General features: G+C 37.9%; 2 protein-coding genes across 5 annotated transcripts in view; one reads left to right on the top strand and one right to left on the bottom strand.

Annotated features, from left to right (window-relative positions):
• Positions 1-376: 376 nt before the first annotated feature.
• LOC140237676 (CDC42 small effector protein 2-like) lies at positions 377-40,268 on the top strand. Of its 4 annotated transcripts, XM_072317605.1 has the most exons (5): positions 377-507; positions 20,840-20,945; positions 28,994-29,098; positions 33,192-33,288; positions 37,767-40,268. In XM_072317605.1, the coding sequence occupies exons 2-5, from the start codon at positions 20,886-20,888 to the stop codon at positions 37,790-37,792; spliced, it is 288 nt and encodes a 95-aa protein (XP_072173706.1). In that variant the 5' UTR covers positions 377-507; positions 20,840-20,885; the 3' UTR covers positions 37,793-40,268. The 4 variants fall into 4 exon arrangements, with proteins under 4 accessions (XP_072173706.1, XP_072173703.1, XP_072173704.1 ...); XM_072317602.1 differs by lacking the exon at positions 37,767-40,268 and having other exon boundaries at positions 33,192-33,332; XM_072317603.1 differs by lacking the exon at positions 37,767-40,268 and having other exon boundaries at positions 422-507; positions 20,844-20,945; positions 33,192-33,332.
• Positions 40,269-57,003: 16,735 nt separating this feature from the next.
• LOC140238140 (centrosomal protein of 78 kDa-like) overlaps positions 57,004-60,948 on the bottom strand; it is a 28,573-nt gene continuing 24,628 nt past the window's right edge. Inside the window, exon 13 of the mRNA XM_072318075.1 lies at positions 57,004-60,948. This exon is cut by the window's right edge and continues 543 nt beyond it. Coding sequence (XP_072174176.1) covers positions 60,201-60,948 — 748 coding nt within the window. The 3' untranslated portion in view covers positions 57,004-60,200.

Genomic DNA, 60,948 nt, shown 5'->3' with positions numbered 1-60,948 from the left:
TCATTCATTCATTCATTCATTCATTCATTCATTCATTCATTCATTCATTCATTCATTCATTCATTTTGCCAAAGCATGCTCAGGACGGCATTGTATACAGATTTTTCCAGTACATGATTGTACACACAGTAAATTGCGCACAACTGCGCAGCCCGTGAGCGGCAGGAGCTCTGCACACACAAACGGGCGCGCGTGCGTTTTTCATACAACAAGTACACCACAGCAAACCGAACTCACTGATCTCACCGTACCCACACCACAGAACTCTTACACATCAGAGTTCTGTGTGTAAGAGTTCTGTGACCCACACACAGCTTACAGCTTGCTCCATGATCCAGTAGTGCGTGTGTAGTGTAATCATACAGCTAAAATACTTCCGGGATTGAACGTCTCCATCCATGTACATAAAGCTGTTTCCGAATCCCGCTTCACACACGCAAGGAAACCGAGAATTCGAAAGTCTGAGGCGTGAACTTGATTAACAATATCACTTTCTTCTGGATTAAGGTAATATTCGAATTCATATCATGAGTGTACCCGTACTTTACTCTGCATCATATCTACGAGTAAGATGGAATTGGAATATTGTTACCACTGTTAATAGACGTTGTTTCTTGAAAAAGAGATTTGAATTAACCCATACACATTTACACGTTACTTGGTGTTGCCATTGGCATTGCCTTACCGTGCGGTTTACTACTAACTTAGTATTGCAAGTGCATAAAAATGTTAGCTCAACTCAACTCGGCTCAACAGTGCCTATTGTAGCCTTACTGCTTACAGAATAGATTCCTAGGGCTAGCATGGCTAGGCAAGGTCAACTTTCGAAACTTTCTCTGCTGACTCTGGGCTTTTTTCCGAATGACTAGTCCATACAATTGTAGCCTGGGTACAGTAAGGAGTCAGTAAAAGTTACTCTGTGTGATCATCACCTGGTGGCTGATCACGTCATGTTGATACTAAAAGATAAGAGTCTATCTCTCTCTGACTCCGTAGAACTGACTCTTGGTAGGCCTACTAATGGTAGATCTATAATCTACAGTTCAGGGCTGAAGATTTTACTCTCAGTTGAAAGAGATATCTCAGTTCGGGAAACCCACTCACAAGGGGGGCCCCTCCTTATAAGTAACCCGTCCCCCTTATAAGTAACCCCGTCCCCCTTATAAGTAACCCCCGGGGCACCCCTTATAAGGAGTCTCCACGCTTTTTTGCAATGCAACGCGAAAATGAAAGGACTGCGGCAATTCGCTTGATTATGTCCATAAAGCTTCACAAGTTTCCTACTTACTCACGAAATTTGAGCAAAATCGGTTTGAGGCATCATATCCAAAATCATGGATTTAAATGCGATGTCAAACGACCCATGCGAATGCTGACATGCGAGCGATTACTGGCGTGAGTGTCGCCAGGCGCGGCGGGGCGGCAATGTTTGAGTGCAGACGTGGCGACTGACCTCCGTACTCAGTCGCCACGTCTGCACTCAAGCATTGCCGCGCCGCCGCGCCTGGCGACACTCACGCCAGTAATCGCTCGCATTTCAGCATTCGCATGGGTCGTTTGACATCGCATTTAAATCCATGATTTTAGATATGATGCCTCAAACCGATTTTGCTCAAATTTCGTGAGTAACTAGGAAACTTGTGAAGCTTTATGGACATAATCAAGCGAATTGCCGCAGTCCTTTCATTTTCGCGTTGCATTGCAAAAAAGCGTGGAGACTCCTTATAAGGGGTGCCCCGGGGGTTACTTATAAGGGGGACGGGGTTACTTATAAGGGGGACGGGTTACTTATAAGGAGGGGCCCCCCTTGTGAGTGGGTTTCCCGAACTGATCTATGTGAGTATCCTGAGTATGTCATGAAGCTTGTTGATATTCTTGGCTCAAAGTCTACTTTGGCATAGACCTATGTTCTAACATTAGGTAGGAGCCCTAGAATCTATTATTAGATATGATGACCAAAGAAAGATGGTCTGTATCTGGTCATTGGGGATATGTTCCGCGGAGAATGCATCTGACTTCACGGGATAAAGTAAAAAATATTAAAAAACTCTTCCGGACAGATGGATTTTTTTTTGTCTAGATAGTATGACCAAAACTAAACTTGAGTAGTACTGTACGAGCTGAAATTTTCACGTACAGATATTTTCGCGAATTGCTACTTGGAGGACATTTTTGCGTGTTGTTAATTTTGCGGTTGTGAGGGTCTACTCTAACTGAACTTAGCTATTAGCGCGTTGTTATTTTCGCGGTTCAAAGGCGATTCGCGAAATTCGCGAAAATAAAACCACCGCGAAAATTTCAGCTCGTACAGTACTACAATCTTACTATTATACTACACGTAGAAGTTGTATTTATGGCAATCGTGACAAGTTTCAGCAGCACAACACTGAGTGATATTGCTTGCTGTAGCTCTCCGTTGCTGCAGGATCATCTAGCTAGCATCACATGCCATCGTATTTTACATTTAATGATTTCAAGCCTGCCTGAAACTCTGCAATGTCTTGCGATACAACGTCGTGCCATACAACGTCACATCGCAGATTACCAGATAGCCACGACCCCAATCATGTAATCGTCCGCTGCTACCGCAATTCGCGCAAACCACTCCACGCAGGCGAGGCCTGTATGTGTGTGTGTGTGTACAGATAATCGTGATGTGTGTGTGTGCATATGGTGGCTGCCTGTATTTCGGTATTTTTTTTTTTTATTTTTTTTTTTTTAGGTATGCAGTGTACACTGTATTTATGAATATCTGTACATGTAGGCTACATGTGTTTACCTGAACATTCAAGTAAAATGATTCACATGTACTCCCTGACAGGAGATATTATGTTTTGTATTCATTTGTTTATTCACACATGCAAGTGGAATGTACAAATGTGAAGCAATGAATGAAGTCAAAATGAAACAAAAAATTGGAGGAAAAGAAAAATATGGTATAGCTACACGTATGTAGACAGTAACAGACAGACTGCATTAATTAAGTTACACAGCACCATGCCCCTGCGCAAATGGCACATGGAAGGGCATTTAGAGCAAATGGCATGGCATGATACAAGTGCTTTCATTTCGATAGATACACACACAGACACACACACACACACACACACACACACACACACAGCATCCCAACACAAATCTAACACACATGCACACAGTACTGGAACACATGTATTGTACAGTAAGCATCAAACACATGGTGCCTGATGCGTACTCAAATTCATACGTAGTGCTTGATTATGGTAATATTGCTTACCGATAATATATAGGCCCCTAAAGTGTATGATTGTAGTAGCTATTGTTGAATACCCCAGGAACTGTGTGTGTGTGTGTGTGTGTGTGTGTGGGGGGGGGGGTCAAGGTCAATGGTATTCCTGAACCCAGATAGCATTTCTTGCCATGGATACCCGATTGCCCAGATAACTGCGGGGACATCCTATCACAAACAATGACAGGATGATATTAATAACCCCTTTCAGGTAATCGCGGTTCAATTATCCGCATCCAAATAATACGGATGAAGTAGTCAAAATCGCGTTCATATATCCCATGAAGTGCGTACTACTTTTACGAGCACCCATTCATATAATGGTGCGAAGTACGGAGTTATTTGTCATGGTTACGGCGCACGCCTCTATAATGACGTAATGTTTCCGGTGAATATCCTCACGTGTATGCACACCTCGCGCGCGCTCAAGCTCAGCAATCAGCGGTTGTGGCGGGAAATCGAGTGACCTTTGACCGAACTGTGGAATGTTAGTGCGGATAAGTCGTAAAACGCGTTCATGTATTCTCGATCTACTCCTCATGCTGCAATTATGCGCATAATAGCAGCATCAAATAATGCGCACTTTTCTACTCCTCTCCCGTTCATGTAATCAAAATTTACGACTTAGTGCTCCTATTATCCGCATCCACGATTACCTGAAAGGGGTATAAGTAAGCACACTTAAACTCAATTTAAAGTGGCTGTACTCTTAGTCATGTAGCTACATGTACTTAAGGTGTTTTACAAAATTCCTCCTTCGAAAGAATCTGAAGTACTCGGGTACAATGCATTCTAAGATTATTTCCATTACAAAATATTAAGTACACTGTGTGCAGTGTTTGTGTTTGTGTTTGTGAGTAGTCATATCAATGAAATCACAATTTACCGATTTATGGATTACAAATTTCAAATATTGATGTAATGCAATTTTTGTGTGTTTGGTGTGAAGTCTATGGGCCTATGAGCATTAACAGCTGATAAATGATAAATCTATACAAAAGTATATACATGTCCAAGATTCATTTACCAGTTATGTAATTGTCAGAAATCATATGTACTGTATGACATTACTACAAATCCAAGTAACTTCATATACGGGTGCATTGTGTTATCAAATAAGAATCAGAAGGGCTTCAACTTTAATATTACCTGTGTATTATGATATTCATGCCTATTTGCCACCAGATAGTTATGTCCTCCCCCCCCCCCCCTCGAAAAAAAAAAAGAAGACGACACTGTATATTAGATTGATCTCTGACATTTAAAAATGAAGCAGGTATTGCACATCCATCTCTTTTTCTCATACTTGTACTGAGTACTTTGCAATTTTGCTAGAAAGTTTGGATATTAACCTTTTGTTACCTCTGCCAAGGAAGGAGGTTATGTTTTCATCGTCCTTTGTATGTTTGTCTGTCTGTGTGTAAAATAACTCAAAAAGTTGTGGACGGATTTGGATGAAACTTGGCAGGAAAAGTTGATAATGACACAAGGAATATTTGGTAATGATCTTGGAATTTTTAGGGATTTTTTTAAAAGGATCTTTGATCTTTTTGCAGATAGGGTCAATGAACTTCGGAGTTCAAGCTGCGCGTATTTGATGTTTGCATACGAATGCGCATGCTGTGCTTGGGCGACTACCAAGGTACCACGCAGCTGGAAGCTGATGATGTAAACAAAAAGCTTCTATATTGGGAAATTTCATGATTTTCAGCATGTGTGTATGGATGGAAATTAGCTGCTTTGGGGAGGTCTGCGCTGTCAGAGTGCTTTTCTAGTTGTAGATGTATATGGTGTTACTTGTGTGTTGGTCCACTTGTGTCCAGTATGATCTGAAAGGAGAGAAAAATCATACAGTGATTTCTTTAAATTTTGTCTTATTTGTATTCATTTCTTCTTTTTTTTTTTGTAACTGAGCACTGTGATCATGATTTCAGGGAATACATTGTATATCTGGAATATGAAAAATATTCCCCATAAAATTTGTCAGGTTCTTTATTTGTTTTTCCATTTTATTGCACCTGTCTCTACTCATTTATAGATGTAATTCAGTAAACATGAATCATTGCCAAAGAGCAAACAAATAAAAGGCAGAACTCTTGTTGGTACTTGGTACCAGTAAGTTTTGTACCTACAGGTCATGTGTTCTAAAAATAATACAAAGGTTACATTTCATGGCCGGTGTACCTATGGAGTGGTTTGGTCTAAAATTTTCTTGCGTAAAGTATTGTTTGTTTTTGTTTTTTTAATATCTATTTTAGACAATAAACTAACTTTTAAAAGCATGTATTAAAGGTACTGTTTACCATTGGGAGCAGTGATTTAAAAAATATTCGCGATATCACATATGATGCATAAGTGTATTGTAGGTCAGTTGTGTCACAACTCGTAGTGAAGCGTAAAATATATTAGAAGGAAATACACGTATCACTATTTTCCACACTAAGCCATAACTATAGATGGTTTAGTCTAGAAACATTTTTATTATAACTATTGTTCACATTTTGTACATATACTGGTTCAGATATTTACATTGGTTGTTTTTATTCCCTATAACAACTCACATTTTAGATCTATTTTGAAGCACTAAAGCTGGGTCTTTGTTTCATCTGTAAATGGTAAATAATGCCTTTAAACCTGAAACAAGTTTGGGGGAATGGATTTTTTATTTTCTATTTATTTCTTTTTAAGTGTCCCTTGTGAACTGTCATATGAATGTATGTCATTTGACCACACATTATATGTTAGCAGTAAATGGCACAGTAAGTTATTATAATAGTGAATTACATGCCCGTACAGTATACACTGTAATTGCTTATGAATCTATGATGGCCCTTATAGTATACTGTACATTCGTATGTATGCACTGTACATATGCACATGAACATGTAACCTTTGGGGGTGTTACTTAGAGTTGCACAAACTCTGTGAGGATAGCCACATTTTCTTTCTTTCTTTTTGTTTTGTTTTGTTTGTTTGTGTGTTTGTTTGTTTTTTGTCAGGCAAGCCAGATATACCACAAGGAAGACCTAGGTTAGGTACAATAATTTCTATTATATAATTTACCCTAAGTAATTCAAACCCAAAGATTGTGACACCATCAAGAAGTAGTCAACTTTAATAGTATAAATTACAGATTTGTCTGCACATTATGGGTTATAATGCTTGCTGTTTTGCAAAATTCCACCATGCATTACATACATGTAAACCATCTGGGCAAGTGACTTCAGTTTTGGAAACTCTTGTCATTACATTTTTCTTAACATGAGAGGGCACTCTAATTGTATAACATATACAAAACAAAACAAAACAAAGAGATTTCATTGTCTATTTTGTTCATTGGTAGTAAAGGTACTGCAAGGAGACTAAACTCGGCATCATTGTACCTTACAATGAAAATTGTATGTTTGCTGACGTGTGTGTGTGTCTGTTTGTCGGTATATGCTTCTGTCTCCATGAAGTGTTTTGAAATGTGTATCTATTGCACGAACACGCGTCAAAACACCGTCATCGGCCAAGGATATCCTTGGGCATAGGAATAAAGCTGGGAGACAAGACGGTCATTTGACAATGCATTTATCATGAATCCATGTTTTCGACAGTCTGTCTTTGCATTTGGGGGGGGGGGGGGATGGGGGGTAGGGAAGGGTATGGACCTGTATGCTTAATCCTCCAATTGAGTGTGAGAGCACCACGTCCAGCAATGTCCTTCTGGTTTAGCCTTAGAGCATGTGTGTTCATGGTGAGACATGAAAGCATGTAACTTGAATCATATACAACATTGCGCACCTGCTTTTAGTTGTGATGATTCAGGTTTGGGATATATTTGTTAGCAAAAAAGACAAGACCCCCCCCCCCCCCCCCCCCCCGTGATGTATGAGGAAACAGAATAACTGTTGTTTACATGTGGGATTATGTGCAAAAGACAGGATCCATGATGTTTTGGCATCAAAATGGTTGTATCTATACGTACGTAGGTAGCATTGTAGCTGAGACTGTTTGAAGACATTTCATGCTCAAAGCTATGATTAGTTTAGTCTCTGGATAATGATAAACTCACCCTCCTTTGTAGATTTTTCAAAGACATTATAGTAGATAATCTTGTCCAGATGTAGAATGCATTTTATTCCAAATTACATTGTAGAATCAAGTTGCTCAGTTATTTCATCACAATATCATCTGTCTTGAGATTGTGTTGCTGCAAATTTCACAGTTGATTGCACCATTATCTGATTTTCCTGTTTGTAAATTATTCTTTTTACAGACATTGGGGAATATTCATTATTGTCTGTGATTCCTGTGACTCACTTTGTGGTATATGACAGATTTGATTCAGCCAACTCCATGATTAGCATTGGGTCCTTGACTCTATTTAAAGCAGTACATGCATTGGATAGACTAATGTGTGAATCCAATGTGTTTGATCCAGTCAAATGCAGTGAAGCTTTTTATGGTTAATAAATTTCTGATTGGCCTACTTTCAATTTCTTATCACAACATGTGTAGTGTCAATCATGTGTCACTTACAAGGTACTCTTGTTCTTCGACTCATCAATTGTTGTCTTGATGGAAGAGTATTCAGTTTTAGTAGTTGTGTTATATTGGTATAACTTCATTTAAGGAATTTATATGAAATACAAAATGAAAGTTAAATAGATATAGCAGAATAACTCTCTGTAGAGCATGCATACTCTTTACTGCATACAAATTGTATGCACAGTAAACCATGAAAGGCGTTTAATGATTGTATGTGACTTTCTAAAAGGTACTTTACCCAGTTGCAAAAGTCAGCTCTTTGGTAACATTTGTTTCTGAAGCTTCTGGCCAAATTTAGACCTCACATCATCTCATGACTAGTTATTACACGTCTTGGTGATGTGCGAAACTGCGACTGATTGCCCTGGTATTGGAAAACAAGGAAATGACTATGCAAGGTGTATCGTGTGGGGGGAGTGGGAAGCTAAACGCTGCCTGAGGTCCTCTGGTGAGTCACCGGGAGTAGCGTGGCGACCGTCCGCTACGAGCAGCCAATAACAGGACATGCCCATTACTAAACTCGGCAGTGCTGCCACAAAACTCCTGGAACTCGCACAGGAGCAGACGTTTGCGTCGGAGATTAAGATCAGGTCTGAACGACTGTTCCTTTTTTTGGCAAATACGACATCTCTCTCTTTTGCTGTATCAAGAGTGACTTTATGAATAGTGTACACACGTACATTTGGCTTTATTATCAATACTTTCCTATATGGAATATGTTTTATAAGAATGGACTCAAACTTACATGCTGTCAGTAACCACTGGATCATTAGCCGCAGAGTTACGACATCAGCTCTTACACTTATGTGTTGAGGAGGTATAACTGCTAACCAGCATTTAGGTAGATCTGTGTACCATCAACCAGAGAGCCTACCGTGGGTGGAATTACTTTTCCGACCTCTGTGTCTCTTTGCGCTTCCTGAAGAGATACTCCTAGCCTGCAGTGGAGATATTAGCGTGTGGAACCGCTTTGACGGCAGAGAGTCACTTCCTCCCTGTACGTTTCAGTACATCAGCCCTTTTGCCATCAAACCTGTATACATTTGAAAGTGCATTGCTGCAAGGGGATACAGTACATGTATTGGGAATGAATTGCAGAGTAACAGCCTCTGCCTAAACTTGACTAGGAGGAAGGCATTTGGATTGGGCGTGGGAAACTCACTTTGGAATTACATAAGTCGGGGACGGTGCACACGTGGCTGCATAGAAGGTAGGAAATAATGCTGTGCTAGGCAGTGTTATTAAATGTATAGATGACATAGATGTTGTTACAAATTTGAGAGTTATTCAATGTGAATGAATATGAATATTACTATTAGTCAATAATACTTTATTGTAATCTATATGTCACAGATAAATCTGATAGCTTTGTTATGGTTATTTAGGCCTCTATATTTGTTTTCTTGACCATAGTTTGGTTCCTTCTTTTATACAGTATGCTTTGGAAAGGATCAACTGGTCATTTGATGGTCATGGTGGGACTTGATATGAAAGAATTTTTCAGAGTTATGCCAGTCTGTCCTGTGGCACTTTTTGATTAGTGGCTTATTGACTTTACATTATGAAGAATCAAATGGTGGAAGAAGAAATGTACACCTGAAAGTAATCAATTCAGGGGCCAAAATGATGCACGACATCCTAGACACTGAGATTTGTTGCAGATCAAAGGTTGAGCAATCATACATGTATTAAAAGTGATAGTGCAACGTGGGGGAAAGTTATGTAGAGTATCATACTTCAGATGTCGGAATAGACGTTACTACACAAATTTTCAATGCAATAGTGATAGATAAAATTACATCATATCCCCAGGCCTATCTGTAGACAGAAGCCTGCTGGGCAATGTGCATAGTGTACACATGTATTAGATTGTAGAATCTTGTACAGAACAGATTAAAGGGATGGTACAGTATTGGTGGAGATGAGAATTGGGCTTTTAACTTTTTACAAGATATCAAGAAAACACTTATGATATAGTACAGAGCATACCATTTTAAGAGGAATTCAAAGTTTATTTGATGAAAACCAGGTTTGGAATGACTGAAACATCTAAAAACAAAGTGAAACAAAGCGATCACGATAAAGTGTGAGTTCCACACTTTATTAGAATTGCTCTTTTTTGGATATCTCAGCCATTTCAAAACCAATTTTTGTCAAATAAACTTTGAATTCTTCATAGAATTACATGCTCTTTCATATTTCATAAGAGGCTACTCATTATCTCACCAAAAAATGTTAGAAACCTGAAATTAGGTCTCAACCAAAACTATACGATCCCTTTAACTTTGAAAAACCTGCACGGTTTGATTTTAGACAACAAAATGTTAGAATTACAATGTAAACAAGTGTGAAAGTTGTTGGCATATGTACCTTGCACATGCACATTCATCTATGTCAATGTAGTACATTGTATATGTGATGTAGTGCACATTTACTCATTTGTGATTTACTACTTTAGAGGTTGATAAGCTTGGGCATGGGGGGGGGGGCGGAATGAACCATAACTTTTTTTTAATCAATTTGTAAAATATTATATAAGAATGTATCAGACAGGCTCACAATGCCAATATCAGTCTAATACTAATTTTGCACCAGATGGGTGTTTACAGTGTATGTACAAAGTCCAAAAGGTTTGCACACAATAGGGAGATATACCCTGATATGTGTAGGGTATTGTTATTGTCTATTTTTGTTTGAAAACTTCCTGAACAAATTTTGAGTTGTCTTTTTTTTTTTCTTCTTCTTTTAAAGGAATGGCTGACTTATACCTCTCTGTTATTACCAAGACAGCTTGTTTGTTCTCTGATGTATGTACATGTGAGATTGTGAGGCCGCGGGGATTGTGAGAGGGATAATTAGGTGCTGATGGCTCCAAAAAATCCAATAGGATTGTCCAGTCTCGGGGGATTCCACCTGTTATTAGGCAGTGATAGATCAGGTACAAGACCTTGAAGGTGATAGCTGCAAGCCAGACAGGTGCCTTCACTGGATCACTCCAAGTATTCATATCTCTAGGGCTTTCTGATCATCCACCCTGACTTCTACAGGCTCAGACGTGATTGCGACACGCTGAAAGCTGGTGACACGCCCCGTGTCCATCACCTGCTGCCAGAACTTTGAATAACCGCAGTCTCTTGTCGTTGTCGTTGATGATGATGAAGGGCTGTCCTCAAAGACAGCATGGGGCGAGGGTGGATATATGTGTGATGGGCAAGCATTGAGCTTTCAATGTAATGTCAATGTGCCTTACAAAAATGTAGTTCAGAGCATCATTGATGAGATGTAATAAACCTTTCTCTTCAGGACTACTGTACATTGTAGGTGGTGTACGCTGCACTTATCCCTTGTGAAAGGAAATTGACTGGTACTCATCAGGTTAAATTATATAGCTTTCACTTATCCAATATTGGCAGTGGAATGTAGTATAGGAATTATAATGTGCAGCTCCTGTGCTACAGTAAATTGAAGATTAACAGTGTACATATGTAATTTTACTGTCATACCTTTCATCGGCAGAATGTGACATAAGTACAGATGGATCTTAACTCCCCAAAGCAACTGGAAGGTACAAGCATTCAAAACATTTTTGATAGAAAAATTTATAAAGAAAGCATGAAATGCTTTCATATTTATCTACTGAGAAACCTTACAGTTAAAAAGGGGGGGGGGGGAGTCTTTAAATTTTCATTCCACACAAGCTCACAAGATCATGAAAGTTTGCTTGTGAATTATTCTTCCCTGCTTATTTATTGGTCTGTTTCTTCATTTTGTTTGGGGTTGTGAACTATCTAAATTTGCTTAAATACCAAAGCAATTCAACACTTTCTCAGGTCATGACTGCTTCCTATTGAGGAAGCATTTTGTTTGAAAGGGATGCTCTCTCTCATATATTGCAAAAGATGTACTTTTCTGTCTCTAGTGACAAAAATATTTGAAATAACTGTGATGTGCCTAATGAGTAGATATTTCCCTTTGTACACTGATTCCTGATCTGCCTATGGATCATTGTGTTTTTTTTTGTTTTTTTTTTTGTATCATGTTATTTGTTATTGTTAGTGAATTCATGCAGCATACAGCACATACATAATTATCAGTGTTACATTGCAATGTCATTGTAAAGTGGTGAGTCATAGGTTCTTAACTGTGTGCATACAATTTTGTCTTTGTTGTTTTATTTTTAGATCACCAATATATAGTGAAATATGATGTGAACAGAAAATGATTTGTACACATCTGTCAAACAAACAGGGTTGATCTATTCCCAGAGTATGGAGGCAGGGATAATGGATAATTTGGCATGCTGAGAATGCATGGTATTCTCCATCATGCTTTGTAGAGCATGACTTATTTACGCATTATCAAATTGAGTTAATGTTCAGTCATACAAAACAGCAGATTAAAGCCCTGATCCCAAAATTTAGAAAAGGATGAGATACGCTTTGACACAAACCAACCAGATTTCCTTTAATGTAGTTGTTGGTTAAAATGCAGATCCCTAGCAATTACCAGCAAAAAGTCAAAATAGTGGCTTGTGATGTCGCATCTGCAGAAAATGTAATGTTAGGCTACCAACACAAATAAAACTTACTTTGGGTGTACCTATGATGATGGCATCTATTCAAAGCGGTTTCAAGTCAAATCTAGTCTCAGAGGTTTTTTTTTTTTTTTTTTTTTTTTTTTTTAACCAACCTATCATCAATCATGATATATTGCAGTCAGCCAGTGTAGGCCAGCTACCGCTGATTTTGATTCAAAGTGAGACACATTTATAGTGCATGATCGGGAGGCAGGTTTTTATAAAACTTTGCATGCATGAACTATGAAGCTCTTTTGATTCTGGTGGGCATCAATGAGTCTTTGAAACACCATTAACAGTTGGCTTGCAAACATAGGGCCCTTACTTTGTGATGTCATGTATATGGGAGTACAGGGTAACAATATGTTAAAGGGCTCAAAATCATTTGCCTAAGAATCTGAAATACTAGCCCCTTTATACCGCCAAAGAGTAGAAGCACCCCTGTGTGCTATACTAGTGTCGGCACAGAGTTATTATTCTCGCTGGTTGCATAGCAAATTTTTATTGTCCAACAAAAATGGGGGATAAGACAGTCAATGAAACCAGCTGATTATTTGAATTAGACAAATACGGCTGTATTGCTTCTATCAGAAACATTTTCACAATATTTAAAGGGTACATTTGTCAGCTACATTGTGGCTACTATTCAACCGTATACCACAATATTTTATGCAGGATGATGTGTGGGCAGAATTACAGTACACTGTACATAGACCTACATTGTATATGATGTACTAAATGCTGCACAGCTTAAAGGACAAGTTCACCTTCATAAACATAAGGATTGAGCGAATGCAACAATATTAGTAGAACACATCAGTGAAAGTTTGAGGAAAATTGGACAATCGATGCAAAAGTTATGAATTTTTAAAATTTTTGTGTTTGAACCACTGGAATAGGAGACTACTACAGCTTGTGAGTCATATGCGTACAACAGTATAAAGAAAATGTAAAGAAAATTCAACATATTTTCACTTTTTTCGCATAATAAAAGAGCACTTGACTTGCCTCTTTCTAAAGGCAGGCGGAATAATATTACCCATAACATTTGTTGGTAACGAGTCGGGGGAATGTGTACTTTTTTCAAAAGATGAAATTTTGTGAAATTCTCTTTATATTTTCCTTATATTGTTGTACGCTTGTGACATCTAAGTTATTCACACACTGCAGTAGTCTTCTCATCCAGCAGTTACTGCACAAAAACTTCAAAAATTCATAACTTTTGAACGGATTGTCCGATTTTCCTCAAACTTTCAATGATGTGTTCTACCAATACTGCTACATTCTCTCAATCCCTATGTTTATGAAGGTGAACTTGTCCTTTAACATCATACCTCTGAAGTACCAGTATTGAGGAAAATTTTGTGTCTTAATGTTGTAAGTGTATTCGTATTTCATATGATGCCTACTGGTAAATGTGATTTAGACATTACTTGCTTAATGCCGTGTGGGAATTTTTATTCTCTGATGTAATAAACCATATGACATTTCATTCATAGAGAATGGTACCATTTTGTCATACAAGGTGACACATTTTCTATGCACTAGAATACTAAGTAAGCCAGATCGGGGTTCCAGTTTGCACATGAGCAGAAAAGGGTCATTTGTACTGAGAGACAGGTTGGTTTTTAAATTCACTGAGATAAGCATCTGTGATGTTATAATTATTTATGTAATCCTTATAGATGGTGCTTGCCAGTATATCTACCTGACAGCAAGCCTGGAATTTGGCAGTGCTAAAAGAAAAAGATTGTTAACGCATTTAATACAAAACAATGAAGTGGATGCTTCCCCAAGTATTGATTGACGAACCATTATGGTCACCTGGTCGATGCAGGTTCATTCTTTGTTTGAAAATGAATTCCATGAATTGCTACGTTGGGTAAGCTGATGTATTATGTCACTTTGAATCGAGTGAAATGCCTAATCAACTGAGAAAAAAGAAAGGTCATTTGTGACCCTGCACCTCAAAACAAACAAAAAGTCGCCAGACATGAATTTTTAGTTAAGACCATATTCTGAAAGAGCAGACTTTAAGCTTTAAAATGATGTATAACTCAAATCAAATGAACTCTTCTAACCTATCTAAATATTGGAAAGAAAGCACAAACTCAGGAGAAGTGTGAACTGAGAAAGGAGGCTCTGAAGTACAGTGTCTATTCAAGCGCTTAATCTTTACTAAACCGTGCTGGCTGTGCGATGAATGGGACAAAAACAGGAAGTTAACCACCAGAGTAACAACAATGAAGGGATTATCAGACTAAACTGAAATTAAGCATTCCTCATTAACACATTCTGTCCATAATTAATACCAACTTTCAAAGCAGTAGCACTATATCCTTTCAAAAGTTATTAGAGTTGAATGTGAAGAGTGTGTACAAGGTTGTTCAGAAATAAAAAAGGGATTCTAAAGACACACCTAATCACACTATTCTACCAAAAATGTTCGTGATAAACTGCTAAAAAAACAGGTTTTCCTGCCCGTTTTATGATACCAAATTTTAGCATAATGTAAAAGAAGACCTGCTCTTTCAGAAAATATGAAAAAGTCAAGTTCGGCCAGGTTGACCCATTTCACTTATTTTCAGTCCTCACGCAAAATCAGTGTGTGCGACTTTATGTTCGTTTTGAGGTGCACGGTCACATTTGTACTCATCTAAAGGACATGAGCTATCTCCGAACTGGCTTATTGTACCATGTGGCTATTCACAGAAAATGATCCTAGTCAGAATACTTTCATAAAAATTTTTTGTCTTCTTTCTTCCTTCTCATTATCGTTATTATTGTGATTATTCTTCTGCCAAGGAGGTTATGTTTTTGTTGGCACTGGTTTGTTTGTTTGTTCGCAAAATAACTCAAAAAGTTGTGATCGGATTTAGATGATACTTACAGGGAAAGTTGATGACGACACAAGAAACAGATCTATGTGTAGATTTATGTTGTGATCCAGATAATTGTCTGGATCCATGACATTTTTTTGAAGGATGAACATCAGTTGGCAAATAGGGCCAACAAACGAGAGAGTTCAGGTACACATATCTGAGGTGTGCATGTATACGTGCAGTGAGTGCACGCTTGAGTCACAGTGTGCAGTAAACTGCTGATGAGGTAGACATTTGAGACACAACAGAAAAGGCTTCTTCATTCTTGGGAAATATGTGTATGGGTGGGAATGAGCTGCTTGGTGGGGGTTTGCACCCTCTGAGTCCTTTTCTAGTTAATATGATTATGGATGATCATTATCATCATCATTTTTAATATCACTGTCATCATTTAACATCATTATCATGATTCAATTCTGTCGCAACCGTGTGAAAGTTAATCATGTGATCCCACCCAGGAAAGCTAGTCACAGGTAGACAAAAATGCCCAGAGCACTGAAGCGCCTTTGCTGAGCTGCTTTCTACATCTTGTCGTTGCCTTCTGCTTGCACTTTCACTTCTAGAAGTCTTTGGTAATAATGCAGCTCCCACCAAATTGCTGTTTTGGTTTCTCCCAGCGTCATTGTCTTCTGGGATGGCCGCAGGACACGTTGGCAGTTTAGCGTTAATGAAAAAGGCGAGATCTGGTGCCAACAGTGTGTGTTGTGATTCTCATAGTGAAAGTATTGTGCAAGGCTCATTATCATTGGGAAATACTGTCAAGACATTGCAAATCATGATGTTTGAGCATTCCTTTTGCATTGGAGCAGAAAAAAAGAAGAGAAAATTGCTAAGGTATAGAACTCACACTCCACTTAGCAATTTTCATGGACGATGTTTTAGGTCGCTGTTGACCCAGTTGCTTACCGTGTAGAAAATGCCACCCAAATTTGTCATACAAACTGTACTTTTTCTGTTGCCACAATTTAGGCTTGTTTGAATGACCCCACAGAGAAGCAATGCTTCCCTGTGCTGAGAAGCAAGATTGCACCCAGATTTCATTTGTTAACAGTTTTGAGAGATGACCAAAAAACTGTCTGAACCTCATTTTAAAGATGTATCAGGCTTTACTAGTGGTGTCCCGGCATTTTTCCCAGATATTTCCCAGAGATGCAGACACATGGTTAAGTCCTTGTATGTGGTCAATCTGGTGCTTAGGCACAAGATGTATTAATGTGCTGTTTCTGTGGCCAGTTTGTACACTGGATTGTGTTTGCCCATGAATTCAGGCATGAAAATGCCCAAGTACATGACCACAAAAAGAAAATGTCAACACAGTTTCCACAGACAGTTGGCCTCAGTCCTTTACATTCCACCTGTTCATAGTAGCCGTTAGCATATTAGAGTACAACATGGAGATTGGCCACTTCACAGTCTCTACAGAATATTCCTACCGACCTGTCTTCTGTAGAAGTTCAGTGTTTATTGAATATATATTCATGATTTTATTCGACTACCTGTGACTTTGTAGATGTGTACAAACATGATTGTCTTTTGCAAAATAGTGGGGGAAATGTGCTTTTGTTTTCATTTTATTCTACAGAAAATCAAATTCTTGATGTCTTTTGGTGAAAATGATCAAAGGCACTGCAGGTGACATTTAGTACCATCATGCTACTACAGTGGCTGTATTGCAATACCCAGATGTTCCTATGACCTTTGCCACTTTCAAATAGTCACAAGTTCTTCCTAGTCTACCTTTGCCCAAGGATTCACTCTGCTGTTCGTTTCTACGTCACAGCTTTCATTCAAAATAGGTTTCTCACTGGCGTAAATTGTCCTCATTGTATTATACCTGCATCATAAAATGATAATAAAAAAGAATATGATCCGGGAAATTGTTTGTATAATTTGTGCTATGAATCTGATGAATTGCCTTTATGCTTTTGACTTGTGCACCTACAGTGCATCTGTACTTCCTTTTCCAAAGATAGGCCTAACTTATACAACATACTCAGAGTACCAGCTTTATTTGCTCACGTTGTGAATATGAGCTGAACGTTGAACTTGGGACCATGATGCGGAGCTGACAGGGAAGTAGCATGCATCAATAAATGCACAACTCGCCACATGCAGTGTGTGCAGGGTATGGGAATATTGCAACAAAGAATTGGATGTTCGGTCTTTCGAAAGAAATTTGGACAAGAGATAAAGGGGGCTGGTATGATCAATAAATTGATCTGTGTACAGTTAGTTTTCTCAGGATGGGGGCTTTAGTCAAGGTTACTTCTTCACCATAGTTTTGTGTTTGTGGGATGTCTGGCTGAATACAAGGTTATTGTCGGTGCTATTGTGCCATTGTCTTGTACACATCATGGAAGATTTAGAGGCGAAAGGTTACACTCTGCGAGTAAAGTTCACTCTTGAATCATGGAGCTACAGTTCTAAACTTCAAGCTTGAATGTACAGGTTATAGCTTGCAAGGCTGTGAGGAAAATGTCCAACATGATGCCTGTGATCTGTGAATCTTCTTCCAGTTACTTTGGCTGCGTTCATGCGAAACTAGAATTGAAACTAGAACGCGTTTAGCCGCTAAACGTGTTTATTTGGGTTGCGTTTATGCGATTTTTCCATTTAAACGCGTTTCAAAACGCCGATCTGAAACGCGGAAAAAAGGGCGTTTTGAATCATGATTCTGTTAGAATCACAATCGCAGAAACCGCATGAACGCAACCGTGATTTCAATCATGATTCTGGACGTCATTGTGCGCTGTGCGCATGCGTGTCTCACGGGGTATCCCACAGCTTCTGGTTCTGTTCGCGTGCTTGTGTACGTCTTATGAATCGTGTGTTTCGGTACCATACCTGCACTAGTTTGTTTACATCAACGCCGTACACCGATTCTCTGCTAGTATCTAGCTGTTTATTATAATAATACATGTAATTACTCTCCGATTGAGTTGATAATATAATGGCTGCAGCTGCGTCTACCAAGGGAAACAATTGGAGAGCCTGAATGCCACAGCTTATTGGAAGGTATTCACAGAAATAAAAACGTAAAGGCCTGCAATAAACTGACTGATCAGTTGGCAGAAAGGAGGTCAGGCGTGAGTTGCAGAGACAAGGTCAAACTGTGCAGTGCGCTGCGCAATGGCAAAGGATGAGCTGAGCCAGAATCGGCGTTGCGCAAGCCCACATGAACGCTCTTCCACGGAGACCGTGATTTGAAACGCCATTTTGAATCATGATTCATGTTTGTGATTCTGGCTACGAAATTCGCATGAACGCGCCCTTTCTCCCCATACCATTGTATGTGAAGCATCCAAGATTGAGTTGCTGTGATCATTTTCAAGTTGACAATCTGAAGATCATAGATATCCCTAGATATTGCCATGTAGTGTTGTCATATCACAATGACATGAAAGAAAACATTTTGGCTCAAAGTCACAATCTTAGGTTAAAATAAGCATGCAAAAAAGCTTATTGATCAAATCATTAATAGATATTACATTATTAATTAATGTTTATGCAGCTGAAAAAAAAATGTTATTCATTGATCCTTTTCCAATCCAGAGTGGTTTTTGTTGTTGTTGTTGTTTTGAAAGTAGAAAATGGAAAATACTGGAATAGTATTGCTAGGATTGCTATGTAAAACAATAAAATTATTCAGAAAGGAATGTGTATTTGTAGCAAACTCATTGTTTTGAGTATTCAAAGGAATAAAGTTGCCCACTAACTCTTGTTTGAAGCATGACCCCATCGATAGATCGCAAGTAACGTCGTTGTTTCAGACCAGCGAGTGTCGGCATTGTCTCCTATAACAATGGCTGAGTAGTTATCACATGACAGCAAGATTAAACCTAGACCTCACAGTAATAAAAACTTGGCTCTTGTGGCATCAACAATAGCTGCAGAAGTTGCTAATTTGGAGGCATAGCCATTTTACCCGCAGGGTTGCAAACTTGTTAACATGTTTAATGTACCACTTTCACATTTAGTACAAGCTGTATCTACTGTTTTCTTCTTCCAAAGAGAGAAAGTGGTGGTAAATGAAAAAAAAAAAAAAAATTTTTTTTTTTTTTTTTTTTTGGGGGGGGGGTGAAAATGTATGTTACATTATGTGGGATCCATGTTCTTGCTTTAGATAAGGAATTTTGATTTTTTTTTCCCTCTTTAATAAGATTTTAAGTGTTTATCAGTATTCTGATGTCATGGTTGTATCTATTCTTCAAAGGTTGGTACATAGTAGCTCCTGTACTTTTTTAATCATTTTGTGCAATCGTGCATGTTGGTATTTAAGAATGATCTGGTTTTTACAGTACTCATTTTTTTTTTTTTTTTTGGCATTTGCAAGTTCAGTAGACAGTCTGTAATTCTTTCCCTTTCCTCCTTGTAGTTGCTGGTTTGTAAAAATTATTGTGTGTAAACAAAAAAAAAAAAAAATGTAAGCAAACTGAAGTATAGGATTCTTTTTTTTGGGGGGGGGGGGTAATGGGATTAAGTTATTTACACTGAAGAGAATGTATTCTTTAATATTGGATCAAGTGAATGGATGAAAATGAAGTCTGTGATGATTGATAAATGTACATTACTTTTTGATTCATTGTACATTCGTTATCCATTTCATGCTTGTGAATACAGCTTTATCATTGATGAGAATACCAGTATCGTTATTAATAACAATTTGTGACTATTGTAGGGATTAAAGCTTTCCTATTTGAATGACTGCACTGTATGACAGCAAGCGATGTGGTACCAGTAATGTTTTCAGTGCATTTGCAGTTGTTGGCATTACATGTATATTTGACCATCCTTTCCTGCTTGCTTCACAAATCAAGTGGGCGTGACGCACGGGATATGCTACGCAACCTCCATTGAAAACCTCAATGGCATGTTACAAGCTTCACTTCCCATACAGTATAATAGTGGGCACTTTGTTCAAGTCTAGTTGACAACAGTCTTAGTTGCTTTGTCTGTAAGAAAAAGCATTGTGTCGTGCCTGAATGGGCAAAGATTTCGTTAAAGCTATGAAGGGATGTAGCTTTAAAGTGATTTCTGATTGACAGAGACATTGAGAATTGCACTTTAAAGGCATTATTTACCATTTTTTATTTTGCAGACTATGAAACAAGAGCCCAGCTCTAGTGCTTCAAAATAGTTTATAAGATATGAGTTAGGGATAGAGACAACCAGTGTAAAGATTTTAATCATTATTAAAATCAGTGTTAAGTATTATTAATTATGCAAAATGTGAACAATACTTTATAAGAAAATTGTTTCTAGACTAAACAGTCAACAGTTATGGTTTAGCAAGAAAAATAATGATATCACCTTATATCTTGGGCTTTGTTGCAAAATTTTTATATGGTAGGATGTTTTGTGATACAACTGACCTTATGTATCAAATGTGATAACTCTTAACATTTTTAAAATCACTGCTCCCAATGGTAAAGAATACCTTCAATACCACAGATTATTTTTGCTGTCCCTTTGGAGTCTACTTAAAGTGAGGTTGACAATAGTTTTTAAGAAACAATGACCCACAATCTGTCTAGATCGAGTTAACATTTGATATTTTGATGTTTTGTTTTTGCCATGTAGCCAGGATACGACCGGGAGCCAAACGACCACCACGACGGGAGCCCTGATGACCATGAGTGACATGTTGGTGTGCTTCACGTGCTGTATACCCGATCAGCCCCCTCCGGTAAGTTTCCGTCGTATTCGCTCCTCTTTGCATTCTGTCACGTACAGTATTGATTTTCAACAAGCAGCAGCAGCAGCAATAAAAGCAAAAAAGAAAAACAATATTAAACAAAACAAAAGCAAACAGAAAAATAAAAAACAAAATGAAGAGCTGGTCTGCTAGCCTGTTTTATGTCAATTTGCAAATAAGCTGTTGTCATGCCATCTTCATGCGGACTGACATACAGGTACTTTATAAAATTAGTTGATGCTTCCTCTATGGGTAGAAAATTACAACAACTACAACAGCAACAAAACCGAAGTGTGCTGTTGCTGGATGGCAGGTCGTATTTTTGGACGACACACAATGTACATTTTCATTACTGTGCTCTGCCACAAATGAAGACGGCTGCTGCAAACAACTTGCCAATGAGTCTGTGATGTCATGTTGAAAGATTCGTGCTCGCGTCACTTCAGGCCCCCCCCCCCCTCCAAATTGGCTGGCGGAGATCAGCAAGGCAATTCTACGTGAATTCAAAGTTTCGATTCAGGCAGAGCAGGACGAAGAAGCGGTGATGCAGGCGCAAAGGCTTTCAGCAGGTCATAATCACGTCTGATGCGGCAGCATCGATAAGAAAAATGAGAACGCTGTTATTGGCGTGCTAACAACACCTATAACCATCCGAGCATGCTCTTCATCTATTACACTTTATTTACAGCCACATTAGCAATGTCGTACTGTAAGCATGCTAAACTGTAAAGCTCTCAAAGAAACACTGGTATTGAACAAGTGCCCTGGTAGTTTAAAAGTCTTCATATCCAATGTATGCAGTATGTGTCTCTGATCAGTTTTCCTGGGGAGTGTTAAAGTAAAGAATTAGGTAATAAGAAGTAAAAAATTAAGAAGTAATTCATGGGCTATAAATAGTCATGAAAGAAGTCTAGGACGTTGACTGGGAGAAAGTGGGGGGAGAAACTGGCGAGGCGAAAACACATCTCAAATTTTAAAGTAACCTTTGCAATATATCCGAGAACATACACTGTACCATGTATCCGTTTTGCTGTTGCCTGTTTCACCCATCTCTAATACAATGCATAATGTGTGCATGGAAATCATCACCACTTCAGATGAGAAACATGCAATCACTTTAACATGCCATTCTTGTATGTCTGTATGTTATTTAAAAGAACTATGTTCACTACAATTCATCACTTTGATTCCAATTGTTTCTTCTAATATACTACCCTACCCCTCTTCCCCCCCCCCCCCCTCCATAAAAAAGGGCTAAAAACAATCACTATCCTTTCTTAAACATTTGAGCTGTGTAATTGCACTTTGATTTGCATGCACAACACAAATCTGTAACCCATACTATGTGTTGCAGTAGCAACTTTTTCAGCTGCGTAGGTGTCGTCTGTCGTAACATTGACCCACTTTTTGACTTCATTCTCTATAACCACGCGATATCGCACATCAACACTTTCTATGCCATATCATATTCTTCCATTGTGTTGCAATTGCGAGTGCCAGGGGAATTACCCACTTGTCATGCACTTTATATCAATTATAGATTGATTGATTAGGTCAATTACATTTCATTCTTTCTATAGTCATTCATGTGCAAGTGTGTGATATGCCTTATGTTTCATACTCTATCAAATAGAGTTAAAGGACAAGTTCACCTTCATTAACATAAGGATTGAGAGAATGTAGCAATATTAGTAGAACACATCATTGAAAGTTTGAGGAAAATCGGACAATCCGTTCAAAAGTTATGAATTTTTTAAGTTTCTGTGCAGTCACCACTGGATGAGAAGACTACTGCAGTGTATGATGTCACATGCGTACAACAATATAAGTAAAATATAAAGAGAATTTCACAAAATTTCATCTTTTGAAAAAAGAACACATTCCCTTGACTCGTTACTGACATATGTTATGGGTAATATTATTCCCATTGCCTTTAGAAAGAGGCAAGTCAAGTGCTCTTTTATTATACGAAAAAAGTGAAAATATGTTGAATTTTCTTTACATTTTCTTTATACTGTTGTACTCATTGTATGACATCACAAGCCTTAGTAGTCTCCTCATCCAGCGGTTCCAACACAAAAATTTTAAAAATTCATAACTTTTGCATCGATTGTCCAATTTTCCTCAAACTTTCACTAATGTGTTCTACTGATATTGCTGCATTCTCTCAATCCATATATGTTTATGAAGGTGAACTTGTCCTGTAAAGGAAATGACATTAGCTTTGGTGCTATGTGTATACTTTCAAACTCCCCTGTTGATTCTTTTCTGTTTCCTGTGTTCCCCAAAGGGCCGTGTTACATCAGGAAATGTGTGCTTAGTCAAGGAGTGAGATTAAACATACATGTACACGTTGAGAGTTGAGATAAAGGATGGGGTTGGGGGGGGGGGGGGGGAGAGGGTTCAGAATACTTGTGGTCTTCTGCATAGTGACATACACTGTAGTTCTTTCCCGAGTGTCGACTTGAGCAGCTCGAAATGACCTCTGCTTTTTCTCTTTAAGCTGCTATTTTTGCATACTATTTTCACGAATTATGACTTCACAGACATTTTTCACAACATAATCTCACAATTTGACACTGACGCTATCTTAAATGCTTTGATACCCTGGCGCATCGTGACATTTTTGCGTGTTGTTAAAGGGTGTATACAGTTCTGGTCGAGGTGAGGATTTAACTTTCAACTTTTTGCGAGATATTCAGAAATCACTCTATGAGATGTCAAAGAGCATGCAATTCTAAAGGGTATCAAAAGTTTATTTGATGAAAATCGGTTTTGAAATGGCTGAGATATCCAAAAACAAGGTGAAACAAAGAGATCCTAATAAAAGGTGTGGCCTGTCACCTTTTATTATTATCACTTTTTTGGATATCTCAGCAATTTGAAAATCAATTTTCATCAAATAAATGTTGAATCCTTCTTAAAATCACATGCTCTTTCATATTTCATAAGAAATTTCTCATCATCTCACTTAAGAATGTTCAAAACATGAGTCCCCACCTCAACCAGTACTGTACAGTCCCTTTAAATTGGTGATCCAATTGTGATTTGCAAATTATATATTAAACCCTTGCAAAAATAACAGCTCATACAGTAGTAGTGACCCATTGAATCCTGGTGATACAATGTATGTTGGTGCAGAAATTCTTTGTCTTGATAAATCAATTTGTCTTATGGATGTCAACATTAGAATGGCACCTCTGACTAGACTGCATATCTTTTATTGGTTAAAAGGTAAAGGCACTTGTAAAATTGATTGAAACTGCACAAAACTGAAATACAATTTCCAAAAATTTGCTTTTCAGAGAAAGGAGCAGGAATTGTGATCTTTCAAACTGAATCTCCAATTAAAGAATCAGTCTTGAATTTAGCAATTGAGAGGCTTGAAAATTCCACAAGCAAAACACATAAAATTCATACGAACAACACAGGGCCCAACAGTAACAAAGGTTTTTACTCAACCATAACAAAACAGTAACAATGAAAAGTGAAATTGTCAGAAAGATCAAGTGCTCACCAAACCACAAAAATGTGATTCCTGTGACTAGATAGGTTATTTTTACAAATTGAGGCAAATTTTTGATCTTCACTATATCAGCTCTCTGTCCAATACAAGCAAACATTTGTGATTTTTTTTTTTTTTTTTTTTTAAAGGAAAAAAGGGCAGCCTCTGCCATTGAGTTGGGGCTGGAATAAACCCTGACACAGCTTTAATTCGACAATATCATGACAACCTGCATCTTAATTTCACCACTTGAAATTGGACATGACGTCCGTTTAATTGGGCTCTTTTTATTTCATATCGGTTCAAAGTCGATACTTCAATAAAGCAATATATTTTCCTGAAGGAAGAACATTCAAGAATATACAAAGAGTTGTAGCCTTGGATATTTCAAGTACCCCGTATATTTCTTTTTAACAGTCATGGAAACTACTCGTGTAAAGGCATATTCTAATTGATGTGATTTATGGCCAGACGATGCATTGTTTATGCCACGAGCACGCTGAACTCAACATAATCTCTACTTCCATAGGAGACAGTTGCCTCACAAGTGTCTGATCTCTTTCGGTTTTAGACCAGTTTCTGAAGAGAACAAAAGGTTTAACTTCCACAAGTCACCCCAAGTAAGCAAACAGCAATGGCTGTTTGTAGACAGTTAAATTATTAGTTTTTATGAGAGCTTGCAGCTGATTATCGTGGGACAAGAAATCTGCATACTAAATTTTACATTCATATTTTTAATAGACCGTTTGTTTCCTGATATATTTGTGGCATACATGTATCTTGATCTAAGGTATTAATCAACATTTCCAACTTATGGAGAAATCCACTTGAAGTTCTGTTCTTGTATACCTCATGCAGGTGTCACGACATTTGCTCCTGTGAGAATTTTTCTGGGTCTTAGTTTCTCCAAGGACTTAGGGTTAGGGTTGTGATACCGTTTGGGGATTAGTTTGATGTGAGGATCAGGATTAGGGTTAGGGTTATGTTTGTGGGTAGACTGTATGTTTGCCTAAGCGTGCAGATATTTCATGAGAACAATTGTTGCAGAAGCAAATATCATGGGACCCTCATGCAAGATGGAAATTTTGAAAGCTCTACCACGTATCAAATCATTCAGGACATGTCAGATTCTCTTGATGCTGCACATTGTCATTGAAACTACATGCTTATATGCTATGTATGCTATGGCTGTTCGACCATGAACTGGCTGATTAAATGACCCATGTCATGATTTCATAAACATAGACATACGTGCACAGTTTATAGCAAGCATTGACTATGACTCTTCTAAGTGTTTGGGTGGGTCAGAGCCATTCGGAATCCCATGATTTTATGGAACATATGAATTCACTGAGAGAACAACCACGAGCAAAGTCTGAACACCTCTTTGCCCTCCCCTCCCCCTTAGATTATGTATTTGTTATACCATGGAAGTTAGTAGTATATTAGTAGTTACATGGTCATACAGGTGTAAGTATTCTGTTTCATAATGTGTTGTAAATGATACACATTCATGTGTCACCGTACAGGCTTACTCATGTACATTTTCTTGCATGCAAAATGCAGCGTTTTTCTGAGAGCGTACAGACACAGACGGCTAACTTTAAAGGGACTATACAGTACTGGTTGAGGTGGGGATTCATGTTTTGAACATTCCTAAGTGAGATAATGAGAAACCTCTTATGAAATATGAAAGAGCATGTAATTTTAAGAAGGATTCAACATTTATTGGATGAAAATCAGTTTTCAAATGGCTGAGATATCAAAAAAAGTGATAATAATAAAAGGCGACAGGCCACGCCTATTATTAGGATCTCTTTGTTTCACCTTGCTTTTGGATATCTCGGCCATTTCAAAACTGATTTTCATCAAATAAACTTTTGATACCCCTTAGAATTGCATGCTCTTTGACATCTCATGGAGTGGTTTCTGAATATCTCGCAAAATGTTAAAAGCTAAATCCTCACCTCGACCAGAACTGTACACACCCTTTAATACATTGTGCAAAGGTTTGAATGGCAGTCAGGGTTATAACACACACAATGTGAAACAATGCAATTCCTACATTATTATGCATGGATAAAGGTTACTCTGCATCAATATATCAATTCCCATTAGCTTGTCAGGGAGATTCCTGCTAACAATTTGCTGATACAAACTGTATTGTTAATTCGAAGAGGTCAAAAGCACGCAGCAACCAACCAGTCAGTTTAGGATTGGAGGTATTTATTCCTCCTGACTAAACAGCTCATTTGCACACATATGACTCATTATTAAAAGATTCCAGTATCTCTCTGCAAATTGTCTGAATTTCCATTAAAATATCCCCCTTTTCACCAGGTATATTAGCAGTAAAGAAAGAAAAGAAAAGAATTTAAAACCAAAAAAAAAAAAAAAAGCTTGCCTGAAAGTCATGTGAAACAAAGCAACCTTGGTCTAGTATTAAGATCAGCCATTTCATAAATGCCAATATGTTGTTAACTGTAGTTACTAGATATTGCACAAGTGTATAGACAGCATTGCCGTATATAATAGTACATAAATATTCTTCTGATGAAGTTAATATGTACTAAATACATTTGTGTCACAAGCAGTGTATTCATCTTCCCCTTGGGAACAAAGATACAGAGACAAATCAAATGCACTAGACTGACAGTTTCTATTGCATTTTAAGTGATGCTGTCATGGTTTGGTAGACTTGGTAGAATTTCATAAACCATGGATTTTCCACCTTCCCAAGTACAACATGCATACAGGTTGTAAGGGATAATAAAGTGAAGTATTGTAAATCCATCCGTACTGGCTGGTCATTCCAGTTTCCTGGTACAAGTTTGTATAAAATGGCTCTGATATTTGTATACATTGTGCTGAAGCCCCTATCGATAACCATCGCGTAGTTTATGATATATATCGGAAGATGTGCTCTGGGTGAAATTAATACCTTGATTGAAAATTTTCTCTGTGGATAGAGAAATGTGATGACAGCATATCGGATGTATGGCATCCAAGCATTGCTGTACTATTCTGGCACTTGGCAAAATGTCACGCAGTAAATAATGCTGGAGACTGTGCAGCTTGACATTACATGTGGCCATGTTTGCGCAACCTTGACGGGCAGACAAATTTGCCTTGACTTCGGGGCTGTTGTGCTTGCTTCGGTAATCAGAACATGAGTGAGGAGGAAACGCATCCAAGAAACAGACATCAAGATGTGATGCCTGGGAGACAGACTGCTAAATTTGAAGAAAAAGAAAAGAATTAAAATATGAGTAAATATGAAAACAGAATATGGGTTGAAGTGGAGTGGACAATAATTCTCTACACACTTTTAATACTGAGAAGTTAATATGCATGCATGATTCAATGCACATATACAGCAGGTCAAGTTCATGTGCATAAAACCTCTCTGACGCTTGCCAGGTCACACTGTGCCCTCACATATTTCACAATTATTACTTTGAAAAACATCACTTAAATCATATAAGGTAGGTAGCACTGTCCCAATAGTCTGTTGATGGCTGACTGACTTGTCAGAAAATCCCTGAAAGTTTTCACAACAGGCAGACAATAATACCTCATGGTGTATATGACGGCACGTTTACACAGTAGAAGAATAGTGGGGACAATGGGTGTGGCCAATACTAGTGTGAGACTTTCAGACTCAGTAACTTTTGAGACTGTGTGTGTGTTTGTGTGTATGTGTGGGTAGGTCTCTACATATGGTGGTATAAGAACAAAACAAACATGCAGTGCAGACTGTTCCTTGAAATTCTGTATGCTCTTTGGTGACTGAATCCCAAGAACTTTGTAAATAGTCGATTGTGACACTTGTGTCCATGATTTCTCTTGATAAAATATAGGCATACATGTACATGTCCCTTATCTCTAACAGGAGACATCTATTGTACTACATGTACCTATGAACTGGTGGGCTTTGATACCCATTTGCTCGGTTGAAATAGTGTTCACTTTGCTAAATTTTAAGAGCCAAATACCTCGCAAACCACAATTCAAAGTTTATAGATGCTCTGTTTTTAGCTTTCTTGTGTTGATTGCTGGAGCTGCGATAACTTGATAAAAAGTGCAAGTACTATAAATGCTTGGTTTTGTTGATTGTGGTTAGAATATCAGATTTAGTGCTCTCATGCTGTGAGCACTGTATGAGTCTTCTATGGAGGCAGCTACATACATGTACATTGGTTGCAACAATGTAGTCTAGATGCAGGCTTACGCAAGAGGAGACCTGTACAACTTGTAGATTGCATGTGGGTTAAAGGATTTCATCACCAATATGAATGCATACATGTACATTTTAGTGTAGCTCATCATGGTAAGAGTCAAGTTGCCATTAATCTCATTGAAAGATTCTTCAGCTGGGGTAAAAACCTGAAGAGAAGGATTTTATAAAGATGAGGATGTGTAAATAAATTATAATTATAAATAATTCATGCCGATTCACAATTTTGTTGGAATCTTTGTGTCGTATGAATTCATTGCAGTGTTCTCATGTCGTTGTTGTTGTTTTAACTTGCAGAGGAGGAGAAAGATTGACAGAAGCATGATCGGCCTTCCGACAAATTTCACCCACACGGGACACATAGGATCCGGCGACATGGCACCGGGCACGGAGAGCAACCATGTAAGTGTTTTAAAGGCGCATAGTCCCGGTAGTGTAGAGGGCGCTGTTGATGATACTGCCTATCACTGTTAGCATTGATACGAAGATTACCGAAGTTGAGCTGTCATCAAGAGTAAAGTGCGTAGGTGTTGCTAATTAACGTTGCCTTCGTTGTCTTCTCTGTGCATCGCGCAGTCTGTAGTAATGCCAGGGTGCGTGCATATGTGCTTCTTCTTATGACATCACAAAAGAAGTTTGCTAAAGCTGTCATCCCCCTCAGCAGAACCATCAGCCGAACTGTGATCGGACCACTGACTACAGTGGATCGGACTTCTTCGGACTCAGGGAAGTGGGCCACAGCGTAAGCGCTAAAGAGGTGTCGATAGCGTAGGTTTCTATAGGAAACTTGTAATTGCGTCATGCGCCCGCGTACGCATTTGACTACACCACCGGGACCATGTACCTTTAATTCAGGCCTTTCCTCATACCGATACCACCGAAAAATTTCTTGTGATGGAGAGGGAAGCAATATTATAGATCTCCAATAAATTCATTTGGATCTCTTGAAAAATTTTAACCGTTATTCTCAATTACATAAGTGGAGTATGTTCTCAAGTGATATGCTATTAGTTGTTTCAAAAATTTGCGACATTTGCAAAAGGGATATATTATGACCTTTAAATAAAATATCTTGTTGAAACTTCAAGCATTCCGCTTGTCTGATTTTACACCATCTATACTGTATTAAAGTCTAATGTGAATGTGGGACGGAATTGTACCTTGAACCTGCTTTTCCTTTGCTGCACTGATCATTGTCTTACAAGTGTAACGAGTCGGCACACTTTGCCCGATGCTCTTAACTGTGCTACTTACAACAAGCCGTGAGGTTTATGTCAAGTTTTGTGTACTGGTCTCATGATAGATACGAAGAGAGCCTGCACTACATATATTCTACTAAAAGATGCTGGTGGATATGTGACACATAACATGCTTTTTATAATTTCAAAGATAAAACAAGACAGTTGTGACAAACCACTTCATCTCAAACACTTGTGTCATTTTAGCCAAGAGTAGATGTCAAAATACAGGATTTACTCTCTAATGTTTTTCTCCATTAGATATAAGTTGTATATACCCCAAAACTATATTAAAAAAAAAAAAACAGAAAAATGAACCTACTGTCAAATATCAGCACCAATAAGCTGTAGGCACACCTGTGAGTTTGTCACATATTTGTATTATATGTACAGTATGTCCCTCAAAAAAATTACAATCAGATTTCTACATTGATAACTTTCAATATGATTAAACTGTCTGAATCCTATATCAGGGTCTAAGAATATGTAAGTATATTTAAGTACATAAGCATGTCATGGATCTGATTCTTCAAGTTTTACTTAGCACTTATGTGCTCTTGGAACTCCATGAGATTCATGTGTGAACACATTATGGACAGAACTTGGAGGGAAGAGATTCCTGACATGCTCTACAAAAATCCTTGTTTCTCTTTGACCACTGAAGCAAATAGGATGGGGTTTTCTGTAAGATGTGGGTAATAAGTTATAGTTTCATACTCTGAAATTGTATTTGGATTGATTCACTATCTTTAAAGTTATCATTGCAGAGGGTCCCATTATAATTTTTTTTTTTTTTTTTTGGGGGGGGAGACATATGGTAATGCTGCTGCACGTCAACTTGTTTCAGTTTCAAAAGAAGTACGCTTATCAGGCAAAATGCTCATATGGTGGGACTCCACACATCTAGTTACAGTGATGATTTGAAGAAATATAAAAATCACATCTGCTGAGCAGTAGTTTTCATTCTACTTTCAGTTTGTGTATTGAAGAGACAATAGTGGTTTTCCTTTACAGCAACTTGAACACAATGTTAAAAGTACATGTAAATGTGTTTGGATAAATCCTGTCACACACCCTCAGGTCAGACTATCGATATCATGTGCAATAGCAGGGTAACTTGAAAGGTACTGTCATGCAGAAACTGGTAATTTTTTTGCTTTACAATGGACACGTAAACCATAAGAAATCAGGAACTCAAGAATGAAAGTTGTTCTGCAACTGAAATGGTTTTTCATGTTTGATCTCAAAATACTAGAAAATCAACTCTTTTATTCTGACGAATCATTTCAGCCGGACAAGTTTCTCAGTAAATCCTTTCAGTATGTTGCAAGCAATGTCCAAATGGAAGAGGATTACCTTTAAGCCCTTCTGAGAACCATGACTTAGCTTTAAAGACTCTGGGTCTGAGGGGGTTTAGGAAGGGTGTGAACATCATACAAGTGTATTGTGTAATCTATTGGAGTAAGTCCCTTTTGCTTCTCATTATCACATGTACATGATGAACCTCTCTCAGATTTCAGATGTACACGTGGCATGATGTTACTGCAGGGATGCTATTTCTTATTTCACTTTCAGATGTTGTTTTTTCCCTCTTTTTTTTTTCCGCGCTTAATGTGTAACTGTCATGCTAAGTCACTGCAGTGCGGTTTCAGTCACACACATGACGATGAGGATTTTGCGTCCAGGTGGGGGTTGGGGTTGGGTTGGGGGTAGGGGTGGGGTGGGGTTGAAATGGTGCCGGGGGGGGGGGGGGAGTGAGATGGGAAGGAAAGGGGAGTTGGAGGAGGAAGTGGGAAAGATCAGGGGTGAGGTGTATTCATTCAGCAGTGCACCTGCCACGCATACTTCCACTTCCCGCTCTCGAAATTTGTCATGGAAAATCAGAATTTTGTTGCGGCGGTGAGGAGCGAGCGACATGTGTCAGTATGTGACAGGGAGTGAGAGCCGTGTCATTTCCCAGCTTGAGTTTCTGCGTGAAATACATGTGATGCCAAGAGATTATCAGTCAATGTGACTGACGAAAACTTGAGAAAGAAAGAAGTTTTTTTTTTTTTTCTCTCAATCGTTTTGCATGGATTGTAGACATGATACTTTGTTGTCTTGAGTGTGTATCTTTGATATTTTAGAATAAAACTTGGAGAAGCCCGATACTCATTAACTCACACCATGACTTGCAGTTTTGTGTACATACACTGGAATTGAAAGCTTGAGTTGGCATAATTTGTGGAGTTCAAATCGAAATTCAAATTTAAATTCTAAATCAATTTTTTTTCAGTTTTCTGCGCTGAACTATGAATGAAATACAGTCATTTTTTATTTTTTTTTGGAACAATATGACTTACTGTTGTACATTAAAACATCAAAATGAAATTCATGTGTGCAACAGAACAAATCAAAACATTATGCTGTACCCAGCAGGTAGAGCTATTCATGACAGCAGTGAAAGAAAATAAAAGACTCAACAATGAATATTTGAGCAATGCTGTGATACCAAAGGCATTGTGGTCACATGACTTTTGATGAGCCATTGAAACCTTGCGTCCAGGGAGGACGCCCAACGAGTCATGGTGGTCACATGACCGTGACATCACTCGCGAGCGCAAAACTCCTCGCACGTCTTGTTCGGGAAACACCAAGTTTCACAATTAACTCAGAGAAATTTGTCTTTGTACTTTATAGCTTGGGGTTGACCTGAAGGGATTGTCCTCACTGCACATCATCCAAACTAGAGTCAATTCCTGGAGACTTTAGAAATGTTGAGTTTCTGTTTATATTTTATGTAAGCATCTATGTGAAACGGAAAGCAGAAGAGTAGACAGTACAGTTGTATAAAAGCTAATGCGGCCTTTGTAGATCGTCATTATGAGATTGCCATGAGGCGCAAGGTTTTATGATTTACTGACGCTAAAATGGTAACAAAATTCTTTATTTTTCACCCGCTGCTCCCGATGTAATTGATGCACTGCCTTTAAAAAAGTGATGATAATAATTCATAATAAATGAAATATATAATAATTAATAATAATATATGATATAATAGTTCAATAACAATATTAATTGATGATAATAATACACCAAAACCCTATCTTCTCAGTGAATTTTCTCTCTGTGAATGTTCCTAGCCTACAAGGCTTGTGATGCTATTTTACTTCCTGCCCACTCATTTGTCATTGTCTGGTCTTTCAGGAAGTGTATGTTTCTGTTTCATACCATATTTTTGTTAATCCCATTCTTCTTTATTTTCTCTCCGTGTGCAGCTAAACTCAATACAAGTTCAAATGTCTTCAAAAGGGGGCTACGAGCACTTATCGGCCGTGACAGTCGACAGGAAACTAATAGATGTCCAGAGGCCAGGTAGGAAAGACATCCACGATGCAGACTTGTTGCTGATGGTTTGAAGAATAAACAAAAGGAACACTGTACTATTAAAAGCAACTTTATTGCAAGTCTTGACATAAAAGATAATGATAGTGATAAAAGGAAGCATGATAACAACAGTGGTATCATTGTAGCTATGACTACCAAGGTAGCAGTCCAACATTCTTTATTATGTCAATAAAACAATGTAACATGCAAAGCCAAGGTTGCTGCCTAGGTGAAGCAGGAAACTAAAGGCACAGACAAAAAAAAATATATATATATATAGGCCTGTATACATAACAGACTTGTTTCACAGTATTGTGAAAACATGTTACAGATTAATATCTAAATAAGCCTTTGCATGATACAAAAAATATACTCAACAGTCACAGATACATTTAATAACCACAAAAGAGAAGAAGAATTGCATAGTGATAGTGATAAATATACATGTTATATCATTGTTAGTGATAATGATTACAAAAATAGAAGTAATACTCATTAGTAGTTATTTCAATTTTCTAGGTTAAAATCTGAGTGAAGTCTTGTAAACAACTGAGTGAGAAAATAACCATTGCGTGACATTCAAGATTGTTTGACATCTTTGTAGACAGACATGGTAGTTTGACCAACCAACTAATAGAGAAATTTCTTTGGTACACGTGTCACAAAGTTTGGGGTGCCATGTGACTGAATACACCGTGTGTCCACACATTGAGATCTACGACTGGAAGTCCATAATTATGAATTATGTTGCTGTTCACGTGGCTCCGCGGTCTGTCCTTGCCAAATTTTCACAGCCCTCCCCCACTGCCATCTCTCAGGACTAAATATAGATTACCCAGAGGGATGAAAAGCAAGGATGAGAATACATTCGGAATGACTGCATGGTGCTGGTCAAACATTATTGTATATATTTCCCTTTCCTTTTCACAGAGGCAAGAAATCATTCCCTTTCGGCAACTCTGTGGCAAAAATCAATACCATAGCTCAGAGAGGTTTATGTGAGATCATGTTTAAAAGGCATGACATGAAATCATTATGTTTAAATCAATGTTTAAAAGGCAGTAGACCTCTTTTTGAGTGTTTGCGAAATCCAGTTGAATGATCATGATCAGCTATTTCGACTCAAAACAGCACATTCAGCTGTTCAAGCTAACTGTACATACGTATGTACAGAGAAACACTAATACTAATGCACTGAGATTATCCGTGACCTATTCTGAGCTGCTCAAGACCCATATTAGCTATTGCAGATGGTTGCACTTTCCGTAAGCATGTCACCCTTCCACGCAGCTCATCTCTGCACAGAATCTTGTGATAATGACAGTGAAACTGAAAGCAGAGGTTGACTGTCCTTGATTTCTAAAAAAACAACGCAAAAGCCAGCTATGGCTGAGTATAGCATACACCACTTCCATCCGAGAAAGTTGTCGGAAATTGTGGCTCTATCTCTGCAAATTTCCAACACTTGTACACATGTATTGCTATTTTAGCACACTGTACTCATGTCACAGTGGTCAGGGGTATTCTGTTACTATTTTTTGTGTGCTTATTTTGTTTTTTTTATTTTTTATTGAAATTTTGTTCAGTGCCACAGAATTCACATTCACCAAATAACAAAACATAACAAAACAAAACAAGACACTGTACAAAGACAAACAACATTATACACAAACATTGCACAAAGATAGATCAAATCTTACAGATCTTACATCATGCCTTATTTGATAAAAACAAAATTTGTTTTGGTTTTTTAACAAACTAGGTGCATCCACATCAACACACACACACACACACACACACACACACACACACACACACACAAACATATCTGCAAAGTGCACAACTCAGTATAGGATAATGCTGTCTCCAGATTGAAAAACCATCAGAACAACAACAACAACAAAAGAGAGAGAAAGAAAAAAAGAAAAGTCTCATAAATTGCAAAACTGCATCCATTAATGGGACAGACATGTTTTCAATTTTCCGCTTCCGGCACTTACGTACGAATCTCATTTCACAAATTGTGCCCTCATGTGTTAGCTGTATTGATCTTATTTGCCTGCAGGGTTGTGCTGCATTCCTCTCGGACAAGAGACAATGCTATTCATAAAATGTTGGGAATCTTGACTTAGCAAAAATTAGCAGAGCCATGGGGCAGTTTCTTATGTTACCATATCTTGTGGCACCAATGAAGTATTACTTGTGTCAATGTCCCACAACACCATGTCAGTGACTCGAGTCCTGGTAGGAAAAGAAATTTCCACCCCAGGCATAGTCACTTTTTGTAGGCATAGTTGAAGAAGAAGGAAAAAAAAAAAACAGTAATGTAACATGCAAAATAAAGAAAAAAGAAGACTTAGTTGATACAGGCTGGCAGAAACATTTCAAGGTTGTCAAAGTTTGGCAGACATTAAGAACAGACAGGCTCCATGATAAACAAGAGAATCAATAAATTGGTCCATTTCCAGTTGAAACAAAATATGTTCTTGTCACGATGCAACAAGGATTCTACACCTTGAGGTTATCACTGCCCTTTTATTTTGATAATATACTGAATTCATGTTCTATTGCAAAAGCTAAAGCCTTTTTCATGCAGGGTATACAACATGTATTTCTTGTATCAATCTTTTCTACTTCTTTTTTGTTTCTTTTTTCTTCCCAAAATAAACCTGTCTGTCTCCACAAAAATAATGATGCCCCATGCAGGCTAATTAGAGAGTGAAAATACATGATAGTAGACTGGATGTTTTCCAAAAGCTTTGGTATGGCAACCCACACTGTGGGTATGGGGAACTGTTCAAATAGTTGATGGGTCTTGATGATTTCACAATGTAAAACTATTGCAAAAACTTGCTGCACTTGCACAATCATTTAATATAAGTTGCCAGTTTGGGAAAGTTAATGTTCATATCGAATATCATTTTAATCTTCTACTGTTTCAACATATACGGGTGGCCATGACACACTAATCAAACATGTATACTGTCCTACAATGTATTCTGTGTGCAGTTGATTAGGGTTGATATTACTGACTGTAGATCCACATACAATTTCAAGTGCCAAAGATTTGGCTGTCTGTTGTCATAGAGACAAGGAAACAAGTGCATATGATCAATAAGCTGAAGTTACATATTTTTTGAAGAAAAGTTTGAAGAAAAGTGCCAGTGATGTAAAAGGTCATATCTCCTGCTACACATTGTGCTTCCAGGAAGCATACATTATGCTGTTTACATTGGTGTAGAATTTTTGCAATGTCACTAAAATTTGCCCTTTTGCTAATGTGTCAAGTACACAGGAGTATGTACGTATGTATATATGTACAAGGAAGTGTATAATCACGGTTGCAAGGAACTGCAGGGTTGAAAAGGAAGTATTCAAGCTGAAGATTTAGGATCATATTTCCTGTCAGAAGTAGCTCGCATTGCATACAGCTCACTGCATTTCAGCTGCAGAAAGATGATCAAAAATTCTGTAGTCCCATCCATACACTGCCAACATGGCAAGCATGCCATATGATAGGTATTCCTTTTATGATTGCCCTCAGAAACAAAGGTGTGCCATCAGCCATGTACGCTTTATGTGAAACATGTTTTCATACATGTACTTCGATCTTGCATTAACAGAAGTTATTCGTGCCATACAAACTGCACAGATAAATGCAGTTTCTTTATTTCCTAATAAGTGAGGAGTAATTATGTAATCATGTCCAGTGTAAAGAAACATCGGAACTGTCATCTTTAAGAAGCAAGGGGAGTTGATGTTATTTGATGCCACCAAACTCATGATTCTCTCTTCATGAGATGCGTCATGTCAGCGTATGATGTTTGGTTGGACATGACGAAGGTTGCCTCCATTCACCCTTCTATAAGCAGCACCTTATAGGATGAGCCATGGTTGGCCATAAAACCACAGAGCAAGGGAAGGTGTATTGTATCACCTGCCCATCAGAAAACTTGCAGATTAACAAACTTTGACAAGGAAGGACATATTTTTCCCCGGTTGGGGAAAATATTGGGTGAATTTTGTGTTAAAATAACTTGACAGTTAAACTAGCTTGACCGACAAATCCTGATGACTACGTATTTTCCAACCTGTAATATTCAGCAATATGAATGCAGTTGGTAGCACTTCAAGCAATGTGTTTAATTTGCCACTCACATCTGTTGCTCTGTAGCTACTGTACCAGTGTTACATTTTCACCTCAAAATATATATCTAGTTGTCTATGTATTTTGCTTTTGACGCTATTTGTTTGTATGTGCATGTGTTTTGAAGTGATACAGAAAAGAGCATTTTCATAATGGTAGATAGTTTCGGCGTGAAATGAACATACAAAAAATAATTGTATCTTGATATTAATTGATATAGAGCATCCATTTCAGGTGATACTGACTGTCAACATTGCTATAAAACATGCTAATGGTGTATGTTTGTCTCTCTGTCTTTCTGTTTTTTCTCTCCAAACAGAAGATACATCAACAACAGAAGAGTGAAGTGACCTCCCCATCAGAAGGTCATCCTGTATATCATCCTGTACAGTTTTTTTTTTCTTCTTTTTTTTTTCGTTGCGGGATGACATAAGAGATACATAGCAGGAACTGCGAGGAAAGCACAAGGTTATAGAAGAGAGAACAATACCGAGCAATTGTGCGTATCAGCAGGTCGACATGATTTCATTACGTTTTAGTTTACAGTGTTTGCATCACTAGAATTGACGAACAGCAAAGATCATCATATATATGTGTGTGTGTCCCTTCTTCTTGTAAATATACCATGAAGTGTATCAATAAGGTATGGTCGACGATGACATCTCCTCCGTAGGTCGGCCGCGGAGATCGTTCTGCGGACTTGGCTTAATAAATAATGTCACGATGTCTCAGTGAGTGAAACCGAGGGCTTTCAGCGTACATGTCGGATGCCGTGTTCAGACACAACTGCGAGATGGGAATTTCGTGGTTTTTTTTCCTTGTCTTTTTTTTTTTTTTTCCTGGATTGCACCATGTAAACCTGAGTTGTTGAGCATGGAGAACATGATGTTTGCAACACGGTACAGGAGGACATGGGACTGAGTCATTTGCGGGTCGCTCCAACAACCTTAGATTCCTTCGCACGCCAAACTGAGTCAGGAGAGCAGTAGGGTAGCATGAAATCACGCCAGCAGCGAATCACCGAAATTTTGCAGACCTGGCACGAGTGACAGCGTGAGACGAGGGAGGATCGCCAACGGTCTTGATGCTGGGACCTGCGCAACGAGTCACGGATGGTCAAACGAAAAGGTGACAGTGGTAGAAATTATATAGGTACTACAAGGCCAACATGATTGGAGCCCATGATCAGTAGTTGGTGACGGCGTGAATTTTGTAGACCATTCAGTGTTTGTGCTCCCCAGAGATAAATCTTTGAAGAAATACTTTTAATAATTAATTAGAAATGGGCATTACATTGCTTTGAAACACAGAACAGAGCAGAAAAGGAATGCAAAAGAAGCAAAGGAAATATTTTAAAAAGCATTCAATATGTACAAACCAGTGTCATAAATTCTATCCTGTAATAGATAAATCTGAGACCCCATGTTTGCATGGGATTCTGAAGTATTGAATAGAGGCTGTGATATGTTGTAATGTTAGTCAGAGCGTTTGGCTGCACGGAAGAAAAAAAAAAAGTGCTAGGACAAGGGACTTCCGTTAAAATGCAGATAGATGGTAGGCAGACTTTCTTTTCTAACTCATTGAAATTTGATTACCTTATCGACCCAATTTCCTCTATCCCTGGCACGCTGTAACAGACACCCTATTCAGTGCCGCACAGCAGTTTGAACATGTCCCTGCCGTTTTACTGCTGCTTGAATTACTATGGCTTCTGTATTGTGATTTGCGGACAAGGATGTGCTTTTTATTATTGAAGTCACATCCAACAGTATATACAATCTTTTGTGATGATGCTCAATTTTGCTGTGAATTTTCCAGTCAAAACTTGTCTCGTCACTTTTCTCATTATGTCATTTAAGAATGTGTAGTTTGCATGCAGTGTTTCGGGGTTGAACAAGCCAAAACAAGTTCTTTGATTAAATTGATCAGTCTACTGAGTAGGGGCTATGCATGGCACAGAAATACATATTATCTAGAATTTTGTGTACATTTAAAAAGAAACACAATTTTGAGCATGACTCAGTTTAAGATTATAGGCAAAGTTTCAGTTAATGAAACTTGACTGGTACGGTATACATCTTTGGGTTGATTTGGGAGTGAAATTATATCAGCAACTGCTTACCTGGCCCCGGTAAGGTTTCAGGAGGATGATAAATAAACAAAGCAACTTGCCCCATGGCTGCTAAAGTTGGTCCAATTAAATTGGTAGTGTCAGATACTGCATCCCAACCATGTAGAGTTTGTCTATTTTGTATGTTCTTTCGACCTTTGCAAGACGTGAAAAATACATGGTACTTTTAGAGCGGATGCCAGTGTCATTTTGTGTGGGACGTCTGACCAGTGCTCCCGTCCCAAAAGTTGAACTCCCATGGAAGAAAGGAGAAGAAAAAAAAAAAAGAATAGAAGGGAGAACAAAATCAAAGTGTGGTTTAAACTTGATTAGCCACCCATTTCCTATTGACCCGATAGGAAGAGATATTCAACCATCCACAATTTCCCTTCCAGCTGCGAGGCACTGAAATGTGTCTTCCTTGCTTTTGAAACAAACCCTCTCTTTTCGTGCTCGAATCAGCCAGCTTTAAGGTCATTGGCGAGTTTATGGCCAGGCCTAGGAATAAATGTTGATGTCAAAAGATGGGTCCTGTGAACGAGCACGGCAATGCATGGTCATGGATTTCAGTTTGTCTTTGGCATGCGGAATGCAAATGCTGGCTCTCTTTGGAAGAATGAATTAAAAATGGAGAGAAACAAATGTGCCAAGTGGAGTGTCTTTAAGTCTACCATTGTCATGTATCGTAATCAGGAGCGTAGTATTTGTAAAAGTGACAAGCAGCCATCAGAATAATGCATCTGCATTGTGCGGATAATGCACAGAATATCTACATTTCTTCTTTGTGTCTCTGAATTATTTCATGTGTAGAATCGTGAGCATGTGTATATGCAATATGAATCTCTTCAGAACAATGATGGATTTTCTTGTGAATATTTATAAAGCAAATAAGGAACAGTATTTTTAGTGCTTCCACTGTGTAGGATAGTGAGCAAGGAACAATGTGATTTCAAGTGCTTGATTTGATTCGATTCTAGACCGATGGAATTAATTTGACTATTTTTGTTACAACTAGAACAAATTTTATCATGAGATTTCTATTGAAATTATTTACTTTTTATATGAATGATGAGTGTTCGAGATCAGGAATGCATCGAGACCTATGCTGATTGTGGACACTGAGTTGACGAGTTTTGTGCAAATGAATTTGAACGACATGATCGCAGTCGTCGCGCACGTGCGATGTCATTTTGAAATCCGTGTGAAATAGTGCAAGTAAGATTGCATCAAACGTTGCAAGTCGTTGTTCCAGTGTCTGTTCGTCTGTCGATCTCCACGACAGGTGGTTGTCTTTTTCTTTTTAAACTATTCTGCGTGGAATTCTCAAGGACTATATATACGTTTTCACCTCTGCATATATGTAGTAGAAATAAACAAAGGAGGACTCTATATGTACATATTTTGTTCTTTCACATCCTGTTTACTTTTTTTTTCTCTCTCATTTTCTTGTAATCAAACAACAGTCTCAGCTTTTGTTTTGATATCTACACCTTGCTTCTTCTTTTTTTTTTAGATATATTTATGAGTTTATGGAAAAAACTTCAAGAAAAAAAGCTTGACAGAAATGAAAAGGAGATTTGGTTGAGAAGTGGGAAAGTAAAAAGTCTGATGTTGTTTGTGTTTCATTACAAGCTAAGTGATGTTCTGCAGGGACAAATTGTCACCACCAGGCCAGAATGGTTTTTGCCAGTTATTAGTATCAATTTTTACCCTTACTGAAAGAGGAAAAGATAAGGAAAAATAGCCCACGAGTATGATTTAGAGGGCAAATTATGTTCTTACCCACCCCCGAATAGTCTTTACAATCGGGTTAATGGCACGGACTTCGCAAGTACATTGGATTTATCCCCTGCCATCTTAAAGGTGTTTTCGCTCGCTTGCAGTCAAGAGCCGCATGATGTAATTGTCTAGAATTAGAAAAATGCTTAGGGCTGTGTTCAATGTCCTTAAATGGCACTTCCTGTGGGCAAATATTTCCATAATAGGCAGGGAAAATGAGGGCATTGTAAAAATATATGTGCAGAGAACATGACACTCTAACAGTGGTCTGTGCCATCAGACAGGCAGATTGTTTCCACACTGTTGTGCCTGCCATTGTGTAGCAGGAGAAGTGTTGTAAATATTGTATTGCAACTCAGTGAGTGTCCAAGCATTTGATATGATTCACAGAAGCTTATGATAAGGGTGGTCCCCTCAACCCCAAAGCAGACGAGAAAACAAGAAATGAAGATAATACGCGAGTCTGAAATGCTGGGAAATGCTAGGAAATATCTGATGTTTGGTCCTGTTCAAGAAAATTGTGTGACTTTCATCTAGAAAAATTCTCCCTTGAAATTCATCCACTTTCACGGAGGTTAGAGTTTCCCCCCTAAAAGAGTCATTTTTGCATGATGTCTTCTAACGTGCCCTATTCCAGGAGTGGTTGCTAACCTCACCCCTCATATCAAAAGGATTGTTGCGTAACACAGTGGTTTACAAATTCTGAAGGAATTCAGGAAGTTGAGCGTATATTTAGCTTGGGGTGTGAGCCGTTTTTGTGCTGCTTCTGTAGATTCATCTGTCAATCAAAGGGTCACTATCCATGATCTTTGCATGATCTCAGCGTTTTCATTTCCAAGTATCAATTTCTCTACTCTTTTATTTCTTGTCAAAAGGACAGCTTGAAAATGGATAAACAAAGAATACAGTATCATGATGCCTGGACCGACCCGTTTGTCTAATGTAGACTTATGAATAATACAGATATTGTGAATGTAAGGAGCTGTCTGGGTTCAGATGATAATTTGACACTCTGTCAATCTTGAAGTTCCTGGATTAAGTCCATTAAGTGCAGCAGTTGTGCCAAAAGGGTTATACACTGCAGATTTCTCAGCGCCCAAGAAATTAGCAGATTATGAAAAATGGGAAACATCATCCTTAGATCAGTGGTTTCTTCACTTGACGTTCAGTTGTTATTTCGTAAGATGTATACAGTCTTACGAAGAGAAGAGGTGCCGCTTACATTCTAGGTATTTCTGCTATCCCAATGTTCTGATTTTCCACTGCTCATTTGCTTATTCAATAACCCGCTAGGTACGGCACGCAAAAGCATATCAGTGTTTTCAAGGCTTTTTTTCTTTTAAAGCACATATTGATTTGTGGGGAGAGTGGTATTGGTTTTACTGATAATGATTAAAAAAAAGTGATGAATGATTATTCTACACATTTATTGTACTTTTTTCCTTCTTTCAGACTCCTACTTTTCCAACATCTCAATATTTCTTCCATTTTTTACTCTTTTGAATCGATCTTTCCTTTTATCCTTGTTGCTTGATGTAAATATATATATATTATATTGTGGTCTACGTATATAAGAAATGAAAAGAAAAAAAAAACCTCTACATGAAGAGTTTTAATATGTATGACACATCTTCTAATCATGTTTGTACATTGGTGATGATTTATAAGTGTACTTATTGCAGTTAGAATGGTAGCAAATGGGAAATATATGAATCTATGGAAATTTGATTACAGATGTACCGTGTGGATGAAGTTTGAGAGTGAGGTATGTAGAAAATATTGATGATATTTCATTGTGGCATTTGGTTTAGGACAGTGAATGTTGTTACAGATGTACAATGTACCAGTTGTGATTTAAAAAAAAAAATGCATTTGCCATTCAATTTTGTAGTGAAAGAAACATAAGTTGATCTTTGATCAGTTGATTATTGATCTTTCCCTTGAAGAAAAATACATGCTAAAAACAAGCTTACAGTCTTTGTCTTTTTGTTGTTGTTTTTACCCTCTTTTTTCTCTTCTTCGCCGACATTGAAATAAACATTTTCAGTCATATGTACTTGCCACTATGGGATATGTACTTACTGGGACTTTCTTGAAATTAATTGGTGACTGGGTGTTGAGTGACTCTGTTGTTGTTGTTGTTTTTTTTTTTTATTTAAATCAGAATTTTGCACACACAAACTTTTGAGACTGACATTCTGGCTAGTCTCAGTTCCAGACAGGCATCTTCCAGAAACCAGTACGCTGCCTGGGTGCAAAAATCCCCCCCCCCCCTTCCCCAAAAAGCCACAACCTGTGTCGTTGCTATTTGATACTTAAATCAGCTGGGTTTATCTCTTTGCCCATGATAGGCAGACAGCTAGAAATGCATAGTGTTTGGGTTTTGTTGTTTGTAGTAAAATGGTCAACAAATTCTAGCAAAAAGACTAAATTGGTAACCTGAAATAAAACATGCATGTTGGGAATGTGAACTACAGTGTATTACCCAATGCTATTTAAAATCTATGGTAAGGCCACTGTAACAATGTTTGTGACTGTGCAGGAAATGTACACCTTATATATGTGCAGTCTTGTCTGGAAATATCACTGTTTGCTGTTACATTGTGTCTAAATTTGCATGACATTTGTTCTGAACTTAACCTTTATGTACTTTGCATGTCACGGAGCAGAAAGAAAAGAAAAATCCTTATTATTCTGTTGTTGAGAGCCAGAAATACTAATTTCAGCCTCACAGTATGCAGAGAGGTGGAGACTTGTGATTCTTAGTTGCAAGTACACAAGTACCCCTCAGAAAATACTACCACGCCCTGTTGTGTAAGGGTCCATAGTGAAAAAGGGCGTGAAGATTTAGAAAACTATGTTTCACAGGGAGTTTTGGGGTTTGTCCTTTTGAAGTGGCATGTGTCTATTTGAATAGCAATTTATCAAAGGTGTTAACTAATTAAAACCATGAACATGATGTAATAGTTAGGGCATGTTAAAATGCAAATTCTTCATGCAACACAATTAACTTCTGTGTCGGCATAATAAACGTGGGGTGAAATAGGGAACTCTTAGACTTTGAGCATGGGTATATAAGGCCCAAACATAGTTTGAGAAATTGCTATTACAGAAGAGAAAACATAGGAGGTACCAAATTTGGCTTGTCTTTTAAGATTATAAGGAAAGAGACATTCTGTAGAATGTGTGCAAGTAAAATTTAAAGCTGAGAAAGACCAAGATTTCAACAATTTAATTATCCTGTGTTTCAGTTCTTAACATATTGTAGTCCCACACAAGTGTATCCATGTAGGTTTGTTTATCTCAAATTATCCCATGGTGGTCATTTGTTCTGTCTGTCTTCTGACTTTGCAAGTTGCCACAGTCAGGAATATTTCAGCCTCGTGTAGTTCATCATTTTGGAACAGACTTGAGCCAGTTATTCAGGAACTATATGGAGTAGTTCCATTACCCAAAGTATAACGGTGGCATTATACATGCCATGCTTTTGCTAAAAATAGAAGTAAGCTCTCTAATATGCTCAGATTTTCTTGTACATGCATTCTTTTTTTCTTGTATGGAAATGTATTTGACACACGGGAAAGATTAATTGAGTTATAAAAGCACAGATGAAAGGGAGATATGTTAAGATAAAAATGCCAAATCAATGTTTGTTATCAAAATGTATTGCAATTCTCCAAGAATAACACCATTTCATGGCTCGATCTTTTTCATTTTTTTTTTCATGTATGTATGTATGTGGTTGCTGGTTTTGAAGATCAAATCCACTAGAACAACTGATGAGATGAACATGTTGTGTTAAGGGTCAACAATGTAAACCTAGGGTAAGCTTTGTGTGTATTTTTCCATCTTGAATTTTATGAAATTTCTGTTTTGCAGGAAAATTCTCACCAATGGTGTAGACATCAGTGCATGTAGTTGGAAAGAGGAGAACATTTTATTTTTTACTTTTAAAGAACTTCTGTTGTTCTGTCTAGTCTATGGAGTGGTTTATGATTTCTGTACTAAGCTGCTATTTTGTTTGATTGCAATAATATTTTGGAAACAAGTGAAAGTAACCTTGGTCTTCTTGCTCTTATTTTGTGCCTTGGCTTGGTTATGATGTATCATTGTATATGTGTGCTTGGTATGCAAATCATCTTTGAAGATGCTCTTAAAGGGACTGTACAGTACTGGTTGAGGTGGGGATTCATGTTTTGAACATTCCTCAGTGAGGTAGTGAAAAGCCTCTTATGAAATATGAAAGAGCATCTAATTTTTAGAAGGATTCATCGTTTATTTGATGAAAATTGGTTTTCAAATGGCTGAGATAATCAAAAAAATGCTAATAGTAAAAGGCGACATGCCACAACTTTATTAGGATCTCTTTGTTTCACCTTGTTTTTGGATATCTCAGCCATTTTAAAACCGATTTTCATCAAATAAACTTTTGATACCCCTTAGAACTGCATGCTCTTTGACATCTCATAGAGTGGTTTCTGAATATCTCGCAAAACGTTAAAAGCTAAATCCTCACCTCGACCAGAACTGTACACACCCTTTAAACATGGTGGTGGACGAATCTTTAAAAAAAAAAAAAATAGAAAAGAAGATGTCAAAAATTGCTGACTGAGCTGTTAGCTGTATAATGTTCAAATGAATGAAAAGAAATGAAATGCATCATATTAATGCTTTGAAATTATGCTGTCATCAAAATGTCTGTTTTCAACAAATTTATTCATGATTTATCATTCTGTATATCTTTCCATTTTTATACTCAATACACAAAGGAGATGTTATACCAAGAGCTGTGAAGAAAACATACAATTCATGCACACTTTAAAGCTCATTCAGATTTAATTGATAGATTTACATTTCATTCTGAGGCATCCATGAATCAGATTACTAAGCAGGATAAAACAGAAACAAAACATATGCTGCAAATTATGATATGCCATGTGTGGAGTGTTGTGTGTGACATCCCATGCCAAAATAAACATACCGGTAATTCGTCAGTAGTACATTTATTTTTTATGTGGAAGTGGTTTGGAAATCAAGTATGTTTCTGTTGTCATATGTGTGTTGGTAGATTTCACTTTCTGTGCAATTTGGCTCTGATAATTGGTGTCAAATTGACAAATGTTGGAGAAAAAAGGAATCACCTACCCATAAGAAATCAAATGGCTCATGAAAGAAATACGAGTAAGTGTATTCGTGTCTCATTTTGTTTCATTCATACATCTATTCACGTTGTGGGGAGATATAAGAGGCATCCAAGATTTTAATACTGTAAAACACGATATTTTTGTGGCATAAAATGTTTGCGAATTGGAGCCGACAGCCTTTTTCATGGCATGATGTTTTCATTAGTTGCCTGTAACATTCAATGCGAAATTCGCAAAATTAAAATGCACGCGAACATTCCTCGTTTTACAGTAATACATGGCTTTATTCATGTCAATATGTTGCATTGTGTTAAGGAAAAGCCATGTGATTGAGGGGAGATCACAAATGATGACCACTAATTTTCTGGAATGGTGGTAAGGGAGTGGTCAGTGACATTTGGTGGGGAAGGGAGAAAAAAAAAAATGCCGAAGAGAGCAAAATTGGGAGGTACCTTCTTCACGGACAATGCCTTGAATTCCATGAGGTCCATAACTGTCAGCAACAAGGAAGTATTACTCCAATCTGGGGTAAACAGGAACTTTCTTTTGTGATAATCGATAGCGGTGAATAGAGAGCGCAAGAAGGTGGCAGACATTCATGACAAGCATTTGCTGGTTGTATTTTCCCCCTGGTCTTCTTGAATACACCGTAAATTTTGGCGCACTACGAATGATCGTTCCTGTTGCAAAACGTGAAGTTTATTTTTAGACTGGGGATTGCTTCGGCATTCATTGCAATAAAGACGTTTCCTGGAATTCAGCTATTTGTTATGTGAATGATTCATCTGTATTAAGTGATAAATTGCCATTTTGAAATAGTGAAATTCCCAAGTAGATATGGCAAAGATGAGGTTGTGTTTTAGTGTGTAGAATTAGATATTTGATTGTAACAAAAAAATAAAACAAAACCTGATATTTTGCATTTTAATTTGATTCATTTCTAATTGTAGTATACTTTTTTCAGCTCAACTGCTAAATACTTTTTGGGGTACAACCAGATTATTCTAGTCATTTGTTGCAGTAATTACAAATATATAATGATACTAATTCTCAACTTTATTTCTCTTTCCATAACTTTAACTATGTCCAGAGTTTGTTTGTTTTTTCCTCAAGCAGATATGAATATATGCATGTTGATCAGATTTGATTTAATTGGATGTACCAAAGATTGATTCTGTAGAGCTGTTACTATGAAATCATGGAATCTAGTTTGTATGCCATAGTTGCTGGAAAGCTTGGCAAACCTAGCAAAAGTGTTTTTGTTGTCTCGAAGCATTTGTCATAAAAGTGGGCATAGAATCGAAGTGCATCTTTGCTTTTGGTCTGTAAAAGACCAAGAGTTTGTTACACTCGTCAGTTTTATCAGGAGTATTGTGCAGTTAAATTTGTGTTTTTTGCTTAGATAATGAAGTCCTTCCCTCTTTACTTTTTTATTTTTCAATAATCTTTATTTGATTTCAATGATATCACATAATATCCATTTTTTTTACTGTGTGCAACAAAATACAATCAATAGAATCATTGAAACAAAGCATATATGCAGCAAAAAATATCACATCTTCACCTGACACATATACACACATGCACACCCACACACACACACACACACACACACACACAATGTCTCTGTTGGATATGCAAAGGTGACAGCAGGCGAAAATGAAGTGATGGTGATTACATGATGATGATATGCCTGTGTTGATGATAGGAGAAGATCCTGTCAGAGCAATGCTACGTTGAGATATGCAGCTTTCAGGTGAAACAAGCTTGTAGATTATAATGAATAGACATACTATTGTGGATTCTATGTAGCAGGAAACGCAGAATACCTATTACACAGCACTGGCTCCTGTACTTGTATGAGTCTTTATCTGCCCTGTGCTGATTTTCGGAAAAATGACAGGAACCCTAACGACCCTCTTTCATCATTCCAGCCAAGAATGGTTTCAACACTCACTATTCCTTGCTTCCTTGGAGGGGCGACGCCCTTCCTATATCTTTGCATCTCCTCCCCCCCCCCCCCCATCCCTCTCTCTCTCTCACCTCCCCCACCCCTTCTCTCTTCTTCTATTGCAAAGAAAGATGTTAAGAGCATGGAGAGGAAATCAGTTTGATGGTTCCACCAGACATGACAAAACAGCACAGGCTACTGGCATGATTCAGACTTGTTTGGGTTCTTTCGTCAGAGCAGTGAAGTAAAATAACCCCTTCCCCCCCCCCCACCTCCAAGCACATTGCCAATATGAAGCTCAAACAGCAACCTCACTGTATGTCGTCAGAGAAGGGTTTCGTGTTGGTTTTTCGTCAGAATGTTTGCACATAATGTAAAAATAGCCGGCAATGACATTTGCCATGAATGTCATCATAATTATGTGGAAACTTGCACTGCCAAAAACCGGGCAAAATAATAACTGCTTTAAATGGTCCCATCACTTTCAGTTTATGATGTGATCTAGCTATGTAAAGTGCAATACACACCATGTTTAAGAGGAATCTATTTTCAGCACAGCGCCAAGCACAGAGTTATTAAGTTCATTTTACAACCACGCCAAAGGGCAAATAAGTTTGGCTTAACTTTACGCCCACTTCCATGGTAAGTTATCCAAGGTATGTTAATAGAACAAAATCAGATGAACAGAATATTACAACTTCTTATGAAAATCTGATGTAATATAAGCAAGTTATTGAATTGTAAAGCTTTGTATATGTTTTCACCGAATACATGCACATTGGAAAAGACAATATCATCACTTCTCATTCTCCTATTGGTTTGTGCACAAAAGTGTTGTTAAAAGGTCATGCTTTTGTGGTCAATGATTCATTAACTGCAATTTCTTTAAAAAAAAAACACACACACACACAACAAGGCATTGTTGCTAGGTTTTAACAGACAACAATAATTTGATGTAAAGGATATATCTTATTCTTATCTATTTTGTGCCAAGGGTAGAAATTCCGTGAAGATTTGTACACAGGTCAATGGCCTGAGTAATATTGTCTAGTGATGACATCATCACCACTGCCAATTTGAAAATGCAGTTGCAGCAACATCACTGACTTCTAAATAAGACATGGGAAACTTTAAAATTCAATTACTTTCTTATCTTAGGTTCAATTTTGAAAAGGAAAAAAAATATGGAGAAACCCTCCATTATTGTGTTTGTCTGAGTTGACTCCATTTTTAAAGGGAAACCGTCCACAAGAAATGAGGAGTTTGTTCGCAAAAACTGATAAGTCCATTTTTGAAGGTTTTGAAGTACGGTCTCTGTCATAAAGTACAAATTAATACCTTTGAAATGATATATTGGTCACTACATATAAAGGTACATTTTTTAAGTTATGGTCAAAAGAAGCAAAAATTTTCTTATTATTCTCTTTATTTTTCTTGACATTTAATCGCAAATATCTCCATTTGGCAAATATGGACTTATCGTTTTTTGCGAACAAACTCTTCAAATATACATGTGGATTGAGCACCTGCAACAATCTACAGAACACATCAGTGAAAGTTTGAGGAAAATTGGACAATTTCATCCATTGAAAAGTTGAGAATGTAAAGTGTCAGTGCCGAATATGTTTCATTTTCTTTATATCGTTGTCCATGCATGCATGTTGCCAGAAAATTTTGCAGTCTTCTTATCCTACACTGAAACTTTAAAAAGATTCATAACTTTTCATCAGATTGTGCAGTTTTCCTCAAACTTCACTGATGTATTCATTTGCTGCATTCCCTCAATCCACATATATATTCGCGTTTCATTCTTATTTAAAATGACGCATGTACACGGTGTGGACTTGCTCTTTAACAAGCCTCTCTGCCACTTCCATGTCTGTGGAGCTACTTCCTATAGTCAGTGGAAGTGGCTTTGATTAGAAGTGTCGCTGATTATAATTTACTTCCACCAGATGTTTTGCAAGTGGTTGCGCCCCATTGTGGAAGGTCCCTTCCACAGGCTCGATTGTTTTTCACCTCTGGGAACCAAAGGGTCTTTTTTTTTTACAAGCAGGAAGATCCCCACATAACAAACAAAACAAAACAGGAAAGGGAGACTATTAGGAAGTCAGGTATGAGTGTGTGGGGGAGACATGAACGCTGGTTTACTCATCAACTGTGTGCTCTTGTTGCCATGGTGACGTTGTTGTTTCTGATATTGTCTGCAAACAAAGCTGGGCAGGCTAAGACTTGAAATATCCTCATTATACTTCACTGTGTGCCGTGTCATATAATTATGTGCATATATCAATATATTCTCTCCCTCTCTCATTTTTCTATATCATGTAGATATATATGTGTATATTTATGCACTTAAACATTCAGTTGAATCACATGTGATACAAGAAATTGGAAAAATAAGTAGAGAACATGATGTGATATTCTCAATCTTTGTACATTTCACATTACACACGACAAACACACACATAGTTGTACCAGTACACTATTATATACTTACGTATACATAGACACTCGTAAGTAATTTGCATGGAAAACAAATTACAAAAAGAGGTCTAAACTTTGCCATTGTGTGATAGAGAAGCCCAAACTTGGAAAAATGGGTTCCTTTTCCACAAAATTTAGTACGTAGATGACTTGTGCTGCGGGAGTGGGTGTATGGTGCATTCCAATTTGGAAGTGACAAATTAATGTTTCACTTTCTTTAATTGTTTACAAGGTCCCCCCGCCAGCAGACGAGGAAATCTGCTAATTTCTCACGCTTCCATATGTGTCAACTTATGGCCGTGACTAGAATGATGTACAGTGATGTACAGTGCTCTATGATATGTCACATTACATTAAAACTTTAATACATTCAAACAAAATCCACCCACTTGTGAAACTGTGATACCTCCCTTTCAAAATCCTAAAATGGAAAGAGTGAATTAATGTCAAAGATTCTCTTCGAAAATTGATGAGAGGTAGACCAAAAATAGGCCACAGAAAAAGAAAAAGAAAAAAAAAAACGCAACAGAAAGTTTCAAATTGATCACACGCTACAGAGTGTGTGGCATTCTTAATTTGCTTCGGGACTACCTACTTAACAAGCTTATCGCATTTAAACAGCAGTACACGCCAATCAATCAATCGCCAGAGGAATAAGCAGTTAAAAGCTGTGACAAGCTGTCGTAGTATATGTTTCCAAAGTGAAACAGAATGGTACACAAGGCAGTTTGTCTGCACGGCCACTCTCCTTATTTGCTGCATGCTGTCCACTGCTGGATTATGGCAATTTCTTTTTTTTTAAATACTTCTAATGTACAATAATAATAGTCCGGGGGTCTGTTTCATGAAGTCACTGAATAAAAGTCTTTACATAAGTCTGAGAATGGCCAAAGTCGCTCATATGCAGCTATAGTCATGAGACTTTCAAATCCATTTCATGAAGTCTCTCATAAGTGTGTCTTATGAGCAAAAAGTCTCTCATAAGACTTTCATGAAAGGGACCCGGCATTACTGATCAAATTTAATTGGTAATCATGACAGAGGGCAGAACTGATGTAAATTACTAAAACTGCATGGAAGGGGATTTGTTCCCCCCCCCCCCCTTCTTTCATTCTTACTTTCTTTTTGCACAAAGTCACTCAGTGATCTGTCACACGTGAGGGGAAATCCACAGAGGAAGTGCACTGAATTAGCACATCCTTCATGTGTTCATATACCAGCTTTCATTCACGATACTTAACAGCGTTCAACTTCAACCCCCCCCCCCCTTCTCTCCCCCCCCCCCCCCTTTCTCTTGTAGCAAGCTCATTTGCATAATCTGTAACAAATATGGTCAGAGGTGAGCCTGCAGGTGGCAGTCTGGGAAGTGACTTGGGATTTTGCTTTAGCGACGATGATACACTCGTTAGGGGAGAACATAGCGGTTTGTGAATATATATATGACAGCTTAGGTCTCATGTGTGACCAATTTTGGACATGGAGGTCATGTGGTAAGCTAGTTGTATCCCAACTATCAAAGCAGAGTGTAATCGTTTCCGTGGGTGCACATGAGTGTGTGTGTGTAAGCAGGTATAAGAATCTGTTAATATCAGCTCAACAGTCACCATGGCGATTTGTGTCCTTCGAAAGAGGAAGTTGTTTACTTCCCCCCACGCTGTATTCCAGTCACCGTGAGGACGAAGAATTTTCTCCAGTACTCGTATGTCACCTTGCATGTGTGTGTGTGTGTATGTTTGTGTGTGATGTTATATTCATAATCTGTCAACCTAACACATACACTGGCAAAATCCTGCTTTAGTGGAATGGAATACATGGGTGTACTATTTGCGCTATAAAGGCCACTGTGTCAAGTTCACTTTCATTATTACTTGTCGTGAATAATGAAATAACTCGTCAACAAATGTAACCACTGCAAAAGAAATCAAATAGACATTGAGATCAATTGGCACTCCCTTTACATAACTTATAAAAACGTTCATTACCAGTACACTTTTATGATATGATCTACACGTATCTCCATTATGTTAATATGGATGCAATGTACAGTGTGAGGGTGTGCGTGTGTGCATGTGGTATGTGTCTGTCTGTCTGTCTGTATGCACTTTTCTACAAATACATGTACAGTCAAACCTGCCTTAGCGGCCACCTGTCTATAGCGGCCACTGAAAAATCCCCCCGAGAGAAAATCCCTGTTAAAGACCCTGTTTATAGCGGCCACCTGTATAACGCGGCCAGCGGCCACAAATTTTGTTTCCCGCGGTAGATTTTAACCTGTCTATAGCGGCCAAAAACCCAACGGAGCCGGAGCTGAGCCGATAATTCAGCATGTTTTTCTGCTTTGTAGCCGTGCGGGCAACGTTCAGTGATCGCCACCGCTGCATCCATCCCTTATTCAGTCATAATAATGCACTAGTGTTAAGCTTTCTTCACAATACACATACTAGTGCGAAACAATTTCATATACACCTACATGAAACACACGGTGTGTGCATACGTACACACATACATGTACATGTAAGGATACAACGATGATACATGTACATGTAAGCAATGCACACAAAGTTGGATTACCTGTCTATAGCGGCCACCTGTCTATAACGGCCACCTTTTCCGTTTCCCTTGGGTGGCCGCTATAGACAGGTTTGACTGTATATGGTACAAAGATATCAACCAAATAAACTCTGCAGTAAGTAAATAATTGAATCAGGAAGCATTTTTTGATCAAAGGGTACATACAGTATTTCCAATGATAGCACCATTCTGTTTCATGATAAAAACCTGCTATATCTTTCAGCACCCTTTTCTTCATAACTTTTGATAATAGGGAGCTTTAGATTTTCGCGACGGGGATGTTCAGAGGAAAAAAAAAAACATGTTCCGAGCACGCGCAAAAGCATGCATCAAGTCAATTTACATTTATAGCTTGCGTCATCTGAGTTTTTCACTACACGTTCTGGGCTATTTTTACGTCTGCTCATTTCACTCCCTAATAATGTCCCAATATCAAAATGTAGAAAACAAACTCTGTGATGTGATGCAGTAATCTAAAATCATCTAAAATCCTGTTTATGCCCTTCAGGGGGTGCTTTCAGGCAATGACCCTTGCTTGTGTTCTAGCATCGAAAGTGGTGGTGAGCAAGCAAATATTTTCTAAAACTTTCCCAAAAACAGATGGAATAAATCCTTACCAACTAAACATGCACTTTAATGGACTCATCAAATGACAAGGTCTGGTCAGGTCTGAGCAGCGGCGGCACACTAAGATAATCTCAAACACGACTAAACCCATCTACACGTTTTGGTGTAATCATCGGCCAGTACAGCAATTCTTCTTTTGAAGAATATAATAAATGAAATAATTTCTCCACTCACTTATATTTTCAATCAATCTTTATCTAGTGGCAAAGTCCCAGATAATATGAAAATCGCTCGAGTTGTTCCCATATACAAAAAGGGTCCAAAAGAATTTGTGAGTAATTACCGCCCGATATCTCTCTTAACCTCAGTCTCAAAAATTCTTGAAAGGCTTGTTTATAAACGAACTCTTAGATTTCTTGTTAATTGCAATATTCTTTCTAATTTCCAATTTGGATTCAGAAAACAGCATAGCACAACTCACGCATTATTAGCCTTCATTGATAAAGTAGCTCATGCTTTAGATGATGCTTCCCACACCATCGGTGTTTTTCTCGATTTTTCGAAGGCTTTTGATACCATTGACCATCATATTTTGCATTATAAGTTAAGCCATTACGGTATCCGTGGGAGGGCTTTAGAGTGGTTTAAAGACTATCTCACAAACAGAAAACAATTTGTTTACATAAATGGCTATGAGTCAGGTATGACGTCAACTTCTTGCGGTGTCCCCCAGGGTTCTCTTCTTGGCCCACTTTTATTCATCCTGTACATCAACGATCTCCAAAATTCGTCACAGATTCTTTCTTTTATTTGTTTCGCTGATGATACAAATCTATTTCTGTCTCACCGCAATCCCAATACCCTTGTAAGTATAATGAATAATGAATTGAAGTCTGTTCAGTCCTGGATTTACGCTAACAAGTTATCATTAAATGTTGATAAAACACATTATATGTTATTTAGCAATTCCTTGCAAGTTCTTCCTGATGATGTTAAGATTAATGATATTAACCTAACCCGAGTAGATAGTACAAAGTTTTTAGGACTTTACATCGATAGTGACCTGTCCTGGAAAACTCACTTTAATTTTTTGAGCAAAATTTTGTCACGAAATACAGGAATCCTAAACAAACTGAAACATTTTTTGCCCAACCATATTTTGCAGATTGTATATTCAACCATGATTTCCCCATATCTTAATTATGGAATTCTTGCGTGGGGTAACGCATCTAAATACTTACTGGATTCACTTTTTCTTCTTCAAAAGCGAGCGATCAGAATCATTAACCATGCTGGGTATTTATCTCACACTAACGCTTTATTTCAGAAAAATAAGATTTTAAAACTGATAGATTTGTTTGGTTATAATTTAGGTATTTTTATGTATAAATTTTCCTCAAAAGATCTTCCTGGTGTCTTTTTACAGATGTTCATAAGAAACAATTCTGTCCACCACTATCCAACTCGCCAGAGTGACGCTTATCACCTTCCACGAACTCGAACAGTTTTCGCTAAAAACACAATTATGTATACAGGTCCTAAATATTGGAATGATCTCCCAACAGAGGTTAAAAGCTGTCTGTCATTATCATCTTTTAAGCGTAAACTCAGACAGCATGTATTGAATAGCTACAACACACAAGTGCACTAAAATTCCTTTTTATTATGCTGATGGCTGCTCTATTATACTACTCGTTTGTTGCCATGTGAACAGACTCATGCATATACATTTTAGTTGCATGCTCTCTCAAATTCCTTCCCATCGGTGTTTTTCCTTCCACTTCTAGTAAGACCTTGGTCGTGTCGCATAGTTTCCCCTCCTTTCTTTCTTTCCTTTCTTTTATGCATCATTGCAGCTGGCTGGTATATCACATAAGGGAATTGCAATTGACTCATGTTCTCCATTTTTCAAATCCTTCCCCGTGTCTATGGAAGCCGGAATGTTTAAACCCTAAAATTATATAGTACTTAAGTATTCACGTCATTATCACTCCCATGTCAAAATTGCTTTTAGAGCAACTGCTATAGTGTGCAGCATGTGGTTACTTGTTCTCATTTTATCACACACATAAATACATGTGAGAAGAATCTTCTGAGCCTCGAGTAATAGTCATTCTCTTTTATTTATCCTTACTTTTGGTCTTAATTGTACCCGTGCTCCTCATCCTGTTCCCCTTACTAGGCTTTTGTTGGGACCTACACTCAACAAGCTTTGCTTTTTAGTAGGTTCCATCGTATTTCTCTTCGCATCCTTTACTTTGATTGAAAATGACACATCGACCGTTATGTATTACTTTTGTATTCCTATTTCGTCATGTATATATCCAAGCTGGACATTCTGTATTATATTTTGTTATAATATACCATGTATTTTCCATCGAGAAATACGAAAATAAATTGAAATTGAAAAAAAATTGAAATTGAAAATCTTCGACCTCGCATAAGTCGAATAATTGCCGAAGTCGAAGGTCTCTTCAAGTCCTCTTCTCTTCATATCCTATTGATTTTAATCCCTCATGAGTCGAATTTTCTCTAAGTCGAAGCTTTATCTTCGGTCCACATAGATTCATGAAAACCAGTTTGTCACATCAAGAGCCCAACAAAGTAAAATGCAACTTAATCCTGAAGCAGACTTCAATAAATACATGTAATATGGAATAAAACTAAACAAATGAAAGTGCCACAGTATACTCAGAATTGGATATAAAATATGTATGCAAGCTTTCAGACATTTACTTTTTATAGGGCTCTGTGGGTTCTCCCCTGAGATAAACACACTGACTGGCAGACAGACATGAAATCGGACACACTGACCACACAAAATTACACACACACTTGGGTGGGTAAATAGCCGAGTGCTTCTACAGTCCAAAGCTTTAACATACAAAGAAATAACAAGTTCCACAGAGGCAAACTATAATTGCATTCAAATCTTTTATTTTACAAAGTCAAGCTTGCAGCTTCTTGTGCATCCCAAAATGCATAATACAGCAACATGTTAATCAATTCATGACAAAATTGCACTTATAGAAGTTTTTTAAACAAACTTTACAAAATGTAACATATATGCAAGTCACTTGTGAAACATATTCAAAGGCAACAAATGGTAAAAACTGAATGGTAATTTCAAGGTGAACGATATAATCATAATTATACATGGGATAGAAGTTATGGTACATACTGTATACGCAGTATATTTCATGAGGGTTTTATTTTCGCAAATTTTGTGAGTCAAGTGCTATTTGCGAATTTAACAACATGCGAAATTACTAACTCTGATCTCAACATCAATGTGGCGTGCGCGTGTACATTTCTCTGTTCAAGACTGTACTCCACGATCGCAAATTTAACCACTCGCAAAGCTGTCAGGAAGTCCGATTCGGAAAAATATAGACTGGCTAAATATATGGCATATAGAGTACTGGACATGGTGTACACCAGATCGCAGTGTACAATACAGTGTATGAATGAGTTTGCACTGCTGTTTTCTGCAGGGCAACACACAGATCAAAGAAATCTACCTCGATACCTTGGCCATTGTGAAAACGATAGAAGATACACTGTATTTACTACATGTTGATATACACGAGTGACCTGCAAAATAACATTATTATTTCGGACATGTGGTGATGGTAAAAATATCCCATTATGCATTGTTTGATATGCAATGTCAGCTTCTACACGTATACTTACACTTTTTCACCTTTGTGCAGCCACTGGCAATTGGGTGCCTTTGTCAGTAAAATTACACAGTACGAGAAATATTCTCAGTCAATTTCATTTTGAGATGTCATACTTGCCAACATTTTCATTTGAGAAAGTGGTAGAATCCAGGATGCCTATGCGAGCAGCGCTAGCTTGAATGCTAATGAAATCTTTCAAAAGCGGTAGTCTACCGCCAAATGCGGTAGAGTTGGCAAGTATGAGATGTGCATCCAGTACGAAACATTTTGTTATGGACTATGCCTGGGTCATGCAATACCATGACATTACAGCTGACCATGTACAATTGTATGTACATGTACTTGAATCGACTGCTGGATTTTTTGTACATCGATGTATATATGCAACAGTGCTATATACAATAAAAAAAACAATATTAATAAACCATGTACTGAGAGGCTCTAGTTTAAAGTAAGGGTTGTGAGGTGATAGGAATAGCACTATTTTCTGAGGGGCACAGCCCCAAAGAAGATAGTGCAATATAAGTTACTGAGCAATTCACAACTTCACTAAATACATTTATTAACAGCATGGTATAGTGCATTATATCATGAATGATGTCACAGCATAGTACATTTTTCTCCACCGGCATTTTGTTTTCACCGTCATCAACATCATAGCAATACTTATGCTCCGTCACATGTCGCGCTATGTAGACCAGACACTGAACAGGATTTCATTAATGACGGATATGAAATCCACTATATTTTCACACATTCAAAGGTAAATAAGTCAAGTAAACAAGGTTAATACTAAGTAGGCAATTATCTGGACGTGTACATTGTACTTGGAAGTATTGCTGGATTGACAAATAGTACCATATCAATTAATCTTTGGAGTGACTCACAACTTGGATAATTAAAATGGATTCTAATTTCATTTCAAACTTCCACACTTCCACACACATTTTTTCTCATTTTTGTGGTTGATTTCACTGCATTAACAAACAGTTTGAATGAAAAAGTCTAATGAATGTCTTAGCACCAATTCAAACATTTTGTGACCAAGTTTCTGTGCATTACCTACACTGTGACAGAACGCTTTTACCACTAAGAACGCTTTTACCGCTATCATAAAAGTAATGATACATGCATTCTAAGTCTCAAGACATCCAATCAGTCATGGACCATGTAATTATGTTCATGTATCAGACTAAGTGTGTCAAACTCTGGAACATTAAACTGTCATAGGCATACAAACTATGTTCAGAATTAAACATTAATTCACGCAAAACTGAAGTCGAAATCAAACAGTGCCAGTGTGTCTTGTACTGCACTCGATCTTCACATACGACTTCGGCCAAAACTTTCTCAATGATACTGCAACATTGGCCCTCATTCAGCAAAATGAACCAGAAATAGTCTGTGGTTGATTCCTTTTCACTTTCTTTGCACATCTCAGGCATCTCCACGTTAACTCAAACATAAATACTAACAACATTCATAATTTCACTTCACAACATGGGACCTCGTGGCAATAAAAAGAAAGTAATGGTATGCAAGCAAGATGCAATTTTCTATGCTGAAAGGAACCCATTCTCCTTTGACAGACCTTCACTAATCGTGCTTGGAACTGACTTAGTTTTCTCATTGTAAAGCACCAAAATTAAACTGGGGACACTTTCTCCTGGCATGTACATTATGTTAACAAAGAAACTACATTCTTGGTAAAATAAAGGATTCATGTAATTGGAAAAGGACGGAAGGACTGCCAATGTGCAAGATGGTGAGAAAGGCAAGAATAAAAACAAAAATTATGACAATACGAAGGACACAAACAAAAAAAAGAAGGAACAAGACATGAGAAACAAAGAGAGGGAAAAAAAAGAATTTTGTTAAATATACAGGTGGAGATATTTGAGGGAGTTCTTATTCTCAACGCAGCACTTCACCAAGGAGAAAATTCAAAAATTAATTGAACTTTGCATATCAGTCTCATATATGTAACAAGTGTAACTACATGGACATTTACACAGAAAAACAAATTGAATTGCTTAAGAAATCATACCCTTGAACAAAAAAGCAACAAAAACAAAAACAAAACAAAACACAAAATCTGATCTTAAATGGTAGCAGCCTGCCAGAATTGCCACAAAATTTATTCTTGAAGCAGCAATGGACGTCGACTTCAACTCTGGATCACATTGTCTCCCAGATTTGCAAGCAAAAATGAAAAAGAAACATAAATACTACAAGAACTGATTTTCCCTTGTGTCTGTCTTCATTGAATGTCTGTTGTGTCTGACAGTAAATTGGAGGTGATTGCTTTAGACTGTTTCATGCTGATGTCACATTCCACCATAGCTCATCTATGAATCAGAAATTGTGATACATTCATGAAATATGTCAACATTTCAAGCTATATACTCACATTCCTAATTTGAGGCCTAACACGATATTTTGCAAACATGAGGCAATGCTCCTAAAAATCTTCATCGCTACTCAAGCCAGGAAGGCTTCCCTCTGATCCTTTGAACAAGTCTTCCTCGATCTCACTCTCCTCGTCCTCATCACCCCCTCCTTCAAAGTCTTCAGAGTAGTCCGGACTGGGGCTCCGGTCCCTTGAGGAACGTCCTGACCCTCTCGCTGAGTGGTCCGATTCTGTCGGTGATCCCATCCCCTTGGTTGGAGTGGCACTCCCAACCCTGGGACTGTCCCCATCAATGTCCTTGGGTGCCTCTGGAATCCTTGGTGTGGAGTCTGTACTGTCAGCAAACTGCAGCTCTGTCATCTGCTTGACATTCCCAACATCAAAATCACTGGAGTCTGACACCTTGGGAAGGTCTGGTTCCAGTGCCTGTTCAGGAGCAGTGCTTTCAACGGTGTCCAGAAGTGAGTGGTCATTCCTGGCATCAGCATCTACTTCCTTCGAACTCTCTCTGGCAATCACAGTCGTGACGGATGCACCACTGCTTGTCTGTCCTGCTCTGGAGTCTGGATGTAAAGCAGCGGTCATCTGAACAGGGGCGGGAGTGAAGACACCCTCAGTGTTGGACGTGGCATTGGAGGGGACGTCTCTGGATAGAGCAGAATGAGACACGAGTGTGGAGTTTACTGGTACGCTGGCGACTCTGCTTGCATGGATACTTGATGCTTGATGTGGTGCAGTACTGATAGAGACCGAGTGGCTTCGGGGAACCTGTGGGGCTGGATGAATCCCAAGGGAAGGT

The sequence above is a fragment of the Diadema setosum genome, chromosome 14 (assembly GCF_964275005.1).
Source record: "Diadema setosum chromosome 14, eeDiaSeto1, whole genome shotgun sequence".
Lineage (NCBI taxonomy): Eukaryota > Metazoa > Echinodermata > Echinoidea > Diadematoida > Diadematidae > Diadema > Diadema setosum.
Note: the sequence above shows the minus strand (reverse complement) of the source record. Positions and strands in the feature narration are given on the sequence as shown.

Bases quoted from the DNA above. Each gene is read 5' to 3' on its own strand.
- LOC140237676 (XM_072317602.1), top strand. From the start codon at position 20,886: ATGACCATGAGTGACATGTTGGTGTGCTTCACGTGCTGTATACCCGAT. The intron at 20,946-28,993 runs GTAAGTTTCCGT...TTTAACTTGCAG, and splicing joins TACCCGATCAGCCCCCTCCG to AGGAGGAGAAAGATTGACAG. The intron at 29,099-33,191 runs GTAAGTGTTTTA...CTCCGTGTGCAG, and splicing joins CGGGCACGGAGAGCAACCAT to CTAAACTCAATACAAGTTCA.